General features: G+C 37.4%; 2 protein-coding genes and 1 pseudogene across 2 annotated transcripts; 2 read left to right on the top strand and 1 right to left on the bottom strand.

Moving 5' to 3' along the window:
* The first annotated feature begins 8,550 nt into the window (after positions 1 to 8,550).
* Positions 8,551 to 13,988, top strand: LOC110710286 (annotated as a pseudogene).
* A 16,575-nt stretch (positions 13,989 to 30,563) lies between these two features.
* On the top strand, positions 30,564 to 39,334 carry LOC110710162. Its single transcript, XM_021888424.1, has 11 exons — positions 30,564 to 30,832; positions 32,034 to 32,515; positions 34,090 to 34,188; positions 35,019 to 35,119; positions 35,239 to 35,310; positions 35,945 to 36,035; positions 37,081 to 37,161; positions 38,068 to 38,130; positions 38,220 to 38,342; positions 38,424 to 38,462; positions 38,587 to 39,334. Exons 2-11 carry the CDS (start codon positions 32,135 to 32,137, stop codon positions 38,713 to 38,715), a joined length of 1,179 nt encoding a protein of 392 aa, XP_021744116.1. The 5' UTR covers positions 30,564 to 30,832; positions 32,034 to 32,134; the 3' UTR covers positions 38,716 to 39,334.
* Positions 39,335 to 40,003: 669 nt separating this feature from the next.
* Positions 40,004 to 42,997, bottom strand: LOC110710163 (organelle RRM domain-containing protein 6, chloroplastic-like). The gene is made up of 5 exons (XM_021888425.1): positions 42,742 to 42,997; positions 42,357 to 42,576; positions 42,198 to 42,266; positions 41,952 to 42,058; positions 40,004 to 40,297 (listed from the first exon to the last, which is right to left on the bottom strand). The coding sequence occupies exons 2-5, from the start codon at positions 42,445 to 42,447 to the stop codon at positions 40,217 to 40,219; spliced, it is 348 nt and encodes a 115-aa protein (XP_021744117.1). The 5' UTR covers positions 42,448 to 42,576; positions 42,742 to 42,997; the 3' UTR covers positions 40,004 to 40,216.
* Positions 42,998 to 60,591: the final 17,594 nt, after the last annotated feature.

Genomic DNA, 60,591 nt, shown 5'->3' with positions numbered 1-60,591 from the left:
TATGTTGGTATGTTGATTGTGAACCACACTTTTATTATTGGCATGATAGAGAGCATGTTTAATTAAACTAAATGTTTAATTTGGTTTGGAATATGAAAAGGGAATTTTATTTTAAACTAAATGTTTATTGATGCTATAAGCATAAGGAAGGAGCTATTTAAGTGTCTTAGTGCACAGGAATATATTATATTGCGGTGCTTAAGTGCACTTAAGGTGTTTCAACACCGAGGGATAGGATTTGCGGCGCATTATGCGTTTAAGATGTCTTTGACACTGAGGTAGATTAAAAAGGGTTTAACTATTAAATTTATGTGGTCACTAATTGTTCAAGAATTAAATTAGTATGTTTGATTGCTTGAATGAATTATAGTGTTTGATTGTGTTATAATTTGAGAGTTATCACCAAGTATAATAATATGTAAACAACGTAAAGTGAAAGAGATTACACACCAAAAATCTTGGAACGTATATACCTTGAGTATGAACATATGGGGGGAGTTATGGAGTTTTATATTTAACCATGACTTCTACTGGGAGTACAGAACACTGTATTTTCCTTTTTACTTATCTTATGCGCAGGACGTCCAGTCACTTCATGTGACATTTGCCTACCCGGTTAGCTCCCGGTGTAGTTTAACTGGCAGGGATTTGGTTGGAAACCCGTTCGATGTGTAATCAAAATTAAATGAACATTGGTATTTGTCTAGTTAGGTGTTGAATGTTTTGTATGCTTGTAAACAGGTGCTACACGGTAAGTTGTGTGATGATAGGATGGAAGCATGTTAGATTTTTTTTATTACACTTATGTACTCAGCATTGCTGATTGTGTGTTTGTATGGCCTTGTCTTTACCTTGGCCCTACGACGACCCATTTCTAATGGCGAGTAGTGGGGACAAGTAGAGAGAAGCTTTACAGGTGGTGAAGCATATTCATGATGGGCATGAGTGAAGAGCAAATCATGCTTAGTTCTCATTGGAATATGATGTGTTTTATTATTTGTTTTGAATATTATTTATTTTATTCTGCTCATGAGACTAACGCTAAGTTTTTTTAGTATTGTTTGGTTTTAAGGGCCTACAATGGTTCCAAGTTGTAGGTTGACTTTATTTGACTTAGTTTGACTTTTACTTTCGTTTGGTTTGACTTTTACTTTCGTTTGGTTTGACTTTTTTAAGTTGACCTGTTTTTAAATGGTTTTAAAGATAGTCTTCCGCTGTGTGAGTCTTTGATATTTGCATTAGTCATTTTCACGGTGGCGGTAATGTCTTAGATTTTCCTACTTCGTATTTTAAAAGGGCAAAATAGGTATTTTAAAGGAAAGGAATTTCTATGGTGTTACGAAGGCCTTGTTTAGTTCAACTTCTTTTTAATAATTTCAGAAAAATGAACAACCAAGCTCGACACATTAAGGTAAAGATGGCACAAGGCCAAGTCAGGCGTGCATTGAGGTAAAAATAGCATTACGTCGGGTCAATTCGACTATTCAAGACACGACATGACTTCACACGGATTGGGATTTTACAATCCTGGCAAGATGTAGGTACAACACGACACATTATTTGGGACAAGCATAACAATGTACATCCCGACACCACAAAGCATTCTAAAATTGTGAGATTTGGCATGAACAACCAAGCTCGACACATGAACTTTAGCCATGCATGGATCATGTTATTGAAAATTTTGGCACGATATTTAGCTAATTAGGAGTCAGGCCTAGGCCGCCTAACTAACCCAAAAGCACACAGGTTTAACACGAGACACAGCTAACAACCATCTTTACATTAAGGATGTAGTATCAAACGAACCCTACTAAAGAAAAAATCAAAGTAGATAAGGTACGAATTCTCTTAGTCCCCACCCCCCTTAAAAGAGTATTGCAAGCTAAATTGCTAAGTTGTTGACTCATATTGGGTTGACTTATGTGGAGTTTCAATCCTTTATGACCTTAAATGAATTTTTTTGTAAAAATAAAAATAAATTTTGTACATTCATAGTACAAGGAGGCCACCCCAGTCAATCAGGCTGATTGATGAATATTGTAAATTAGCCTCTTTTGTGGGCCAGCTTTGCAATATAATACACTTTTTTATTTTTATTTTTTGTTTAAAAAAAAAAACCTTAGATCTAGCATCACGATTGACAGTGACGAACCACCACCATCTCTGTCTACCCCCTGTCATCTCGCCGGTCATCGGTCATCGCGTCCCTTTTCTTTTTCCCTTCTTCCTCCTTCCTCAACAACCACTCTAAGGCCGCTTCGCGACGGTAACAAAAATACAGCCTACTAGCAAAAGGGTGTAAATTAGGGCCATATCAACCCCTTAGGGGTAGCATCGCCTTCGTGGAAGCAAATTTAACCACCTTAAGTGGTGATGGTGTTGTTGTGATGGACTGATGGAGGAGGAAGAAAGTGTAGTGAGCTGTAATAGAGGACTTCTTCCAATCATCCTCATATATAGCATTGTTTGGAAATTTTTGGTTGTAAAAAATTGTCAACGGATTCTTGTACTCAATTCCCTTGGTTAACATGTCATAGGTGGAATTCCACCTAGTTGGGCAATCGGTTTTGATTTTTATTGCTCTTATCTTTTGTTGCTTTAGAAAACTCTTACATTCTTGGTATCTCATGTTTTAGCTATTAATAGACATAATATCTTCTCTAATTTTGTTGTAGTATGGACCAATTGCTCTAATTCCATCCCATACACATAAGTTAAGAACATGGCAAACACATCTAGTATGAAGTGTATCACCATCTATAATTAGCAGTATATGTTATTGAGGTTGTATTGTCAAATGTCATAGACATGATTTTTTCTCGAAGGTTGTATTCATTTATTGCTTCCATTAAATGGTGAGCAATGTTAATACCGGTGTGGGGGTATTCCAGCATTTTGAAATGGATTATTCGTTTTTGTAACAACCATTGATCATCTACCCAATGGCAAGTCACACATAAATAGTGATATTTATAACCACTATCCCAAGAATCGGCAGTCATAGACACTCTACAATTAAGTTTACTCAATTCGTCTTGTAACCGCATTTTGTACTGTAGGAAGTTTTTCATGGCGGCGGAACGAACGGTTTTCCTAGAGATTCTTGTATGTTGGAATTGTAATGCTATGTTAATGTAAGTACGTGTTAAATGGGTCACTTTCGGAGAAAAGAAAAGGTTGCTCGGCGTGTACTATCATTTTCCCTAGTTCATCCCTATCCCTCTCATAGTTGTAGGTAAAGACATGTGGATGGAATTGGGAAATTTTTGGCTGGGTTGGATCGCTAGCTGGTTTTGCACAACTTCTCATGTGTCTACTTAAGTGTCCCGTCCCGGACTTGGATTGTGCCGAGTATGTATGACCTCATGTTTTACATTTTGCTCTTGTTTGGGCTTTATTTAGGAGGAAATAATGCCATACATCACTTTTGCGGCTTTTGATATTTACCATGTCACTTTCGGTTAACCATTCCTCTTGTGTGCTTGGGAATTGGGTGTTTATAGATTCGGGGATTTCTTGGTTAGTAGTAGAACCGGAGGCATGGGTATCTTGTTGGCTACCTTGGCTAGAATAAAAATTTTGTGGGTCAAAGAAATTAGGTGGGAATTGACCGAATTGTGGAAATTGGTTTGGTGATGAAAATTGGTTTGGTGGTGAAAATTCGGGCATATTATTCATGTTATAGGGTTGAAAACCAGAAGTACCATCGTGCCTAAATTTGTCAAAGCCTAGGGGAACGTTACCGGGGTCATTGGTCGGACTTGAAATTGGGGGTAAAATTGGACTAGGTGATTCCCTAAACCTATTACCACGGGCTTTCCTAGAGGATGATGAGTTGTTCGTGTTTGGTGATGCCATAATTAACAATAATAATAATTAACAACAACAATTTTAACAATAATAATAACAATAATAATAACAATAATAATAATAATTACTAACAACAATTATAACAATAATAATAACAATAATAATAATTAATAACAATAATTATAACAATAACAATAAAAACAATAATAATTAATAACAATAATTATAACAATAACAATAACAACAATAATAAATTAAAGATTAGTTTAGATCTTACAACCGTGCTTCAACGCTTTTCACTAATTACGATTACGAACTTTTAATTTGATTCGATATTAAGAAATAATAATTTGAGAATTTAAGAGATTAAGAGAATTAATAGAGAAAATAAGAGATTAAGAGAAGAGATTGTGAATTTGTGATTTGGAATGAAGAAGATGGAGGTATTTATAGAAAAATGGGAAAAGTAGCCGTTGGAAAGAAGGGGAAAAGAAGAACATTGCTCAACGTTCTCCATTGACATTTCCGTTGAGCAATGTCTATTAACAGGCGGCACGCGGGCCGTGCTTGGCGGGCTGGCACGCGAGCAATAGGATGGGCTCGTGCCGGAAAAAACCAACTTCTGTCCGTGGCATGGCCCACGGCACGCCTGGCGACCACCGTGCCAGGCCGGGCCAGCTGCCGGGCCGTGCCGTGCCACGTCGGAATTCGTGCCGGGCCAGGCCGCCCGCAGGCCAACCCAACCCGTGCCCAGCTTTAGGAAGAAGGGAGGAAAAAAGTACAAACTTATCCCCAAATAAATAAGTAAAACGTTTGAACATGTATTTCCACTAGTACGAGTATTCACTATTTTTAATCATTGGTTTAGAAAATCAATGCTTATAATTAACAATAAGTGTCATGAATCGATTTGAGCTTAATTTTATCTTGGCTCACTCAATGTCTGAGTGAACATGGTTTAAGTAATAAATAGCTTGTTTTTCTAATAAGTGTTACTCCCTCTGTTTTTTAAATTCTGTTTATTTACATTTTAAAAGTTTTCAACACACTACTTTGATTTTTAATATCTTTAGATATTAATGAATGTCATAAATTGTAGGATTGAACTCCTAATGTGTATATAATGAATGATTTCAATGATTACTTTTAGAATTGGGGGATTTATATGGCGACTGTTTACTTCTGTTAATTTAATTATGTAAATGCTATGAGGTTTTTTATTACCATTGGTAAATAATTATAATTAGTTTTGGGTCTAGCTAATTGTTGTTCATATCTTGAATTTGAATTTGAGTTACCTAAATTGTTTATGGCTTGATTTGTTAAACAATGTGCATGCTCTAATGAAGTCTAAATTGATGTGCATTTATATTTATTTAATTTTTTTTTTCTCTCTAAAAATGACAATTTTGTAAACATGTATGTGTACTCATCAATCTAGTCCCTTTTAAAAGTTCTACTTCGTACACAATATTATACATCTATTACTCTATACTAAATTAAAGTGTTTTTTTTCCTCCCAAACTCCCTACAAATCCCGCCAAAAATAACAGTCACTCGATATCTATTCATAATAATTGTTATCATACATCTATTACTCTATACCATAAATTGAAAAGACTGGAAAGTGATAAATCAAATAAGTACGGAGTAATCCGTAGTATTTTTTTTTTGGAATGTGATAATATTTTCTTTCTCATGCTTAATATCTGTGCATAATAACTGTTATCACCCTTGAAAAATGATTTTAAAAAAAAAAGGTACTTTGTAAATATTATACTCCGTCCGTCCCTTTTTTGATTGACTCATTTGAATTATTGGTCCAAAATGATGATCCCATTTGCATTAAAATACCTCTAATTTGCAACAATATTTATGCAAAGTTAGCTTTCTTATGTAAATTTTGCTTTTTCATATATATTTTTTTATTACTTTCTCTTTTTACGGAGTACTTTTTTGCAAATTCCATGTGATTTTAACTTTTCAATTTACTTTTACTACTTCCACTTTCCCCTTTTTAATTCCCGAGAAAATTGCTCAAATGAGTCAATAAAAAAGGGACACGAAGGGAGTATACGGTAATAAAAGTAATTCAATAGCTTAAATTCAATTAATGTCCATTAAGAAAGGCTTAGCAACTTCTCTTTTATGCAATGTATCTTATCTTATTCTTTCATGCAACTAATGTATCTGATTAATTACTCCACATCAGCTTCATCTTTTATGCATTGTACTTTCTTATTTTTATGCATTGTACAGTTGTACTTGTATCATTGTATGATTAATGATTGTATCTGTTAAGTTACTGTCTCTTACATTCCCTTTGAATGAGTATATAAATATTTTACTTCAAGTACAACAATAAATTAAGAAAATTCAAGTATACACTTGATCCCATGAAAGCAATTCCCTGTTTCTCCTGATACCCAAAAGCAGCAAAACCCCGAACGACGGAGCTTCGATCATTACCCTTATTGATTTTCTCTCTCCTCATTTCTGGGTTTAAGCTTTGATGGTATTTCTATCTCACTCTCATAACTTCATAGATTTTAGACTTGGGTTTTCTTCAATTTCACAAGTTATGGATTTTAACTTGTGGGTATTTGCTTAAATGTAGAAATTTGTGAAATTGGGTGTTTTTTTTGTTTTTTTAAATGGATGTAATTGGTTTGTTGCGGTTTTTCATTTTGAGTAACTGTTGTTTGGAATTTTTGTAGGTTGGTAGGCTACGCTTTATTCGCCTTATTTTTTCTTATTTCAAGAAAAAAAAAAAATTATATCAAATTATTTGTAAAAAAAAAAAAAAAGTTTATATCAAATTACTTGTCAAAGAAAAAATGTTTTAGATCAAATGAGAATAAATAAATTCAAATCATATCGAGTTTTATTATAGCGAAATATCTTTAACTTTGTAATGAAAAAAATTTATGAAAATTACATCTTAATAAAATACACATTATTACATATCTAATAAGATCCATTTGATACTATAAATTATCGTACCCTTGAAGTTAAAGTGTAATTAAATCAAACGATCAAATCATGTCAAATTAGATTAAACAAGTAAAAATAAGATAAACTAAACAAACCCTTAATGTGAAGAGAAATATAAAAGTTTTTTTTAGGGTTCGTTCAAGTACTAAATTTAGTATAAAATAACTTAGATGTAGGATTTTTTTTAAAAAAACACTTAAATATGCTATAGACTGTGTTACACTTTTTGTAAACCACAATCTCCATGTACGTACGGAGTACCTAACAAGCTTAAAAGCTTCATCTTTTGATGATCTGATAAACAGTTACAATTAACTTTTTTGTGGCAGAGGAATAGAAGACAAATAATTAATCCCTGTTCTTTGTGTTTTGGATTTTAAGGTTGGAAATTTAAAACAATTAATTCATCTCTATCATCTTGCAATATAATGAAGATGAAAAAAAAAGTTAAAAATTTGAAAATTCATCAGGCATGAGATGTTCATGCTGCTTAAACGCTGAAAAGTTATGGGCAGTAAAGGCCTTGGAATATAACAGTGATAGGCAATAAAGGGTGCCGGAAAATAATTCCTGTAGGTAGTAAAGGGCCCTGGAAATTAACTCCGGTAAGTAGTAAAGGGCCCCGGTTTTTTTTTTCTTTTCATTTTTGTCTTCATGTGGTAGGAAAAATGATGTTTTTTTTTTTGTTTTGTTTTTGTTTTAGATGATAAATTTTCTGAATTGTAAGTTTTTCAAATGGGAAGATTTTGGTTTAATAATGTGTTGAAATTTGTTAAATGGGTATAATTTATTTGGTGTTGCACGTCATTTGTTCATTGAATAAAGTCTAGCACATCAAAGTACTGCCCTTGTCATTGGTATGATAGAGTTTTGTTCATATAGAATTTTAGTTGTATGATTGGCTGAACAAAAATTAGGTTTAGTGTAGTTTGATTTTCTAATTTGCCGTCTTATGTAGCAAAAAATTTGTTATCTGCAATTTATGGACTCTCCAAATGCCCTGGAAAAGCTGGTGCTTGATTATGAGGCCTCTATAAGTTCGATAGAGTTTAGATGTGAAAATTGTCACGTGTAGTTTTTCTTAATTTATCCATTAAAGTTTTAAAGTTAAATATATTAGTAATTTTTGAAAAATAATGGCCTGAACATAGGTATTGTTGCTCTGTTGATGATGTTTATTTCTTATTTTCTGGCAATAATTCCTTCTACTCTATTTAAATATTTGATATTAGCTTTTGAGTGCTTTAGGATTGTGTATGTAAAGTAAAAAAAAATAACATGAATGTTGAAGATTTTTCTTTTGGATGAAGTAATTTATTTATTGGTATCAAAGGTGCAGATACTTATTCAGACTTCATATGTAAGTGTAAAAGATGCAGTGTATGATGATTATAAATCACAATCTAAGAGAAGATCGAAATACCATTCTTGTATTTGATGCTTAATTACCTTTTATCCAATGCTTACCTTAGCCATCTGTTAGTTCACTTCAAACAACATGCAAAGTGTAGCAATTAAAATGTTAAAATCTTTTTGTTCCATATTCTAGTTATTTGAATTCCGATGTACGAGTATTAATATTAAAGATGACTGCCTACAGTCTTGCAGTTGTGGTTTTTAGCCTTTATCGTTTAAAAGCTGCATCATCATGTTATTCATGTACATGTTTTAATATGATTCCATGATATATGTTGATTCCTAATAGATGGGACTTGAGGAAATGATGGCTTGGGCACCAGTAGTAACGGTAAAGATGGATTTGATGATATTGATCTGGATAACTGGGATGATGAGGATATGTACTCAGATGACGATGCTGATACTATTGACATGTGCTTGCATGACCTTGGCGAGGTTTCATTGATGAACTTCTGCAAGAAAGCATCGTCATCCTTCTTCAAGCAGCACGGTCTCATCAGTCATCAGATTAACTCCTGCAACAGTTTTGTCCGTGAAGGTATAAAGAGAGTTTTTGATAATATTGGTGAGATAACTGTGAATCCAGGTTATGATTCCTCGAAGAAGGGTGAGGGTGGATGGAGATATGCTTCGGTGAGATTTGGGAAATTCGAGCTTGAGCGTCCAATGTTTTGGACCGGAGAGAAGTTTCAAGCAGATGGTGGGAAAGACTTTATTATGTTGCTTCCCCGACATGCCCGGCTTCAGAAGATGACTTACTCTGCAAGATTGAAAGTTGAGACTCACCTTCAGGTTTGTTAAATGTCACTAAAATCATTTAAAATTTGCCACAGGATGCTGTAATTATGGTTTCATTTGTTTGTTCGTGGCCGGTTTTTGATTCTTAGATATATACCCAAGAGAAGGTCATAAGTGACAAGTTTAAAACTGGTAAGTCAGAGTATATAGACAGAACTATATTGCACGATGAAACAACGGATGTCATCATTGGAAGGATCCCTGTGATGGTGAAGTCTGATATATGCTGGATGAGTCAAGCTGAGAAAGGTGATTGTGAATTTGATCATGGAGGCTATTTTATAGTCAAGGGTGCTGAGAAGGTAGGTCAACATTTCCTCGTATCTTATCCATGGGTTTTATTCATTGTTTTATGGAGATCAGTGACCTTTTTTTCTTATCCCATTTCTCCTATAATCTGAAACGTTATCTGTGCCTTTATTGCAGCTTGTTCTAGTACATAGGTTGTATCTCTATAATTGTTGCTTATTGTTGTAAGTTTTTTTTCCTATACGGAATAATCACTTTTGGTTTATGTAGCCGACCCCACTTATGGGATTAAGGCTTTGATTGATTGTTATAAGTTTTTACCGCATCTTGTTCTGTCCACCGCAGTGAAGCTAAATAATAATGATATTTGACTAAGTTGATGTTTTTAACTTGCTAAAGATATTAAACTGCAATTTATATTGGTGGCTATCTGCGCAACTGCACTTGTATTGCCATAGGTTGTATTTCAGATTTATACTTTTCGAAATGCTCTGCAATCAGTTGGACTCATGTCTTAGTTCTTACAAGAATGATCAGGTGTAACTCTTTATTTTGCTTTGACCTGGGTTATGTTGGATATGGTAACTGCAGACATTTATTGCTCAAGAACAGATCTGCTTGAATAGGCTTTGGATTTCTAGTGAACCTTGGAAGGTTGCTTATCGATCTGAGTTCAGGAGAAGAAGCTTACATGTCAAATTAGTAGAGAATCCAAAAGTCGAAAACATCCAAGGAGGAGAAAAAGTTATAAGTGTGTACTTTGCGTTTGCAGAAGTCCCTATTTGGATACTCTTTTTTGCCCTTGGTGTGTCATTTGACAAGGAGGTGGTGGAATTAATTGATTGCAGCACGGATGATGGTCGCATCAGTAATATCCTCTTTGCATCCATTCATGATGCTGATGAGAAATGTGATGGATTCCGTCGTGGTGGCAAAGCTTTGGAGCATATTGACCATATAATAAGACAATCCAAATTCCCTCCCTCCGAGTCCGCTGCAGACATTATCGAAACAAACCTTTTCCCTGGTCTTTCTGGGAACAAGCAGAAGGCCCGCTTTCTTGGATATATGGTAAAGTGTCTTTTGCAAGCATTTTTAGGCAGGAGAAAGTGTGATAATAGAGACGATTTCAGAAATAAAAGACTAGAGTGTGCTTCTGAGCTTCTAGAGAGGGAACTTAAGCGCCTTATGAGGCAGGCTGAGTGTTGAATGGTGAAGGCAATGCAGCGGGACCTTTATGGAAATCGTGATCTGCAGGCTATCGAGCACTACTTGGATGCATCAATCGTCACCAATGGTCTCACCAGAGCATTTTCCACCGGTGCATGGGCGCATCCTTTCAAGAAAACAGACAAGGTTTCTGGTGTGACTGCAAATCTCAGGCGAACTAATCCGTTGCAGAGTACTTGTGATATGAGGAGAACTCGTCAGCAGGTTGCTTACACAGGGAAGGTTGGAGATGCCAGCTGCCCGTAAGTATTTCAAAGTCTTGTCTTATAATCATATATCTCTTTATAGCCTAAGTTACATTGGGTACTCTAATTAAATTTGCAACCATGATTTCAGACACCCTTCTCACTGGGGAAAAGTATGCTTCTTGTCTACACCGGATGGGGAGAACTGTGGTCTTGTGAAGAACATAGCTGCTACTGGACTTGTCAGTTGCAGTATTAGTAAGAAGGACCTGCCTGATATATTGGTGAAGTGTGGGATGGAAAAATTAATGAGCGACACTTGTACATCACTGAGTGGAAAGGACAATGTTTTTGTGGATGGCGATTGGGTAGGAGTATGTGCTGATTCCCTCTCCTTTGTTCAGGAGTTGAGAAGAAAGCGTCGGAAAAAGCGTATTTCAAGCCAGGTACTATTTCATTTTCCTACATTTGTTCTAGATTTGTAAAGCTGAATATGTCACGTTTTAGAATTATTATTATTTCTTGGTGCCTGATAGCTGCTAGTTATTACCTTGTGCGTGTGTTCTTATCTTTTCATTACATTAATTCATGATCCCATATATATGGCGCTTGGTTTGTAACATCTTTTTTGTATGCTGCTAAATGCTATGGATCTCTGTTTAGACCCTCAGTCTATCCCTCAAATTTGTTTTTGGATTCATCTGCTATTCTCATTATGTACGTAGTCTGAGCCTCGTTAGACAATGGCCTTTCACTATCTTATCCACACTTCTGTATTAGTGTAGTATAAGTTCCTGTGTAAAAATCTAACACATTGTTGGCACTTCTAGGTTGAAATCATACGTGATGTTCAAAATTCTGAAGTGCGAATATTCTGTGATGCTGGAAGAATACTTCGACCTCTTTTAGTAGTTAAAAATTTAAAGAAGACAAGTTTATTGAAAGGGGATGAATTTTCTTTTGAGACCCTTCTAGACAAAGGAATAATTGAATTGATTGGGCCTGAAGAAGAAGAAGATTGCCGCGTTGCATGGGGAATTAAGTTCCTCTTCGAAGATAAGGGAAAAGACGCTGTCAAATACACTCACTGTGAGCTCGATATGTCATTTTTGTTGGGAGTCAGTTGTGGTATTATCCCCTTTGCAAATCATGATCATGCTAAGAGGGTTCTTCACCAATCTCAGAAGCATTCTGGACAAGCCTTTGGATATTCCAGCACAAACCCGAATATAAGAGTAGATACCTTGTCCCACCAAATGTACTACCCTCAAAGACCTCTCTTCCGTTCAGTAATTTCTGATTGTCTTGGAAAGCCAGGATATCCATTAGGCCGCAACCAGATACTTCCAAAGGCAGAGTTTTTCAATGGTCAAAATGGCATTGTGGCCGTAAATGTCCATCTTGGTTATAATCAAGAAGATTCTTTGGTCATGAGTCGAGCTTCCCTAGAACGAGGCATGTTTAGTACCGAGCATATTAGGAGTTACAAGGCTGAAGTTGACAACCAGGAATCAACAGAAAGGAGGAGGAAGTTTGATGATATCGTTAAGTTTGGGAAGATACAGAGCAAAATAGGACGGGCTGACAACCTTGATGATGATGGATTTCCTTACATTGGAGCAAACTTGCAGAGTGGAGATATTATCATTGGCAGGTGCGCGGAATCTGGGGCTGATCATAGTGTCAAGCTTAAGCATACAGAAAGAGGCATGGTGCAGAAAGTTGTCCTGTCAGCAAATGATGATGGGAAGAATTTTGCAGTTGTTTCACTTAGACAGGTAATGGTGTGCTCTTTTTCTTTTTTTTGGGAAAGAAAGTAATGATGTGCTTTGGATCAATTATGTGGGTTAAATAGAAGCATGTTGTGATATGACAAAATGTATGCTCTGGTTGACATTTCATCATAAACAGCTGTAAACCTATTATGTGATGGGGTTAAATGTATGCTCTGGGTTAAATTTCATCTTGAAATCCACTTCTATTTGTGATTTATAAGTCAGTCTCATGCTGTCAATTCATGCAGGTCCGTTCACCTCGTCTTGGTGACAAGTTTTCGTCAATGCACGGCCAAAAGGGTGTTATTGGATATCTTGAGTCACAGGAGAATTTTCCGTTCACAAAACAAGGGATAGTGCCTGATATAGTAATCAATCCTCATTCATTTCCCAATAGACAGACTCCTGGCCAACTATTAGAGGCTGCCCTTGGGAAGGGCATTGCATGTGGTGGTTCATTGAAATATGCCACCCCATTCTCTACTCCCTCTGTCGAATCCATAAAGGAGCAGCTTCACAGGTCGGTCAGTTTTTACTTTCGTATTCGATTCCCTCCATTTATTCTGTCTGCATTACTGTATTTTTGCTTGAAAATTAACTCCCCTCCCTTAACAGTTAGACTTAAATTATGTTAAGATAATAAATTAGTTAGTGTTATTGTGATGTTGTATATTATCTCCGTATCATGTTATTTGCAACGATTAGATATTTTCTACTCACACTTTATGTCAAATCATTGCAAATAATATGAAACGGAGGTAGAATATGAATTTTTGAATAAATGAAGAATAGAAATGCTTGATCAACTCTTCCATCACAATGATTGCAGGGCTGGATTCTCAAGATGGGGGAATGAAAGGGTCTATAATGGAAGAACAGGAGAGATGATCCGTACCCTTATATTCATGGGGCCCACTTTCTATCAGCGTCTGAACCGTATGTCTGAAGACGAAGTCAAGTATCGAAATACAGGTCCTGTACATCCACTGACCCGGCAGCCAGTGCAAGACAGGAAACGGTTCGGGGGTATCAGGTTTGGGGCGATGGAACAGGATTGTCTGATCGCCCATGGTGCTTCAGCCAACCTCCATGAGCGACTTTTCACTCTAAGTGACGCGTCCCAGATGCATGTTTGCAGGAAGTGCAAGAACATTGCAAATGTGATTCAAAGGACAGTCCCTGGTGGAAAAAAGATCCGAGGGCCTTACTGCAGGTTCTGCGAATCTGGTGAAGAAATCGTCAAGTTGAATGTGCCATATGGGGCCAAGCTGTTGTGTCAAGAGCTGTTCAGCATGGGTATTTCGCTTCGTTTTGATACCCAGCTCTGTTGATACTAACCAGTCTTTCGTTCAGTAAATCAGTAGCTATCTTGTATTCTTTATGTAAAATATGTAATATGCTTTTGAACCTGTTTTGATCCGTCAGGAAAAGGTGGATAGTATTGCCTAATTTTTCTGCAGAACATGCTTGCAATCATGAAGAATGTTTCAATCTGACATCTAGTTTGATGTAATTCCAATTCTCAATTTGTTAATAGCTAATTTATGCCATTCGTATCCTTATTCAATCTTCTCCAACATGTTTTATGGTTTATCCATTTTAATCTTAGTTCATTTATCTGTGATTTGTTCCTTCAGTAAATGAGCTCGTTCTCTAGTTTGTCTCTAATAATCTTAGCCTAGTATATAAACTAAGCTTGGTCTGCGGTCTGCCATGTTTTTATAATTGGTAGTAATTTAATATGAACCTCTAGAATGTATAAGTCATTTGAATTTCTCTGGAATGTGTATGATAATGATAAATTTATGCTTTTGCAAGTTGTCATTGGTATAACTTTAACTTTTTTGTATTGGGTTGGATCATAATCAAGTTAGGTTAAAATACATTCGTTTAATCAAGTAACAGGTTGAAATGACTATGGCCGAAACATGTTCATTGTTTGGGTCTGTGATGAAAACTAACGAATCTGTTCAGTTTGGTTATCTTTGGTTGAATGTTGTATATGATATCAATTGGCATGATTTAGGTTGTAAACGGATTTAGCTGGTGTTTGGTGTAAACGAATCTGTCCCTTATTAGGTGATGGTAGAATATCCTTGTTGTGTAATGTTTCCTTCACAAGGCCTCTCTTTATAGTTATGTAATAATAGGTATGGTTTCTGTTTTTGTGAATATGTGATCACTTGACGACTACATGAGAGTAACATTTTTACTTGTTATTTTTTTTATTTTTTTTTTTTTTTTTTTTTTTTGAGAATAAGCTAGAAGTACCATTAATCAAGGTTTGGACAAATTGTCCATGAGTACATAAGGAGGATCATCGGAAGGATTATGATTTTCCCATACTTGCTCTATTCCGAAAGGTACTAACCTAGCTAAGTGATGGGCAACAACATTCCCATCTCTACGAACATGCGACCAAGAAACATAATCAAAGTGTTTACAAGAAAACATATCATCAAGAATGGAGTCAAGATTCGAGAAATAAGTAACAGATTTCGAGAGCCGATTAATAACTATTTGGCTGTCCGATTCCACCACCAAGTTCTTCACTCTATACTTGCGGGTTAGCTTCAGACCAAAGAGAATTGCGTTACACTCCGCGACCTCGGGGGGCTAGCCACCCCTACTTCTACGAACACCAGCAAACAACACCTCACCATTAACATTTCGTGCCACAGCCCCTAGACCAATCCAACCTTTCTCTCGTAAGCTGGCGTCGCAATTAACCTTGATGAAGTCATCGGGGGGGAGGGTCTCCAAATTTTTCGGCTTGCTTCTCTTCCTAACCCCAACTCCACCATAAATTTTCGTGATGTACTTGAGACAGTCCTCTACAATTTTCTACACTCTTTCCTTGATAATTAACCAAGTGAGGCACCTCCTTTGCATTAAATATTTTATCGTTGCGCCTACTCCAAATAAACCACAGCAATGCAACACCTCTCAAGCGTTTCAATGAGTCAATTTTCTACCACCGCACAAGCATCTCTTTAAAAGCATCACTCGGATCAACAGGTACAAGAACTTCGCAGTTAAGTTCTCTCCAAAGGTCCCTCACAACATTACAGGAGAAGAAAACATGCCCCATAGATTCACATGTCGAAGGACACCATGGACACGAATTGGAATCAGCCATGTGTCCATAATGTAGGAGCTCTCTCGTGGGAAGGGACTTAATGCACGCTCTCCACAGAAACTGCTTAATTTTAGGGATGGTTTCAAGGCTCCAAATCAACACCCTAGCATCATGAAAGTCTTCGAGATTGCAGGACTTACCCAAGAGGTAAGCCGTTTTGACAGAGTATACATCGTCCTTTGAAAATGCCCATATCAGCTGGTCTTTTTGGGCTCAAAGGCTTATAGGAATACGCATGATGCACTCTATATCTCAGGCTTCAAAATTTGCAGCTAAGATATCATAATTCCAGTCCCTATTCTCCTCATCAATAAGGTCACATACCAAAGAAAGGCCTTCAACTCTTGGAGAAGTGATAAACTTCCCACGTTCATCTGCAACCCAAGGAGCCGCGTATATGTCTATTGATCTCCCATCACCCACCCTCCATATGAGACCCTCTTTCACAAGCGCTTAGGCACTCTAAATGCTACGCCAAGAGTAGCTACCATTCAATCCAAGAGAGTCATCTAAAAAATCACAATGAGGGTAGTATTTACCTTTCATAACTCGGCTAAAGAGAGAGTCCGGAGCTAATATGAGTCGCCACGCTTGTTTACCAAGCAATGCATCATTAAAGACTGTCATATCTCGAAAACCAAGCCCTCCAAGACACTTTGGTTGGCACAATCGATCCCAGCTAAGCTAGTGTACTTTGCGACGATGGACCGTATGACCCCACTAGAATTTCGCAACCATGGACTTAATGTTGTAAACTCCCATAAGATAAGTGGGAATGGCCTGGATGACTGACTTAACAAGGACCTCTTTGGCCGCTCTTGACATCAATTTCTCCTTCCACCCGTTCAGCTTCTTCTAGATCCTGTCTTTCAAAGTAGCAAAAACCATTCTGTTCGATCTCCCCAAGATGGTTGGAATCCCCAAATATTTCTCATGTTCCGTCACTAACCTCATCCCCAAAAATTGTATCAACTCCTCCTGTTTCGACTCACAAACACCTTTGCTATAAGAGACCTCCGATTTTTCATAATTAATTTTCTGCCCGGAAGCTGCTTCATATACGTTGATTATATCAACTATCTGTGAGCATTCCACTTGGTTAGCTCTAGCAAAGAGCAGATTATCATCTGCAAAGAAGAGGTGAGAAATTTTTGGCCATAGTCTGCTATCACCCGCACCATGAACGAGCCTATGATCCGAAGCCATCTTTATAAGGGCCGAAAAAGCATCCGCAATAATGATAAAAAGATAAGGAGAGAGCGGATCACCCTGTCAAAGACCACAGGAAGGGATGACTTTACCGCAAACGTTCCTGTTAATGATGAAAGAGTACGACCCAGAATTAACACAACTCATAACGACCCGAACCCAAGACTCTGCGAAACCCATCTTCAGTAGTAGTTTTTCAAGGAAAAACCACTCAACTCTGTCGTACGCCTTGCTCATATCAAGTTTCATAGCTATGGTTCCCTTTCGACTCGTGCTTCTCTTCTTCATAGTGTGAAAAAGCTCCATAGCAATCAAGGCATTGTCTGTGATCAGCCTTCCCGGAACAAAAGCACTTTGATTTTTCGAGATCACATTTGGCAAAATTTCTTTCAATCTCATCACAATCACCTTAGAAGCAATTTTATATAGTACGTTACAGAGAGCAGTCGGCCGAAATTCAGTCATAGAAGTGGGGGAATTCACCTTGGGGATGAGAGCTATATTCGTACTGTTAACTGAACTTGGAGACAAATTCCCGTCAAGGATTTGAGAAACTCGATCAAAAACTGCATTACCAACCACATGCCAAAATATTTGATAAAAAATGGCATGTAAACCGGGGACCCGGGGCCTTGCAAGGATGCATGGCACACAAAGCAGCATAAACTTCATCCTTACTGTACGACCTCAAGAGCAACTCATTGTCAACCATGCTTATCGAGGGGGAAATGGCTGCAAGAACTTGTTCACACTCATTCATAGAGGACCTGTAGAGGCGCAGAGATTAGTGTAAAAAGTTTCTACAAGTTTTTCAATTTTTTCCTCCTCCGTACACCAATCACCATTCTCATCAAAAAGACAATGAATTTTATTTTGTTTTCTTCTTTGCGAGGCCTTATGATGAAAATAATTCGTATTACGATCTCCATCTTTGATTTCGGAAGCCCTTGAACAAAGATACCAATAAGCTTCTTGTTTCTCGAAGTGATCATCAAGTTTCTTCTCCAGAGCCGAACACAATTTAATATTAGCAGCTGACACTTCTCATCCTTGCACTTCTTTGAGTTGTTTCTCGGTTGCCTCGATTTTACAGTCTAAATCAGAAAACTTTGAGCCACTCCAACGTTTGAGGGCAGCTAGAGTGAGCTCAAGTCTGGACTCCGTCTGCATTGCTGCATTTCCATTCCAAGCCTCCTTTATAGTCTGCTCACAAGAACGATCAAGCAGTCTCAAAATGCAGTGTTCGTTTCCCCTTCTTTCTCTGCTTTTTCCTCCTTTTCAATCTCAATAAAACTGGACTATGATCCGACTTATATCGCACCAAATTCTCAACCTCAGCTTTAGGGAACATAGTGCACCAAGTATTATTAAGGATTTTTTACGAAACTAAGCTTAATTGGTAAACAATTTACGAATATAGACACGTGGCCAAACTATTTACGAAACTGAGTTTCTGAGGTAAAGTCAGCGTTTTACCATTGTTATTATTTTTTAAAAAAAAAAAAATTCGTATTTTGTGAAATACAAATTTAAAATAAAAAACTGGAAATACACAAAAACGCTGACTGAGTTAGCGTTTTTTGTATAGGCATAATAGGCCTTAAAACGCCGCCTCAGGCAGCGTTTCATTAACAAAGGAAAGACGCTGCCTCAGGCAGCGGTTTTAGCTGGTATATTGCTCCAGAAAAACGTGACAACATTCACTCTTCTTCAATACTCAAACTCTCTCAAACGGTTTTTCCCTCATTGCAGTTGTCGTCCCCGCCGCCGGAAAGCCCGCTGCCGCCTACAGCCGCCGCCGCCTTGTTGGTACTCTCTCTTAAACTCTCCTCTTCATTTTAATGACATTGTTGGTACTTCTCACTCATTGGTTTTTAATATCTAAAAACCTAGGTTAGTTTGATAATTATATACTACATTGTTGTAGTTTGATAATGTTGTTGATTATTCTAAGTTAGTTTGATGTAAATTGATAATTATGTTGATAATTCTAAGTTTGTTTGTTGTAATTTGATAATAGTTTAGTTTAAAAGCCCTAATTTGATGTTAGTTTAGTATGAAAGTTTTTGATGAAATTGTGGAAATTATTGATAAAATTGTTGAAAATGTTGACGAAATTGTTGATAATGTTGATGAAATTGTTGTTTTAATTTGATATAGTAGCCTACATTGTTGTTTAATTACGAAAAATATGTTATGTAGAATATGTTGGTTGTTATAGTGTGAATATGTTCGTTGTGTACTTTGTTTTGGTTGTTATGTGAATTGGAACAATGTTGGTTAATTATGTTTATAGTGTGAATATCTTGGTTGTTATAGTGCGAATTGGTGGAGATTGCATGCAATTAAGATGTGTTTTTGGTTGTTGTATAGAATATGGCTGCACAAAACGCAGCTTTGTTATGCCGATAGGGGGGTGAATTTGTGTCTGATGGACCGAATGTCCAGTATAGTGGTGGAAATATGGAACCATTGCCACTTGGACCGGACATGATTTTCAACAATCTGATGAACGAGGTTCATAGCATTATTGGCTTAAACCCAATGAATGTACAACTTAACATTCAAATGAGGTTTGAGACTAATAATGCGGTTCAAGTGTTACCTTGTTCTAACGATAGACATTTGAAAGCTTTGAGGAGCGTTGTTTTAATGAGGGGTTATCCACATGAGATATATGTAGAAATAGTGTCTACATGTACGCAACAAAGTACTCGACTAGATCAACAAGCTACCTATTTTTTCGGATACACAAAGTCCTTCCGAATGCCCTCACAAGACATTCCATCAACTGAATATGGGATGGGGTCCTTCAGTAGACTGCTTCATGACGATCGGTTCCAGATGCCGTTGAGTTTACATATCGCTTCACCTGTATATGGTGGACCATCTACGACAATGTTTGGCCGATTTGGGCCTTCGACATCGAACACATTTATATCTTCTCCCATGCAACTCCAAAGTTATTCACCTACGCAGCATGATGATCATACATCACCGTTTCAACCATTGGTGAATCATCTTGAAATCTACAACATATGGTGAATAACGAGTTGTCTCTATATGATGCGCTCTGGGAAACAAATGATGAGGATGAGAGCGAAGAGGAGGAACATGGACTGTATAACATGGATGTTGATTCTGTAGACATGGAAGGTGGGGAGGCCATGGTTAGAACTCCTATTCCTTGGTTAAGTCAAGTAAATGAGAATTATGAGGTTGATCAATATTAGGCCGAATCAGGTAGTCATACAACATTTGTGATGGGGGGAGAGTTTGAGAAGGGTATGTTCTTTGAATCTAAGAATCTGCTTCAGGAAATGGTGAAGAAGTATTCTATACAAAGGAACCAATTCTACACCACAGAGACCTCGAATGAGAAGGTTCTTCATCTGTGGTGCAAGAAGAATTGTGGTTGGTCGCTACGAGGTACTAAAAAAGTGAGCACTCAGACGGCTTTACCATAGTCACATACAAAGGCCCGCACCGGGAGACCTGTGTCACTGAAGTGTTATCTACAGATCATGCACACTTGGATTCATCCATAATTTCTGATTTTGTGAAGTCTTTTGTGCAGAAAGATCCATGCTTGAAAGTTGAATTTATACAGGAACTCATATCCAAGCATTTTCAGTTCGACGTTAGTTATCAAAGAGCATGGTATGCTAGGGAGAAAGCCATAGCTGAAGTATTTGGAGATTGGGAGAGTTCTTATGGCAGACTTCCGCACTTCATGGAAGCATTCAAACAGTCAAACCCGGGAACTGTTGTTGTATGGAAACACAAAGCTCTGGTAGACGGTGTTTATTACAGCAACATGGAAGTGTTTGAACGAATATTTTGGGCCTTCGGCCCTTGTGTTGAAGGTTTTAAACATTGTATGTCTGTCATCTGTATCGATGGGACGCATTTGTACGAGAAATTTAAAGGAACATTGTTGGTTGCTACAAGTGTGGATGCAAACTTCCAAGTATTTCCGCTTGCATTTGCGTTAGTCGAAGGGGAAAACACTTCCAGCTGGTCTTGGTTTCTAGGCTGCATTCGGGTTCATGTCACTCAATGAGATGGCCTCTGCGTTATATCTGATCGACATCCTGGGATCATTGCAGCAATGAATGACCCTAACGTTAGTTGGATTCACCCAGTCGCGAGCCTATCACAGGTTTTGTGTTCGCCACTTGGCTTCTAACTTGAAGACTCACGTGCGGAGAAACGACATGAGAGATATGTTCAAGGCTGCTGCGTACCAAAGGCAGGAAAGAAAACTGCAAGCTGATTTGAGTTTGATCGGTCAGGCATGTACTAAGGCCATACAGTATATTGTCCAAGTGTCGTTGCCTATGTGGTCTTTGTTTCACGCTGGTCGCATATATGGGATATGTACTACGAACGTCTCATAAACATTTAACAATGTGTTGAAGGGTGCTCGATTTCTACTTATCATGTCCCTTGTCGAGTTAACATTCCACAGAGTTAATAAGTATTTCACTGATAGAAGGGAATTATCTCAGGCTAGATCTGAACAGGGACTTGCATACCCCACCAAGGTCACTTCCACTATGGAGAAAAACATCGCAAAGGATAGATAACACAAAGTGGAAGCGTATAACCGTCGACTGCATATATATCAAGTTGAAACAAAGAGGGGAGATAGAATTGGTAGAAAAGGAGGCCATAGACATACTGTTAACTTTCAGTTAAGAATGTTGAACATAAAACGTTGTCTAGGACAGCGTTTTCTCTGCTGGTCTGCAATACACCAGCAGATTCAGCCTTTTGCCACTTTCTTCTGCCCCCACCCACCACCCCCTGCCATGATTTAGCCACCGCAGTCCACCACCACCCACACCACCAACCCCCACCGTCGACCACCATCTTCCACCACTTTTGACCTCCCTTTTTAGACTTCAAAACAGTTCAACTACCTCCAACAACACTTCAACCACCTCCACCACCAGCCCCAACCATTCAACAACCGCCGATAACCACCCACCACAACCAACAACACTAAAACCACCATGAACAACCACATTAACCACCACGGACCATCCTTTCTACCCCATTTTCGACTATGGATTCCAAATGTCTGTTGTTTAATATACATTAGCCCAAAAGGATCTATTTTGACTGACATAAGTCCGATTTGGATAAATAAGCAAACAAAACTTCAAACCACAAACAGATTCATTCAATCAACATGTCTTATATTAATAATGCAATCGTTATATACAGCATTCCAGGAAATGCTTGTGTAGAACAAAAAAATGATACAATACTATCACTACTCATCAATTTGGTCTAACCCTTCCCTAGCCTGACTGTCGTCCCTTCGTCTTGGACGACGCCGACTGTAATGGTGAATGGTGGTGAATGGGTTCCGGGGCGGTGGAGGAGTGAGCTGGCTGGACGATGCGTCCTCCTGGGTTCTGATGGGTGCAGAACTGTGGAAGATGTACTCCTCTGCCTTTGTGTGCAACGTAGGATCACCTCCATCGCTACTCTGGCCGGAGTCGAACCGTGAATGGACGGAGTGACCATCATCACCGTCCCGCTGGTGGATGAGATAACCGTGACCATGTCTGTGTAAGGAAGTCACGGACATATCTCGCATCCGCTCTACCTGGGCTCTGGTGGGTCCGTCTGTAAGGGCGAGGGACAGTGCATCATACATCGCCACCATATCCACCGCCTGCAGTAATCATCGATCATTCAGTTATATGATATTAAAAAAAATTAAAAAATGAGGATGATAAGTAGAGTAAAAGAAACTCACATATCTGCTAATGACGTCATGTGCTGGGTGGTAATGTGTGGACGGTGGTGTGTAGCTGGGGTTGATGAAACGGCGTGTGATAAGCATGTACCACACCATGTACGGATCGTCATGATCCATAACGCCTTGCATCGGATAACCGTGAACGACATGACCCAACCGCTGCTCCCATAGCTGAAGATATTGCCAATGCTCCAGTGCCCAGTTTGTCTGCGTCTTTCCCCGACGGTCAATGTCGTGAAGGCACACGATGGTGTCACAATGCTGGGGAATAGGCTGGTGTAGTCCGAACTGTCGCACGACGCAGTCAGGTAGGTGACTCTTCACAATCTCGAAACAGATCAGGGGGAACCTGGCACGCCACTCTCCCTGATGCTCCAGTAGATGTGGAGGCATGACATCTACCAACTCCGGTACATACGGAACCCATGTGATCTGCAATAACACATCCTAAATAAGTTATTCCACAATCAGTATACACAGTACATAAATGATTACAAATATCCTCATAGTGTCTACCTGATCCTCAGTGAGACGATCAAGGGCGTCTCGGTAGTATAGGAGACCCGTCGCCGCATGTGCCTGTGTGAGTCTGGGGACCATCCGCCTGTGGCAATAAATTTGTTATGTATGTTTGCAAAATGAAACCGTATATGGGGAAAAAATGATAACTGTTACCAACCTTGCAACCGTAAGCCTCATCAGCTGCAGGGCGAGGCGGAGCGATGTACGACTCATACTGGTCATCCTGGTCCTGCTGCCCCGGACGATGTACAGCAGGCCTACCTGGTCTTCCTACGTGGATGTGCTCCCAAGCCTATAGCAAAACACAAAACTATGTTAAATATGACATTAGTCATTGCACAATTCGCTTGTGATAATATACGTTGTTTACCTGAAGCACAAACAGAGGTCCACCAATCTCGAGCGCACCACTCTGTGAGGCTCTGCAAAGTTGGCGATACAACACCGCCAAAGAGGCATTACCCCAGCTGTATCCACGGATATGATCCCAGTCGTAGTCTAATAGTTGTAGGTAAATAAGCTGCAAGTGGCTCCCGCTCTTGTTCGCGAACAACACGTCGGATATGAGGAAGAACAAGTACGCTCGAGCGTGTCTTTGTACTGTGACGTCATCAGCGTCTGCAGACAAGGCCTGGAAAGTATCTCGTAACCAGACAGTCCTCAAGCCGGAGCTCCTAACATCGTTAGGACCCGGCTGTACCCCGAGAACCCGCTCAATCAAACCAACGGGATCGACTATCGCAGATCCCGTCACTGCAGTCCCATGTACTGGAAGGCGCGTTAGTATCGCCACGTCCCGCAATGTCACAGTCGCCTCCCCAACCGGTAGATGGAAGGAGTGTGTCTCCTGCCTCCATCCCTCCACTAGCGTCGTGACAAGCTGTCGGTCGATCTTCCTGAATCTCAAGCGATGTTCACCGCCAAAACCAGCGTACGTCACGTACTCAAGGCAGCGATCATGGACAACCCAGGCGGTCCTGTAGTGCCTGCACTGTAGTGGCTTCGCTACGTCACCTTGAAAAAACATAGGGGCATTTTTAAGTAACAAAAGATAGTACATCAAAGAATCCAAAAAAGTAACAGATGACATATTATCATCTGGTTCCATACGTCGACGCTCCGATGGGTGTCCTGTATTGTCAGGACAGAATGGTCAACAGATCCGGGTGTCCTATTCCGTACGTCCATGATATCTATTCATTGAAAACGTTACACACCAAACACCAACACAATAAACGGAATAGCAATTTCGATTGAAAGACATAAATAAAAAATTTCGAACATCCAATGTAGAAAATAAAAATCATTCAAATGAACACAATAATACATATACTGTAGAAAATTATAACTGTTTAATCAAAATAACACCACTACATACTACTATATCAAATAACACATATACATTTAGGTCCTATGTTGGTCTAGATGGACAAGTAGTCCGGTTGTGACCTTGCTGGTGACAACGGTTGCATTTGGTTGGGGGCCGGTTTCTGTCATCCATCTCATTGCATATGCGCTTCGACCTTGGACGACCTTTTCCACGTATCACTGTGCCGTCCGGAATGAGTTTAGGGCCTACGTACTGTGCCCACTGTGCCCAGGTTGTCTCGCAGGGGATAGGCCAGAACTGTGGTGCATAGGTGTTCATGTAGGCGGCCGACTGCAACAGAGGGTCCACCCACGGCCGCTCTTATAGTGAGTATGTAGCATAGACTGCTAGCACATGAGAACATGGGAGGTGGAATATCTTCGGTTTGTTGCATGTACACGTTCTCAACTGCCAGTTCACCGTATGCTTGTGGCCTCCTTTACTACCAACTCTTTCTCCCCTCTCTGTTGTCACTTGGTAAATATGAAATCGGCGGTTATAGGCATCCACTCTATGAAATCTGGCTTTAGCGGTGTTCTTCTCTAGGATGGCAGTGACCTTTGGGGGGTATGGAAGTCCCTGATCAGACCTAGCCTCGGAAGACTCCCTTCTCAAAGCGAAATACTTGTTAACTCTGTGGAAGGTTAACTCGACAAGGGACATAATCGGTAGAAACCAAGCTCCCTTCAGCACATTGTTGAATGTCTCCGAGAAGTTAGTAGTACATATACCATACCTGCGACCATTGTCGTGAAACAGAGACCACATAGGGAACGGGACTTGAGCAATGTACTCGATGGCCTTTGTACATGCCTCACCAATGAAACACATATCAGCTTGAAGTTTTCTTTCTTGCCTTTGGTACGGAGCGGCCTTGAACATGTCTCTCATGTCGTTACTTCGCACGTGAGTCTTCAAGTTAGAAGCTATGTGGCGGACACAAAACCTGTGATAGGCTCGGGGCTGGGTGAATCCAACATTAGGATCATTCATTGCTGCAATGATCCCAGGATGCCGATCATAAATAACATAGTGGCCATCCCGTTGAGTGACATGATCTCGAATACAACCCAGCAACCAAGACCAGCTGGAAGTGTTTTCCCCTTCAACCACCGCAAATGCAATAGGAAATACTTGGAAGCTTGCATCAACACTCGTAGCAACCAACAGTGTTCCTTTATACTTCCCGTACAAGTGCGTCCCATCGATACAGATAATAGGCATACAATGTTTAAAGCCATCGATACAAGGACCAAAGGCCCAAAACACTCGTTCAAACACTTCCATGTTGCTGTAGTATACACCGTCCACTAAAGCTTTGTGTTTCCATACGACACATGTTCCCGGGTTTGACCGTAGGAGTGCTTGCATGAAGTGCGAAAGTCTGCCGTATGAACTCTCCCAATCCCCAAATATCTCAGCTATAGCTTTCTCCTTAGCATACCACGCTCTTCGATACGGGACATCGAAATGAAATTGCTTCGAGATCAGTTCCTGTATGAATTCCACTTTCAACGAAGGATCTTTCCGCACAAAGGACTTCACATACTCGGCTATTACGGACGAATCCAAGTGTGGGTGATCAGTACATAGTACTTCAGTGACACATGTCTCTCGGTGCGGGCCTTTGTACGTGACTATGGTAAAACCACGCGAGTGCTCACTCGATTTAGTACCCCGTAGCATCCAACCACATTTCTTCTTACATCGCAGATGTAGGACACCATCATTCGAGGTCACTGTGGTGTAGAATTGATTCCTCTGAATAGAATACATCTTCACCATTTCTTGAAGCAGTTTCTTGCTCTCAAAATACATTCCCTTCTCAAATTCTCCCCCGGGAACAAAAGAGGTGTGGCTACCCGATTCGGCCCAATACTGATCAACTTCATAGTTCTCGGGTACCTCACTGAACCAAGGTATGGGAGTTCTAACCAACGACTCACCATCTTCCATTTGTGCAGGTTCATCATCCTCCTCTCTGTTCTCATCCTCATCATTTGTTTCGGCGTACACATCATATACCGACAATTCATTATTCACAACATCATCAAAATGATTTGGCTCTTCTCGATACGGTGATGCTTGATCATCACCTTGCATACGAGAATAGCTATGCAATTGCATCGGTGAAGATGCCACGGTGTTCGACGACGACGGACCAGGCTGGCCGAACACTGTCACACATCCCCCCGCATGTACTGGTGAAGCTATATGAGAACTAAAAGGCAAGTGAAATTGGTCGTCCTGCATCATTCGAGTGAAAGATCCCATCCCATATGCATTCGATGGAATGTGATTTGAGGGCTCTTGGAAGGACGCGGTGTTGTAATCAGAGACATATGTAGCTTGTTGTTCTGCCCGAGTACTTTGTTGGGTACATATAGGCACCGTTTCTACATATGTCTCATTGGGAAAACCCTTCATTCCAACTATGCTCCTCAAACCTTTCAAATGTCTGTTCGTAGAGACAGGTAACACTTGAACCCCATGACCAGTATCACACCTCATTTTAAGGTTCAGTTCAACAATCACTGGGTTTGAGACAATACAACTGTGAACCTCATTCATCAGATCAATCACAGTCATGTTCAGTTGAAGTGTTATAAGTTCCATGTTCCCTCCATTGTACTCAACATTTGATCTATTACACAAAATTTCACCTCCCCACCGACATAACAACGCTACATTTTGTCCATCCATATTCTACATAACCAAAACACATATTAACATAATTGAAATCTATAGCGAGGTCAAAAAAGTTGCCCACAAACTAGGCATTAACTCCATTTATAAAATCTTAGTTTAGGATGCAATGCAAAACGATTACTAACAAATTACTATTTTAAACAATAAACTAATATGAAATGGTAGATAAATTATCAATAATGAAATAACCGTCTTCTCACCAATAATCTATAATTATCAACAATTATATTTCACATAATACCATCACTAATTTTAACTATTTCACAAATAATTACCACATTACCATCAACAATTTGATGAACAATTTCATCAACAATGTACCACATTACTATCAACAATTTCAACAATTTCATAAACAATTTCATCAACAATTTCAACAGTTTCATGAACAATTTCATCAACAAAGTACTACATTGCCATACAAAATTATCAACAATTTTCCACATTTTCATAAATAATTAGCAAGAATCTTATACAATCTCAATAACTAATAGCAATTGTCAACATTACAATAGTTTGAACTTAGGGCTTACCACGATTTTGAGTGGGTGAGTGAGAGAAATAGGGACAGCAGCAACACCGTCTCGCGGCAGCAGCATCGGCGTCCGGCAGCGGCGTTTCGAGGCCGGTGGTTCACCGTGGTGGGGCAGCGACGCTTCTACGAAGGAGTGGGAGTGAGAGTGAGAGTGAGAGTGAGAATGAGAACAGCCTGCGAACACAAACATAAAAACGCAAGAGACGCTGACTGAGACAACGCTTCATTTAAAGGAAAAAAAAACAACCGAAAACGCTGTCTCAGTCAGCGTTTATGTGTGTGTGTGTGTGTGTGTTTTTTTTTTAAACTTTTATAAAAACTCACAATTACAGAAAATTAAAAAAAAAAAAAGACAACACTTAAAAACGCTGTCTGGGACAGCGTTTAAAAAAACCAGGCATAAAACGTTGTCCAAGACAGCGTTTTAGCCTGGAAGCTTAGTTTGGTAAATACTTTTGCCACGCAACCATTTTGGTGAATATTTCCCAAAATTGGCTTACTTTGGGAAAACGTCCCTATAAAAATGTAAGTGAAAAACTAAAAAAGTTAGATGGATGTATCTATGTCAAAGTACATTCGAGCAGAGGTAGCAATATATGTGATGACAAAGTTTATAGGATAGATAAGTCGGTTTAGGGAGTTTGGACACAAACATGAGTACATGACACATATAATCTTCAACGCAGGTTGGCTATGTGCTAACTCATGGGAAGGTCTAGTTTTGGAACCAAATCCATTTGGATGTGTAGATATTTATTTGTTTATTTTAAGATAAAATACAAGTTTATCACCTTGATAATACATAAATTGTTTATTACGATGGCAAATTTGTAAATAAATAACAAAAAAAAACACTTTTCAAGGAAGAACCACTAATAATGTTAGTGGTTTTACCAAGAACCGTTTTTTTTTTTTTTTTTTTTGCACTATTCATAGTAGAACCGCTAACACTTTTAGAGGTTCTATGATGAACATTGCAAAAAAAAAAAAAAAAAAAAACACTATTCATGGTAAAATTGCTAATGGTGTTAGCAATTTTACCATAAACAGTGTTTAGTTTTTTTTTTTCATTTATTTACAAATTTGTCATATGATAAACAACTCATGTTTTATCAAGGTAATAAAACGGACAAGTCTCTTACCTTAATATTTGAAAAACTCGTTGAGTCAAACTGAGTTGGTGAGGAATCCACTGACCATATCGACTAATCTAGGCAATATTGAGTTAAAGTAAAACACATTGGCTTAGGACTATAGGGTGGCCATATCAAACCGGTGACTTTATGTTTTCTTCCTAATTGTAAAAGGAGTTGCAAACAACAATAGTGTATAAAAGAAATCTTATTTTATACCCCGATCAAGTACCAAATCCAAAATTTTAATCAAGTAAGCTAATTAATATCCACAAATCGGTAGTTCTATGCCATTGTAAAAAAAGAATAAAAATAAATCTGTGCCACCACAATCATCTTCTAGCTTCCTCCCTTCATATCCCTCTATTCACTAATTAACAAGTTATGTTACTTTGATTTTAAAATTGACAAGTTTTATCTCTTTTCATCGATCTCTTCCCTAGGCTTTGAGCATCTGCATCTTCACCAAACCATACTGCCTTTTCTTATCCTTCAATTTACGTTATTTCCATCACTCATTAATCATTATTATCATCCTTTTTCCCTTTGTTGCTTTTCTTATGTCTTACCATTACAATAACAATTTTAATTGAATTTCTTCTATCAATCCTATCATGCCACAATTATTTTTCTTGAATAATGATACTTCTTCCTCTCTCATATAAAAGTCTCATTTAGTTTAATTACAATCATTTTTAAATCCCTACCTTATAAAATTAGTAAGAAAAGATATTGAAGCTTTTTTTTTTTTTTTAGGCAAAAGATATTGAAGTTTGATAGATTAAAAGTGAATACTTAAAAAAAAAAAACAAAAAAAAAGGTGGACTTTGAATAATTAAAAATAAATATAAAAAATTAAGATAAGTATTTGTATGTCTTTCAAAAAAAAAAAAAAAAAGTATCTGTACGAGTAATTTATGTGAAATTATCCATGACATAAATAAAAAAAAAATGCCTACTCTTTTAGTTAAAAGAAATATCTCTTCTACCGAAATACACATAAATATAATTAATATGTCTTTGAACTTTAAACTTGAGAATCATTTATTTTAATCACCATCCTCTAAAATGGTCTTTTTGCAAGGTACGGAAGTATTAAGAATACGATGAATGGCGAATCCTTGTTACCTCACAAAATACTCTAAAGAAGCTATTTTTAGGGCTAATGCATGGGATCTAATTAAGATCGATCGAGTTCAATCAGGCATAAAAATAATGCCCAATAACAAAATAACGACTAAATAAGTTAAATTAGATTAGACATGATAAGTTCAACTCACATAAGTTTGTTTAGGTAAACGAACACACCTGAACACCATCCCAATTCCCAAATTTGCCTTTGACAAAAGAATCACCATCCCCCTAACAACAGTCGAAAAGTCTAATAGTGCAATAAAGAGACATTTTAAAAGTCTAATACTACAATAAATAGAGTTTAGACCATTAAACCCTTTTTTAATATAAAATAAAAAAATGTGCATTATCTTCCCAACAGTCCACTTGTTCAAACTTTAGAATACTTTATAAACTTTCCAATCACATCATAAAAAACATTATTATATAAATTCCTTCATTATTTTACTCAAGTTTTTTCTTGGACTACCCAATCAAAAAAGCCAAACAAATTTTATAAAATAATCACAAAATCAAACCTTAAAATATACAACTTCCAAAAACAGAATATTACGGAGTAATACTGTATTAATTAGGGTATCAGTATAATATAATGATTAAAAATAAAAATACAAATACAAATAATTAAGACTTAATATATGAATTAAAACTTACTATCATACGAACATATAAATTCGTCATTTTTATCATTAGATCAGTGTTATCGCTCTTCCTTCTTTCTCATCATCATCGATTCATCGTCTTCGTCTTCGATGTCGTAGATCGTACGAGAAGCAATTTTCTCTCTCCTCTTTTTGGATTGATTCTTGCATTTTATTCTTCAGCTAATCCGCACTTAATCAGGTAGTACATTTATTCTTGATTTTTTTTGTCGATTTTATTTTTATCGAATTTTGATTTTGTTGATTTGTTTGATTGTACTTGAATTAGGTTTTTATTTGTTGTTGTTTTTTCGGAAATGATTGATGAAAAATTACGTTGATTTTGGAAAAATTAGGGAATGTGTAGTAATGCTGTAATTTGTATGTGAAATTTGTGTGAATTTGATTGTTTTTTAATTGAATTTTGAGTTTTTGTTTGGTGGTTGATTGTTTCAGTTTAAAAATTAACACTTTTTGACGTTTGGTTTTCTCTTGTTTTTGGGATTAATTTGAATTTTTCTTGACTTGATTATATTATATTTTATGGATAGTATTGTATAAATTGATGTGACATAAAACCTAAATTATTGGTTATTATTTCCTTGCGTCATTTTTGTTCAGATTAGTGTGTATCTTGAATCAAACTCATTTTTGGTTGTAATTATTGGATTTTTGAGTTGTAATTTACTTGGTGTATTATGAGCTTTTGGATTTTGGCAGTCTGAAGCCCTTGGATTGTCGTCTCATTCTGTGTGTATATTCAAATTGAGTATTTAAGCAATTTTGATGTAGATGTAGTTGGACTGGTTATCTGGAAAAATGCAATTAGCAAATTGGGTATGCTTATCTCTGCAATGGTTTTTGTTTCGAGCCTTGGGTGATTCACTATTTCATTCCATGAAAGGCGTCAAAGAGCATAATTGTTTAACTGTAGCCACTCGGGTTATCTTAGGATGGTGCTTCACCTTTTCAGATGAATGATGTACATGAAAGATTATCAATCCAGGTTAAACTGTGTGGGGGGGGGGGGTGGGGGGAGAGTTGGCTTGGGCGGCTTTCTTTCAGTTAAATAACTAAGTTTTCCTACTTATAACCCTGCATTGTAGTCCTGAGTTTTGTGGTCTATGAACAGATGTTAAATACTGTGTAATATGTTACTTAATTGTCAACAAATGTCATATGAGTGCCTAAAGGATTTTGAGCCGATATGCAATTTTTGGTATGACCACCTGGTAACAAAAGCTCTATTCCCACCAAATAGAAGGTTTTTTTTATTCATCACTTTGAATGTTTAGTATTGCATTGCACCTGAATACATTTATAGAAAAGACTGCTTTTGATTTTATTCTTGGAAACCAAGTGATTACTTTTCATAATTTGTGAATTATGTCTTTCAAATACAGGGAAATCTTGTTAGGATACCATTTGAGCCAATCAAGACTATTGTTAATTGGGATTTGAATTGTGAATGATGTGCAACTCCGAGATGATGCCAGGTTTCTAAATGAAGACATCTCGTGCATGGCAGTTACGTGTAAGAGACCTGGTGACTATGCCTGGGTCGCGTCAGCGGCCACATATGAAGAGGCCAGTATGGATTATAATACTGGTCTCTATGGTGTGTCTTTTTCTCATTGCTGCCTATGTCTATCCGCTCCGAAATTCTGCCCCCTGCAGTTTCTTTTCCTCTAGTGGCTGTCTAATTTATGCTGAAGAACAATCCACTCCTACTAGGGAGCTGACCGATGATGAAATTTATAGCCGTGTTGTAGTTAGAGAAGTCTTAAAAATACCTCATGTTGAATCTAAAAACCCAAAAATTGCCTTTATGTTTCTGACGCCAGGTACCCTACCTTTCGAAAGACTCTGGGATAAGTTCTTCCGGGTAACTGCTCATATCCCTTCTTTCCTTTGTTAGTTTTCTGTCATTATTTGGTTTATGTCTTGTTTCTCTTGGCCTTCATCTGAATGAGATGGTTTTGCTGGGTTGTGTGTCTTGACACTGCATTTCGTTTACATTGTCTTTATTTTCTTACTCACGTGAGGAGTTGATGTTTCTAATCTAACCTTATACTTCATCCATTTACCAATGGATGCATCATCATGGTCTCCAATGCAATTGTTTGACCATAAATATCTTAATTGTACATTAGTAAGAATAATAAAAATCTAATATTCGTTATATTGATTCCGTGGGTGGACTTACCTGTGAAAATATACATTGAGATGAAGCTAAAAAGATATCACGTGACTATTCAAAATTTCAAATGAAAATTTACAGTAATTTTTTTTTTTTTTTTGAAGTTTGACCCTCAATAGATAAACGGTGCAACTATAAGTGAACAGAGTAAGTATTGTATATCTTTCTGTTCACTTGTATGGAGATGTTATCTTCCTAAGGGCAAAGGTAGACGGAGATTTTGCTTCCCTCATTCTTTGACTTGTATTTTGGAGTCTGAGAGGGGTTAATTGACTTTTGGAAATCAATTATTTAGGACATTTCTGTTGTAGAAGATATGGGGTGAAGATGTAAGAGCCTGAGACATAGTACACTGGATTCTGTAATTGTGCTTGTACGGTGCATATAAGAATTTTCAGGTATTCTGGCTATGTGTATTAAGGAGTGATTGAAAGAATAAAGTAAACGGAAGAGCACTGGGAGCATAGATGCCACATATGTAATGTCCTCTAAATTCACAATCAACTTGGGTTTAGGTGATTGCTAAAACTGTTACTTTTTCTTCTTGGTCAAAGGCTTGATGCTTTATGTTTGCTTTCCTTCTTGGGGACTTATTGAATATCAAACACCCTTTAGACTCATGTTCATTGGACCAGCGATGTACAAGTGTCTTAGTTAGGAAGGCTTGTATGTGAGATGATTAGGAGTTTGGGACTGAAACTCTGCTGTCACTTGTCTGATATGAGTAAACCATGATTGAGCTCGTCTACTTGCTCCAAAAGGCTTGAACAGCTCGAATTTGGATTTGAGGAATTCAATTCTTTTGGATTGAGTTATCATATTGCTTTCAAATCAAAGTATTATTCGCAAGTATGTTTTACGTTGTAGTAATTTATATTTTCTCTGATTGCTTATTCGGAATATGGTTCTCTTATGTGGTCATATAATAAAACATGTCTACAGATTGGCATGAAATTTCAGAATAAAGCCTATTTCTTTGATTGGGAATGTCCGAATACCATAGCCTTGCCAGCTTTCGTAATTTTATACTAGCACATTAGGGTTACTATGGTTTTTGGAGTTGAATTTTGAAGTCTACCAATACATGGGCTTACAAAGTAAATTGCATTGCTCTAGATTTAACACCTTATTGTCCTTCACTTTTGTCATATTGATTTTAGATACAAAAAAAGACTGGAATTTGTATAATTTCAGACTCCCTGACCCGTCTTTACTCTAATCATCACATAAGTGATATAACATGATTTTTTGGTCCTCAGGGTCATGAAGGCAGATTTTCTGTATTTGTACATGCATCAAGAGAAAAACCAGTGCACGTTAGCCGTTACTTTCTTGGTCGTGACATACGCAGTGACTCGGTAAATTTGTTACTTTGCTGTTAATTTTGCTGAGTCTTGCCTCGTATATTTTCTTGTATTATCAGTGAACTTTGTAACATGATTACTTTTAAAGACAAAGAAGCATGTTGATGGAAAAAAAAAATATCATGGTTGTATTATTTATTTGGCTGTTAATAGCAGCCAACGAACTATTATCAAATTAATATTCTTCTGTTGCAGCATAAGAACAAATCTTTAAGTGGTATATTTTTTGAAATTTCGGCTAGAGTTACTCTAAAACATTAATAGTTGTTTGGACAAGGAAATGAAAGAAAAAGCTTTCGGTCTATTCTTTGTCATTCTCTGTATTAAGGAAGCTTATTTATAATGTTCTACCAGTATTATGCAGCTCAATATTCTTTTATTGTGTTCCAGCATAAGTTGCATACCCAATATTTCAGTTATTATTTGTTATCTGTATTTTTTGTGACTATTCAATGTATTATGTTAGTAAAATTTAATTGGTTGCTTTACAATGCTAATTCTCTTGAAGACCTGTACCTATGATTAATTCACAAATCCTCCATGTGAACTGCGATCCGAGAAATGTGAATTGGTACTAATGAGTGGTTCATTTGTGGACTAATATAACTTTACTAGCCTACTAGGTAGCAGATCGCGTTCCCATACCCACACTTATAGCACGAATTAGGTAACACTACCCTGAAATATGACTTATTGCAGGTTTTCAACATTTTTATTATTTTTTTGGATGAGAAATTACTGTTTTATTTGATTTTGCATATAATGTGGCATCGTTTGGTAATTAAAAAATATTTTGATATATACCTCTGTCAAAATTTTCACAGGTAGTGTGGGGTAAAATCTCAATGGTTGATGCAGAAAGGAGACTACTTGCTCATGCTCTTAAAGATCCTGATAATCAGCACTTTGTATTACTGTCAGACAGGTAGGTACTTTTGATTAATTGCTTTTGCTGTACCCTGGCACTTATTGTTTGGACTTTGGAAGATAAGCTTAATATCAAATGGCAATCATGATAACATTGTATTTTTTTGCTCTTTGCAGCTGTATACCGCTTCATAATTTTGATTATATCTACAACTATCTCATGTTCACAAATGTCAGCTTTCTTGACTGGTAAGAAGCTAATTCTGCAACAATAATATTGCGACTTATTACCTTAATTGTTCTCAAACACCACATGGTTTCTAAATTCTAGTATAACTATGGGAATTGGATGTTGTATAACTTCCATATATCAAACTATGAAACTCAGACCTGGCTGCTAGTGTATGACAACTATATCTTTAGGTGTCAACTTATCCATCCTCTGAAGATTTTGCATGGTTAAAATTGAAATGAAGTGTCAAGCATCCAACTCATGGGTACTTGAGGTTAAAGGAGTTCAAGTAACATAGGTGTTGAATAATGAGTGTTATTTCTAAAATTCAGCATTAAAATCAATTGAATCTAACATATCTGCTTTTCATTAATCATTGTTTGTCACTAGAACACTTCATATTTCTGTAGTACAATTATATTGTTTAGAGCTGATACTGCTTGTTTGTCTATTCAATCAAACATATTTTACTGCTCTTTTTTTTTTTTTTTTTGTTTCAAGTTGGCTTGATGAATCCATTGTCTGTATATGGCCTTGAAAATGAACCTCAATATATGTTTATTGATCTTGATTTTACACTTCTTTTTCTGATATTTTTGTACCCTTATTTTTTTGAGACAAAGCTAATCAGCCCTGATTTTCTCTTTTCAGTTTTCTTGATCTTGGACCACATGGTACTGGAAGATATTCTGAGCACATGTTGCCCGAGATTGAAAAGGATGACTTCCGGAAGGGTTCACAGGTATGAATTAACACAGATCTAGCTTATGTGACTATTGGACTGCCATATGTTTCATAGTTGATCTCCCTTTGTTAAGAATTATGCCACCATGCTTGTCAGAATTTAGTCAGATTGGGTTTGAATGTGTGATAACTTATATACGTCTTTTCCAACCAAAAATAGTAAAAAGATTGAAGGATTTCTGTGTGTAATTTCTAGTTCTCTCTCATTTGTATCCTTTATCCCCTTGTTTAAATAAGGATTCTTATTTTTTAGGTTCTTTAACCAAAGTTCTCGTTTGTAACTCAATGTGTAAACTTGTTGAAGAGAATTTAGTTTCCTTTTCTATTTATCCCACTTGCAATTCTTTTGGAAGGCTTTTATTTCTTTGTTTGCTGCACTGTGCACTTGCATTAAATTAGTGTGTAAAATACTGAAATTTGAAATTATCCTGATAGGAAAACTAATTTGAACCTTTTTGTGTATTTCTGAGCTTTCCTTCTGATGTGCTGTGTAGGTCCTCTAAAGAAGCATGTATTCTGTTCTATAATAGTATAATCATAGTCAACCATTGCCTATCTTGAGAGTACTGGTAAAGTCATGCATGTTAGAATATAGAAATTAGAGAAGAAAGGTTGTGGTCTTCAAGGTGATAAATTTTGTTGTAGAAAACTTGTTTTCAGGCCTCCTTGTCTTGTCAATTTGTCATGTTGCGGCTTCTGCCAACTTCACTTTTCCTGATTAGGGACAGTTTAATCATCCTTGATTTCAGTGTTTTTTTTTTTTTTTAATGAGATTTGAGAAGGTTTGCCATGAGTTGATGTATTTAGGGAATGCTTATAGAAGTTACTCAATCCTCGAAGACAAACTAGTTTTTTTTCCCTTACGGCTCTCCCTTTCTCTCTGTTTGCACCTTTATATCTGAATCTGCTGGTCATTGTGTGTGTGTGTGAGAGAGAGAGAGAAAGAGAGAGAGAGCCGTTTTGCAACTTTTAATTCTGTCTGACATGTTACCGTTCCCTGTGATTGAGAGATTTAACTTATAATTTTTAAATTTCTTTTTCAGTGGTTCACCATGAAACGCCAACATGCCCTAATTGTCATGGCTGACAGCCTATACTACAGAAAATTCAAGCTATATTGCAGGGTAAACTTTACAATTTTTTGTTTTTGTTTTGATTCTATGTAAGATTCCTGCTTTCTTCTTACGGGGACAATGTCTTGCAATGATGATTTCTATTATTTAGAGTATTGTTCTTTGAATTGCTATTGCATCCCTTCATATGCATTTGGCTTGATACGCTTGAAGGTTACATAGTTTTCTTCTGATGTACATAACTTTATCCTGCCTGCACTTCATTTGAAGTTGCAGCCAACTGTTGCATCTTGGAATAAGGGTCAACAGGAACCAACACTTTGAAAAGGTTGGGCCTTTGTTTCTAGGACTTTTCATTTTACCTCAAGTACCCTCCTTAACAATTAGACTTGGGTATGATCTTTTGACACCTCATTTTAGTTAGAGTATGACACGTAAGACTTGTACCAGTGTCTGCTCACAATACCTGAGTCCGAGTAACAGGGTTGTTTATATTTTACTCGCTCTCTCCATTCAGAATTGTGAGTAACAAGGTTGTGTGTTGCCCTTTGAAATTAAGTTTACTCATGAGTGACATGCTAGCTAACTCTAAGTTGTTTGAGTACAAAATCCTTTACTATGTGAGGTTCCAGTATTCCAAAGCTTGCGCATACTGGTGGGATTAAGCAAAGTTTGGAAAGTGATCCTGAAGTGGATTGAACTTTGAGTCTTCCGATTGACCGATCCTCTCCTGTAATCTGTCCATTTTCTGTGCAATACATATGATTGTTACTGAAGAATGAATTATTGTCATTTTTAAATTCACCTATGTGCCAATAACTTGATGATGAGACTTTGGAGATGACATTGTCACAACTAGTAAAGTTTTTTAGACTTTCTCTGCTGCTAGATTGTTAAAATTTTGGAACCTATTTCAGATTTTTATGTTGAAGTTGGTTTTTTTTTTTTCTTCCACAGCCAGGAATGGAGCACGGGAAGAACTGCTATGCTGATGAGCACTATTTGCCAACTTTCTTCCATGTCAGTAGTCTACTTAATACAAATTTTCCATTGTCTTGTAGATTATCTAGTTTGTATGTTCCTCATTTTTTGTCTTTAAATATGTTCAGATGACTGATCCTGGAAGCATAGCTAATTGGTCAGTGACGTATGTTGATTGGTCTGAGAGAAAGTGGCATCCCAGGTCCTTTAGAGCCGAAGACATCACTTATGAACTTCTAAGAAATATGACAGTATGATTTCCGTACAGTTTGACTTGTTTTTGCAGTCATTGATAATGAGTAGCTTGCTAACTTTCTTTTGGCATGACGCAGTTTCTTGATCAGAGTGTGCATCTGACGAGTGATGAGAAGGTATAAATTATTTTTAATCTACCATTAAATTCTTGAGAAGACTTGAACATGCATGGTAGTTTTTTGGCTGACAATGTATCGTAGTCTTGAACCACTTGATATATAAAGTTTTTTTGTGTTACAGAATCCAGTGACAATAACACCATGCTTGTGGAATGGACAGAAGAGGCCTTGCTATCTATTTGCTCGGAAATTTTATCCTGAGACATTAGAAAAGTTGATTACTCTATTCTCCAATTATACGGTGGTATAGTGGGGGAACTTCTTTATTCTTTGTGGTCGATGATATGGTTGACCTCGTATTTTTTGGTATATATAATCAATAGGATGCATGGATATCCTTGGATGAATTGCTGAACACAACCGTTGCAATGTTCAGAAATGTTTGGTGATCGGCTAAACTATCAGCAATACAGCATTGCTTGACATGAGGACAAGGAGATGAGGGCTTGATTTCTTCCGATTGGTTCCTGCTTCGTAGGCCAACTATGTGCAGTCCCTTCTGCCTCCCCTTAGAGCTCTTCTTGTTTGGTCATTTTTAACCGTAAAATTTTGGGTTGCAGATACTCGATTAGGTTTGTTTTAAAACTAGTAGGTACTCTAGTATAATTAGTCCCTCATTTTTGGGGTGTAGTATTATTGAACCTTGTATTTTAGTGCTATGAGCTTTTGCTTTTGGTAATGAAATATAAGTTAGAGAGATTTTTTTTATGTAGAATTAGTTACACCAATACGATTACTGTATCTCGAGAAAAAGAAGAAAAAAAAATCACCAAATAATGGATCAACTAAAAATGACTCATGGAACAGATCAACAGATATATATATATAGCCATAGGTGGAGAGTTGTACTCCATCAAGTTAAACAGCAACTTGTACCTAATGTAACCAGATTATTATGAAAATTTTGTTAATTAACATGCAATGATTTTGGAACAATTCTAGCTGAAGTATTACCTTTTTTTTTTTTTTGAAAGCAGCTAAAGCAAAAGCTCATGCTTGGGTGGTAAGATCTTCCCACTCGATTCCAAGGGATCCTGGGATCAATTCTCATTACCCGTCTTTCAGGCTCTCTAAACACACACACGACACGAGAAAGAAAAAAAAAACAAACAAACAAACAAAAAAAACTAGCTGCAATGTGTCACGATGTCATCAACTAACATGGTGTTATTGAGTACACATGTTTAAGGTCATGCTTTCCTACATATGACCTATAATTGGTGTCATATAGGCCAATTTTGTCTATTGTAAATGCCACTCGACTGCCCAAAATGTTGTTAATCGTTAAGTCATGAGACTTGATGGATTGACTCGGGAAATGCCGCCCCATGTAACTTTTGAATGGAAAATTGCTAACATAACCCAGCAACATACTTCTACAGCTTTGGAACTCGATTTATGGTTGCAAGCATGATAATCAAGAAACAATTTTGTCAAGGCCCCTTGTATTGTGTCTACTTTCAACTAGCTCGTACCCTGTAGAAAAGGCAAAAAATGTTGTTTGACAAAGTAGTGCATTAGAGGAGCTTTTAAAGATATAGTATTTTGACAAAAATTGTACTCGTAGCATTTATAATTTTAAGTTTATTGCAACATATTGACCTAAAAGCAGCAGAAGCTCAAAACTGAATTTTGTATATGTAGTTGCAATTCTTTACAGGAAATCAGGAATGCCTATCATATTTCACCATAGATTGGATGGTTCATAAGACAACATGCATGTCCACATTAGACTTTTAAACATGGAGTTTTCAGCGATTGGATCCAGCATCAATTCCATCAGTCTTCGTGCCTGTGGCAGATTCCACAAAAATCAGTCGTCCTTGAACTATCTGCATTGAAAGAAAAGTAACAGCTCATGAGGCAACCAAGTTAACTTTGCCTCTTGGTCAATTCAGGAAAGAAGAAACAAGAGAATCAACAAGACGAGGATCACAGGAGCGAGTACTTAAAACTTTTGAACATATTCTTTGCCAATAAAAATTGCATTGTTTGGTGTGGTTTCCCTTACGTCCTTACAAATATGTATGATAATAGCTGCTAAAGTAACTAGTCATCATAACTAAGTTACTGAAAGTAAAATTTGCAAGTATGTATCCATCAAACCTTCCATGAGAAATTGGTAATGAAACCATAGATGACTACGATCTTCCTGCAAGGTAAGCTTCACATATAGCACATCATTATATTTTCTTACACCAATTTAGGCAATTTGATCTTTGTATTTGAATTCACATTTTTTACATAATTGTTAAACAAGCAAACACCTCAGTCCTGTGAAAACCATGTCTTTCCATATACCTTTGACTAATTCAATGTATAATGAGAACTCCAAATAAACACTATCTATCTCAAATGAAATTAAAGAACGCTTTATCAAATCTCCATCAGGCAGTCTTCCAAATAGAAAACACTCTCCTCCCTCAAAGTTCAATTCCAGATTTCTCCATCTCAAAGTCCCGTAGAAGCCAGTTATACAAAGTGTCCAATAGCAAGAAAAAGTCTAGGGTATAATTTGCAATGAGAAATTGCGTAACTTGCGTTCAACCTAAATCTCTCTAAAGCTAACTTATTTTCTCCGTTTCCAACCTTTTTTTCTCAACCCTAGACCTTTGGTACATGCATCAATACAATACAGGAAAACTCCTCCACTGCCCACCCATGGCACGTATAGCTTATGTACTGATGTACACTCTACATAAATTGTGAAAACCAGAACCTACTTAAGGGCCCTTCTGTAGGAATCCCTCCACTTCCATTTAAACAGTAAGGTACTTCTTTTGTTTGTTTGTTTTTTTTTTTTTTACTTGCAACACTTCTAATTTCACGACTGTCAATACATTTTAAACACAACTATATATAATCAATAAGTAGAAGTTGAAATAACTTGACATTATGAAAGTTAAATCAAAACGAATCCAACGAGATCCCATATGACTACATTTTCCTTAATTATAAATCAATAAAGCCGGTCAAAGTGGAGTATGTAAATAGATTAGTCAAAGTGTTGCAAGTTAAAAGAAAAGGAGGAGACCCCTCATTAGAGTAAGGGAAGAAAACATCGAAATCTGATATATAGGCACTAAATGTATTAGAATTTCAATTACTTCAATCTTCATCTATGAAGCACAAAAATGTACTCTTTTATGTTTCAATATTAAACATACCATGTTGCCAATACGTCCAAATTACCAATTTTAGACCAGAATTAAAAGTGGCTTGTAACATGCGAATTTTAAAAGCACAAAATTTCAAAAAAGTGAACTTATTTTGAATTGCTCATCACTTATCCCTATCCAAAACCCAATGTAGACACAATGGAGCTGTTACAATTTGCAATTTCTGGCAAAGCCCGTATTACAAATTTACAATCCCAAATAACGCAAACCCACAACTTCAGGACAAGTTTTTCCAAATTCAAAATGTAAACAAACAAATTAAGAGCAAGTAAAATGGTGAAATAATGAGAATGAAGTAGAAAATTACCCTGCCATTCAAACCCTTAATAGCTTTATGCGCCTCATCTTCTGTCTCAAATGTAACGAAACCAAACCCCTTAGTCCTTCCAGTTCTGTTATCCATAATCAACTTAGCTGTAAACAACACAATTGAATCACATTTATCATCACAGCTGAGAAAACCACAATTCAATGGCTAAAACTTTCACATATAGTAGAGCAATGACTCAAACAACAATCCAAAAGAAGAAAATATGTGACCACTACAATCTACCTTCTTTAACCTTGCCGAATTGCAAAAACATGTTCCGAAATTCATCATGTTTTGTGTAAAATGAGAGCCCTGCATCGTTTCGCCAATATACAACCAATTAAACAAAACACAATATAACATTAACAATCTGAATTTAACTAGTAATTACAAGTATCTTACTGCTGACAAAGACCTCGGAGCTATATCTAACAGTTGAAAACCGAGACTTCAACACCGTAAAGCATCGAAATTTCGCCACAAATTTCATCATTTGATGCTTAAAAATTTCTTAATTAAACCAGGGCAATCCTCATTAACACATTGGGCATTAATTTCCCAAGTTCAACCACCAAATGGGTTTAATTTATCCAGATTAATGAATCATTATACACCAATTTCCCTGCACAAAATTGCATTTTCTCAATCAGGTGGTTTCTTCCTAACATTAAAGAGTAATATAAACCAAAGCTTGCAACACATTAGCATTCAAAGTTGATTCAATTATCAAATTAGGGTAAAAAATTTAGGTTTAAGTTCTTCAAGTATCAATAAACCAAAGAAATACCTCAGAAGCTGGAAAGCTGCTTCAGTGGAGGAGAAAGCTCGCAAGCGCTTCAATGGAGAATTCAGAGTGCGCTTCAATGGAGGTGAGAGAGTGTGGGAGGGGAGCAGCGAGGCAGGAGACAGGAGTACACTGGATCTTAATTTCCTCTAATTTTCAATGACAAAACTTTGGTCCCAAAATAATTTGGTGTCGGCTATAATGAACCGTACAAGAAAAATCATGGAAGTTTTAAAAGTGAATCACTAACAAAATTTAAGAAACTTTTAAAGGAGTGGTTAAAACGTTGAAGTAAGAAAAAATGAAGATTTGAGTAAACTTTAGCAAAGAAAATCAATACAATTCATAAAACATTAGTGGATAAAATAATAAAATTAAATACAAAAATAAATTTAGAAAGTATATACTACCTCCATTTTTTTTTATGTGCAACTTTTGTCATTTTAGTCCGCTTACAATTATGTGTAACTTTCTATTTTCTTTCTATTTTTAGTAAACAAAAACCCTGAAAATTACAAATTTACCCTTACTTAAAAATTCAGGTTTTCTTAATGTTACCCGTATCTTATTTTAATCACAATAACTTTTTTGTCTAATCTAAAATCATTAACCTAATTTTACCCACCCATTTACTCATCTCCTAGTCTACCCACCACCCATTTACCCTCTTCATCTCTGCTCTTCATCTCTTTCACCTTCACCCTCTTCATCTCTTTCACCCTCCCTCAAGAGTCACGACCACCGCCCCTCCCACTTCCATTCTCTCTCCTCCTTCACAACCACCTTCCATCTCACTGGCTTTCTGCTCCCTCTGACCACAGCCCTTAGCTCCCACCACCGACGAACAATGTTGTCTCTCTCTTCGAATTTTCAACCGGATCTGCTTTGGGCTTGGAACTTGATTATCGAATTTCGTTTTTTTTTTCCTTTTTTTTTGGGTGATTTATGTTCGAATTTTCTGGGTTTTTTTCGATTTTCTAAGTTTCGAATTTCTAGGTTTTGATTTCGATTTTCTGGATTTTGATTTTAATTTCCTGAGTTTTGATTTTCTAGGTTTTGATTTTGTATTTCTAGGTTTTGATTTTGATTTTCTGGGTTTTGTTAAGGGGGTGGGTTAAGATTAAGGGGTGGTGGGTGGGTTAGGATTAAGGGGTTTTCTACGGTGGTGGGTGGGTCTGGGTACATGGGTGGTGGGGTGGTCTGAGTTAGGGTTGGGTCTTGGTGGCGTGGGTGGTGGGGTGGTCTGGGTTAGAGGTGGGTCTTGGTGGCGTGGGTGGTGGGGTAGTTTGGGTTAGAGGTGGGTCTAGGTGGTGGAGTAGTATGGGTTAGAGGTGGTGGGGTGGTCTGGGGGTGGGTTTGGGTGGTGGGGTGGTCTGGGGGTGGGTCTGGGTGGTGGGGTGGTCTGGGTTGGAGGTGGTTAGGGCTGGTGGTGGAGGGGAATGTTAGATTTCTGGGTTTTTTGGTTAGAGAGGGGTTGTCGGAAAAAAGAGGGAAAGACGTGAGGGTGGTGGTGGTTTCGTGGGGTTGGTTGTGGTGGTGATTTCGTGGGGTTGGTTGTGGTGGTGGTTTCGTGGGGTTGGTTGTGGTGGTGGTTTCGTGGGGGTGGTTGTGGTGGTGGTGAAGCCGGTGGTGGTGTTGGTGAAGGCGGTAGTGGTGGTGGCTGGTCTTGGTGGTGGCAATGGGTGGTTTAATTAATTATCCAAACATTCTCTCTCCACCTTAATTACATACTCCTATAATATATTAATCACCATTATACTTTCTTAATCTTTGCCCTTCAATCTTTTGCCTCGTGAACCGCAACTTGTGCCAAAACTGCACATAAAAAAAAACGGAGGTAGTATATAATCACGACACATCGGAGAAATTACAAGTTAATAAGTTTAAGAAACAAACTTTGTCAATCAGGGGGTTATATATGTCTTTTTTACTAATTTATTTGGGGATAATTTAGTAATTATATTTCATCTCCTTCTTCCTCCATTCTCCCTTATTTCATCACTGCGAACCACCTTCTTCCTCACCCGACCTCAACTGTACAATACCCCACCACCACCTATGGTGGTTAAAATTGCTACTGCGAAGGAGACCCTTCCCCTAAGGTGCTGATATGGCCTTACTTGACTCTCTTTGTTGCTAAGGTATCGTTTTGTTTCGTTGTGAAGTGGCGTTGAGGGCTTGAGGCCATTGTTGTCAAGGACTGAAGAAGAAAAGGGAGACAACGAGGAAGAAGAAGAGGACGACGAAAAGATCGTCGGTGGGAAGGGTTTCGGGTGGTTGAGGTGACTGTGATGACGATGGTTGCTATGATGGTGGTGGCTATGATGATGGGAAGGTATCTTTTTGACTCGTCGCGCTCTTACAAAATTAAAATAAGTTATAGAAGAAATAAAACCGGTAGAATTGCACTTATTATAGCAAAAATAAGTAAGATTAATCTAGGAAATATAAGTTCTAGTGAGAGTTAATAAAGCTTTCCAATTTCAACATAATTAAAATAATACTTCTTACTCCCTCTTTTTCAGATAAATAATTAATTAACAAGCTTTAATAAGATAAATAATTTCAGATAAGATAAACTATGCTGTTAAAAAAAAAAAAAAAAAAAAAAAAAAAAAAAAAAAAAAAAAAAAAAAACTATGCATCAAGTGAACAGAACACTTTTTTTTTTTTTAAATTTTTTAAGTGCATAACTTTGACTTTTACATTATTTACATACTAACTTTGACTACATTTTTTTTTTGAATGGAATAGGAAGGGGTGGTTTCATTAAATATATATGTATAAATGTAATTTTTATTATGTAAAATGTTATTAAAATGATCACAATACATATTTTCATGATAAAACTTTTTAAATTTTTTTATTAATGATATGGAATATAAAATATATTAATAGTTAAAGTTGTACATTGACATGTGTGACGGTCAAAGTGATGAATTAAAACAAAAACAATGGGAGCTACTGAGCGCGGGGAAATTATGTCGTTGACTAACCTCCTCACGGCCAAACAAAATTTATTATAATCCTAAACTAACCCCTAAACAAGTCTAGTGGTAAGTTCGGAGTCGAACCACAAGGAACGGTAATGTTGGATTGTTCTCGATCTAATGCTTAAGCTACGCCGAAGTCGGTTTATGGATAGTGGACACTACAACTACACTAACACACATATAAAGATCAAGATATTACAAAGTCTACTAGGGGCAAAGATCCACTTTGAACAATTAACAAGTTAATGGGAATCGATTTGATAATCAATCATGCAAAGAAAGAATTAAAATGGGAATTAATTACCATCAAGAGCAATCTCTCAAATTCCTAGCCTAGATCCCTCATTGACTAGGTGCATAGAAGAAATTTACCCAAAATGCAATCAAATATATAAATTCTAATTCACAATCCCTTGTCAAACTAGAACTAACATGCAATTAAGTTTGCTATCTTGGGAGATCAATCCAATCTAAAACAAACAACATGCCATCATCAATTCAATCAATTTAATCACACAATTATCATCAAATTTATCTCAAATAACTCAATTAACCATAACAAAGCTTCACTCAACACCTAGTAGAAGGAAATCTACTCAAACATGATTAACAAAGCAATTAATAAAGCATAAAGAGAGAAGAGAGTAAGAAATGCTCATTGATATAAAATGGAGATCTTCAAATCATCAAATTCCTCCTTTGATTATCCAAAATCCATGAAAACCATTGTTTCTCTCACTTTCTCTCTCCAAAATTTGAGAGTTTCTCTCTCTAAAAACCTAAAACTAACCTAAAACTACTGAAAATATGAATTTTCCCCCTAAAATGAGCAAAAAATCTATTTATACCCCTTACTAAATTGCCTAGGAAGCTCCGCAAAAAGTCGAGCAGCGTGCAGAGGAGCGGGCGCTCCAATTTCGTGCACGGGCGCTCCTAGCTGCAGCAAAATATGGCAGAATCGTTCCAGAAAGTTTAGAGCGGGCGCTCCTCATAGGATGCGCGCCCGCTCCTATCGGACTGGGCAAACCGCTCAGCTTCAAATGAGCATATCTCCCACGTTTTACAACGGAATTGGGCATATGACCTGTCTTTGGAAAGCTCTCAAGATAAGCTTTCATCTCCAATTGGAATTGCCCCAAAATGTTTTGTAGATCAAAAGATATAGGCGTTTGAAGTTCGATCATTGAAAATCAAGTGCACATTTCTTCATTACTTGTTCTTTTATGTTTTATATTTCTTCAATCTTGAGCAATGAACTTATCCAAGTGTTCCTAAACATAAGAATAAACCAATAAAGTTTAATCTAATGCCATAATCAACTAAAATATGCAAGAAAAGCCAAAATTGAGCAATAACGACATTTCACACGCAATCATGACAAATGTAGTAAAATGTTATTAAAACCAAGTAAAAAGATATAAAAACTATGAAAAAATAACTAGAAAACTCTTAAAAATAGCGACATAAATGACACTTATCAAATTCCCCCAAGTTTAACTTTTGCTCTCCCTCGAGCAAAACAAAAGTAACACAAGGGAATGTGATGCATTTTATACAAACAAAGAAAACTAGAAGGGGAAGAATATACACTAACTCACTTTCGTAGGAATCACGAATACATTTAGCGTATGCATCAAGCACTTTAAACCCTTAGATTGCTCTAGAGGACGAGTAAGCTCTCGTAAGGGTGTCCTAAGAGTTTAACCCATAACTCTTGAAAAAAAATCAAGGCAAAGCAATAAATAAATAAAATAAAATAAATCGAAGTAAGAGAAAAGTTACAAGCGTTCTAGAGTGGACTTTTATGATGGAACAAACACTAATGAATGTCAATATTTCTAAAATAATAAAGGTATGCACGTTCTAAGATGTCCAAGGTTGGTTGAAACATAACATATGCTAAGCATAGAGAACTAAAGGAAACACATTCCACCTTTTGTTCCAACCAATCAAACCACGTTCTCTCTACTAGTTTCAAATCCACTTTCAAGTTAGCTTCTCATGATTCCACGAAGGAACCGGAAAATAAATAAGAAATTAAAAACATTGAGAAGGTTACCCAACATCTTGGCTATGCAAACTCGCTCTATAGGCTTGATTCCTATTTCCCGCCATCATTGAATGACTTAACCCTTTAGGATCAAAAGGACTTTCAAGGTTGTAACATATAAGCTAGGAGAGTAAGGATGTGGAGAACTCTTGAAATTGGCGGTAAACCTATGTGAAGCACGGGTGGAACTTCTTCCACAAGATCCAAATGATTCCAAAACAAAAGTGCCAAGTATGCTTATTAAATAACTTTCCCCCAAACTTATTTAACACAAAATAACAAAAACAGGGAAAACAACAATAACAAAACCTCTTTTTTTTTTTGTGCTTTACATTCTTCTTTACTTTTTTTCGATATTTTCTTTTTCCAAGCTTTTGCTTTTGCTATTTTTTTTTTTTTTTAATGTCCTTGCCTCTTTTAACTTTGGGCGGCTTTTTCTCAAAATGCATTTGGTTTTATGCAAAAAATTATATACAACACATACTTGCTTTGCAAATGAACTCACAATTCTAAACTTGCACCATAAACAATAAAACAAGCTCCAAAACAAAATTGCTTCACAAACTAAAGGTAGGAGTTAAAGTGAAACCAAGGCTGGAAGGCTTGTATTGTGGTTAGAGAAAATAATGTATATGGCTCAAATGGGCTAGTAATAGGGGCAAATGCAAACCAAATCTAAAATTTAAAATTAATCCTATAAAAAGAGAAATGTCTTTGTCATCCCCTAAAGTGGCTCAGTCGCGATCTTGGGAGCTAAAAGTCAAGTTCTAGATATGAGAATGCAATAGCCAAGGATCCAAATATGCCGCTCAACAAAGTATGATGAAGGCTAGAACAATTATACCTCACTAGGGATAGCAATAACTAACTCTTGATTTCATATCCACTATAGAGAGCAACTCCATCTTACCACAAGCAAGTGAACTAGAGCTTCATGGTCCCAAAGTTCTTAGCCAACTACCTTAGCATACCATATCCTAGAGTCAACCTAACACATTCTCAAACCGTGCACACCTCTAAAATTTAGGAAGAAAGACATTCAAGAATACAAGTCCAAAAGTATTATGTCCAAAGCAAGAACAAAAGAAAATACATTACAAATTTGCCTTGATAGAAACAAAAATCTTTTTGTGATTTTCAAGACATAGAAAATGGAAAAGCATATACAAATGTGCATGGAATATATATGAATCAAAATCTACCAAATATGATAGAATCCCCTCCCCCAAGCTTGAATGAGACAACATGCTCAAACATAAATCAAATAATCCATGGGAGGGGAAAACAAGGAGATCAATCCAACAACCCAACATATCTCCTATTTCAAAGCCACTTTAGGTATCAACCAATGGAGAAAGAGCAAGGAATGATATTACCGGATTTTAGGTGGGTGTATATACCCGCAAATGACCCAATTAAACTTTTCAAAGCCACTCTTCTCAAGAATTGAATCTTGTTTTCCATATGCTAGCAATTGTGGTGCCAAACTTCCTTGATTCTTGATCCAAACCAATGCACCAAAGTATATCAAGTTATGTACCTAGAAAAAGGCACACAAAAATTTCCATGAGAGAAAATCTATTCTAAAAAGAAAAGAAAATGAAAGCAATAAAACACGGGTTACTTCCCGAGAAAGGCTTGCTTAAGGTCCAAGCTTGACCGCTCTAGTAAATAATATTGCAACGATCGCAAGAGCTTGTCAAATGCACTACTACACATCTCATAAGATAACAAGTAAGCAAATGATATAAGAAGGGCATGCACCAAGATTAGTGCACGCAAAAGAAGGTGAAGAGGGAGTTGCCAAGAAGAAGAAGAATCAAAAGAAAATTCAAGAAAATAAGAAGAAGAATAGAAAGGCAAACTCTCTTCACAAAAATCTTTTTGGGTGGCAAAATCACCCTTTTCCTCAATAGAAGACGAATGAGGGACATGAAAATCTTCATAGGCAAGGGGTTCCCCAATAGGCTCATTAACAAAGGAAGGAAGGGATATAGGAGTGTAGGGGATATGGTTGAAATTCCTAGAAAAAGGGACATGAGAGAAGGGGATAGGAGCAATGGTCTCACAAATGGTCTCTTCTTCACCACCATCCCTCAAATCACCAATTTGAGCATGAAAATCAATCATAGAATCCTCAAAAGAAGAACACTCATGATCATGATCTCCCTCAAACATCCAACTTCCAAGAGGAACTAAATAATCCCCTTCACTACAATCATGAACAACAACTCCCTCAACTTCCTTAAAGCCTAAAATCTCAAAGCCATGCATGAATGGATGCAAATTCATTTCAAAATCATCTCTCTCCCATGAAGCATTCTTAATGAACTCACTCAAAAGGCTATGGGTTTTCATTTGACACTCAATAAACACATTAGACATAACCTCAAATGAATCCAAATACTCATGTATAAAAGGATCACAATCATGCACTTGAGACTCATCAAGATGGGAAAGAGGGTTAGGATTTTCAAAATCAACACTCTCTTCACTCTCAACTCCTTCACCATCACTCATATGCTCACCAATGGGATCCTCACACTCTCTTGGTTGCTCAAAATCATCATCATCATCCTCAACACACACATTAAATTGGGATTTTTCACAAACAAGCATCAAGGGTGACAATTGGCTTTCTAACTCTTCTTTTCTTCTCCTTCCCTCCTCAAGACGCTCCTCATTCTTTTTCATTATCTCTAATTGACCTCTCATAGAATTAAGAATCATTTCCTTACTAGGCTCAAGCTCATTATCAAGCTCAATGCACCTAATTTGAGATTCAAAAGTAGCAATAAGGGATTCAAAAGGTGTTGAAGGTTGAGGCTCAACAAGAGAAGAAGAAGTACAACCAAGATTGGAAAAATCAACATTAAGATCATGAGCATATACATCACATTGGGGAGTGGGGGCACAATCAAACACATGAGATTCATCATTAAGGGAACGAAGCACATCACAAGAAGGCATGGTAAATAATGAAGAATATTGAAACACACCATTAGCATCAACTTGAGCATGTACCTCATCATCATGAACAAAAGAGGAAATAGAGTTGAAATCATGTGTTTTAGGTTCACTTAAGGGATCATGTAACAAATCATGGGAATTCATGCTAAAATTAGAAGTATCAACACATTGCATATCAATAATAGAATCATGATTACCCTTATTATAGACATCCCAAGCAAACCAAACATAAAAATCCCAAGCATCATCAATTGATAATGCTCTAAATTCACCATTATGCATGCATTCAACTTCATCCCTAGTTTGCTCATTCAAACCAAAATAACAAATCTCACAAGCCTCCCAAAGACTACAACAATCAAAATCCAAATATCCCTCAAGTCTATTGAAATATTCACAAAAAGGCTCATTGTCATATTGAGGAAACGAGTTACTTGCCATTTTTTTACAAAAACAAGAAAAAATAAAAAAAAAATAAAAAGAAAAGTATACACAAAGACCTAGACTCAAGAAATCAAAAACAATCAAGCATTGACACCATTCCCCGGCAACGGCGCCATTTTGAGCGCGGGGAAATTATGTCGTTGACTAACCTCCTCACGGCCAAACAAAATTTATTATAATCCTAAACTAACCCCTAAACAAGTCTAGTGGTAAGTTCGGAGTCGAACCACAAGGAACGGTAATGTTGGATTGTTCTCGATCTAATGCTTAAGCTACGCCGAAGTCGGTTTATGGATAGTGGACACTACAACTACACTAACACACATATAAAGATCAAGATATTACAAAGTCTACTAGGGGCAAAGATCCACTTTGAACAATTAACAAGTTAATGGGAATCGATTTGATAATCAATCATGCAAAGAAAGAATTAAAATGGGAATTAATTACCATCAAGAGCAATCTCTCAAATTCCTAGCCTAGATCCCTCATTGACTAGGTGCATAGAAGAAATTTACCCAAAATGCAATCAAATATATAAATTCTAATTCACAATCCCTTGTCAAACTAGAACTAACATGCAATTAAGTTTGCTATCTTGGGAGATCAATCCAATCTAAAACAAACAACATGCCATCATCAATTCAATCAATTTAATCACACAATTATCATCAAATTTATCTCAAATAACTCAATTAACCATAACAAAGCTTCACTCAACACCTAGTAGAAGGAAATCTACTCAAACATGATTAACAAAGCAATTAATAAAGCATAAAGAGAGAAGAGAGTAAGAAATGCTCATTGATATAAAATGGAGATCTTCAAATCATCAAATTCCTCCTTTGATTATCCAAAATCCATGAAAACCATTGTTTCTCTCACTTTCTCTCTCCAAAATTTGAGAGTTTCTCTCTCTAAAAACCTAAAACTAACCTAAAACTACTGAAAATATGAATTTTCCCCCTAAAATGAGCAAAAAATCTATTTATACCCCTTACTAAATTGCCTAGGAAGCTCCGCAAAAAGTCGAGCAGCGTGCAGAGGAGCGGGCGCTCCAATTTCGTGCACGGGCGCTCCTAGCTGCAGCAAAATATGGCAGAATCGTTCCAGAAAGTTTAGAGCGGGCGCTCCTCATAGGATGCGCGCCCGCTCCTATCGGACTGGGCAAACCGCTCAGCTTCAAATGAGCATATCTCCCACGTTTTACAACGGAATTGGGCATATGACCTGTCTTTGGAAAGCTCTCAAGATAAGCTTTCATCTCCAATTGGAATTGCCCCAAAATGTTTTGTAGATCAAAAGATATAGGCGTTTGAAGTTCGATCATTGAAAATCAAGTGCACATTTCTTCATTACTTGTTCTTTTATGTTTTATATTTCTTCAATCTTGAGCAATGAACTTATCCAAGTGTTCCTAAACATAAGAATAAACCAATAAAGTTTAATCTAATGCCATAAGCAACTAAAATATGCAAGAAAAGCCAAAATTGAGCAATAACGACATTTCACACGCAATCATGACAAATGTAGTAAAATGTTATTAAAACCAAGTAAAAAGATATAAAAACTATGAAAAAATAACTAGAAAACTCTTAAAAATAGCGACATAAATGACACTTATCAGCTACGAGTAAGACTTTTCGCATTCCTTCGTTTTAAAATAATTGTCACAATTTTTTCGATACATATTTTAAGAAAAAAGTAGATGGGGAGTGGGGACCATATATTTGAGTCGACAACTCGAATATATGGTCCCCACTCCCCACCATAAATTCAAGTTGTTTAATGTAAAACAATTTTTTTATATGTAGAAACTTTCTACCTAAATGGACTAATATGAAACAAATTTTGGTTTATATTATCAAAACAGAGACATGAGAGAGTGAAAAATGTTAGTGGACCATAATGAGTACAGTAAATAATGTATAATTTTATTAAAGTGGTCATATACCATTGATGGTATTTATGGTAATGTGTCAATTATTTTATTTTTTTAAAAAAAAATGAGATATGTGTTAATTTTAAGACAACAGGAGTACAGTAAATTAATAACTAACTAGGTTAGCCCCGTGTGATGCACGCCTTTAACATAAGAAATGAATTATAAACTCTTTAGCATATATTAAGAGAAGACAACTACTTCCTCCGTTTTCCTAATTAAATATGAAAGTACAATTCCAAAAAACCATCATTTTTATATTTAATTCAAAAAAATTAATTAAAGTATATTATTAACTATTTTTAACAACTAATTGTATATATCATAATATGCATAGAAACCCAAAATTTTAAATTCAATTTGAAAACATGTTAATAAAAAAAAAAGTGGGGAAATCAAATAAATTCCCACAAAATTAAGCAATCAACAAACAATCAAATACTTCCTCCGGTTTTGGTTATTTGCAACAATGGTACCGTTTACGGATACCAATGCAAAACTTTTAGGAAGTGTTTAGTAGTGGAAAAGTGGGTAGTGGGGTAAGTGATTAATGAATTAAAAAGGGAGGAAAAGATAGTCTTTTATTTTAGGAGAGAGAAAAAGTTAAATATGTGGACCCAAAATTTAAATTTTTTGGGCAAATTTTGGCCCCAATTTTTTTGCCACCCATTTTTCCCCCTCAATTCCCCCCTGTTTTATCAAACCATACACATACAAACCATGAAAACCACCGAAACTTTTTTCCCACCAAATCCAAAATTACAAAACACATTCAAATTCCCCCCCCCTTTGAATTTTTCATTCAAGGAGGGGTATTTAAACCACCTGCCTAAGTCAGTTCCTACCAAACATTCTTTACAAAATCAGTGTCCTACATTCCAGAAACAAACAAATAGTCCCACAAGTCAGTTCTACCTACATTCCAGAAATTAACTACTACTACGTCAGTTGCAGCTTCATCTTCTTCTTCTTCTTCTCTGGTTCAGCAACAGCAACCCGGTCAAAAAAAAGCTCCCACACCTCATCACCAGACCTGACAACTGGGGAACTCAACATCATAAGTACACTGAACATGTCAGTATTTGCAAATGATCCATTTTTTGGCATTGATCAGATGCTAAACGATGAACACAATATGGGACACAGTGAAGCAAACAACCAGGAAGGGACTGAACTGAATGACAGCAACAACAATCAGCATGAGGGTGGATTTCAAGAACCAACAGCAAGGAAACAATTGACTGCTCAGCAAAAAAGGGAGCTGGTAGATGGTTTTCTACTGAAGTTGGAGGGGGGGGGGGGAGTTGCCCAAAGGGTACTTATCAGAACAAGCAAGAAATTTCAATGTACACAGGTCAACCATCCAGAGATTATTTACAGACATCAAAACACAAATGGCAAAGGGGAATGTCATAGATGTCAGAAGCAAGAAACTGGGCAAAACTGGACCCAAACCCAGAGAGTACACTGATGAGTTCCTACAGTTAGCACCATTACATAAGAGGACAACAGAGAGAAGCTATGGATCTGCTCTCAACATCTCACATTCAGCCATCCATAAATTAAAGAAACAAGGTAGACTGAGAACACATACAGCAACAAATCACCCAACATTGACATCCAACCACAAAATAGCAAGAATGAAATGGGTGTTAAATCATATACTGCCAGCCACACAGAATGGGGACCCCAAGTTTGTGGACATGCAACAAGTTATTCATGTAGATGAAAAATGGTTCTACTTGAACCCAGAAACAAGGAGGTTCTACCTTCTACCAAATGAGACAAATCCATACATGTGCCAACAATCCAAGAGGTTCAAAGTGAAAGGGATGTTCATGGCAGCCATAGGAAAACCAATTTTTGACCCTAATGGAGCATTACTACATGATGGTAAATATGGAATTTTTCCATTTGTCTATGAAAGCATAGCCAAGAAAAAAAGCAAAAACAGAGAGGCTGGTGCTGTGGAAATCAAGGCAACACAGAATGTCAACAAAGAAGCCATAAGAGCAATGCTAATCAACAATGTCATTCCAGCAATCAAAGCTAAATGGCCTTCCCATCTACCCAAGGACATATGATTCAGTGGGATAATGCCAGACCTCATCAAATTCCAAGGGATGAGGAATTTGAATCAGCCTGTCACTCTGAAGGATTCAACATTCAATTCATTTACCAGCCAGCTCAGTCCCCAGACTTAAATATGCTAGATCTAGGGCTGTTCAATGTAATACAATCAATACAATACCAATCTTTTCCCAAGAACCTAATGGAACTCATTGCAAAAGTGAAAGAGGCTTATGAGTTGTTCAACCCAGTGTTGAACAAGCACTGTTGGATTAGTCTATAGTGTTTTACGGAAGAGATTCTGAAACACCAAGGAGGGAATAACTTTATCCCACCCCACAAAGGCAAAAAAAGGCTTGAGAGGATTGGGATGCTGCCAGAGCAACTAGAGGTGGAAAAGAATGTGGTTCAACAGGCTGTTGATTACCTCAACACTATTTTCATATCAACTGACCAAGGGATTGAAGAAGATGAAGGGATGCAAGTAGATGCTGACTGAACTCAAGTCAAAGAAATGAAGAAGGTTTTATTGGGACTACCACACATAACCATTGAAAAGCTAAGAACAAGCATGTAACACAGTATGTGCTTTATTTTTATTTTATTTTTAATTACAATATGTCAATCATTGGTTAGGTGTCTTTTGTAACAAGTTATGCACACTATTATCGTAAGGCAGTCTTAACAACCTATTTTTGGGAAATGTACAAGGTTTTGATAAATGTTATCAGTTCAATGATGGTTCTCTTATTTACAAGTCTTAAAATTAGGATGAGGTAACTTTGCAAAACAGACTCATAGCATCATTCCATCAGATGGGGTTTTTTTTTTTTCACATACACTGCAAAACTGGTTCCCTCAACAACAACTCCTATTGGAGCAATTCCAAGTTATGCATGTTAAGTGTCAAATGAGCCCCTTCATCACTTGGATTTTGCAGGCACACACAACACAATGAGAGACTCTTACTTCACCTAGGGACAGATATCACATGGGGGGACTCATACAGGGACACTCATGTAGGCAACAAGTTGATCATCATTCACCATAGCATTAACCCCATTGCCAAATGGACATCAAAACATAACGGAAACCAGGGACAACCAGCATGTTCACTGAATGCAATAAAATCACCCACACAACCACAGATGAACACATATAAAGCCAGAAACAGGATAACCCAATAAATAACAACATCATCAAACAACCATAGGAACAATTTCCCACTCACAGTCAACCACCAACCAGCATGAACAGCAAACACAACAAGCAACCTATACAAGCAACAACAACATACTCAAGTCTGTGCACCAGCCTCAGGACAACAAACACAACCTACAAAGGCCAACCACCATCCCACTAATAGGTTTTTTCTTTTGGATTAAATATAAACAGTTTTTTTAAGGGCATTATCGTAATTTTACAATAAAAAAAATTACCAAAAAGGGAAACAAATCTATTTGTTGCAAATAATAGCAAGCACCCCGATTAGGTAAATGTTGCAAATAACTGAAACCAGAGGAAGTATATAAAAACACAATCAAATTACTAGACCATTGTAATACCTCTTATTTTTATACGGTTTATAAATTAGAGTATCATTTTATAACGTATGTAAATAATTTAAAATGAATTTTTTCTGGTATTTTAATATTTTAAAAGGTTTATTTAAATAAAAACCCATCATTTTAGGGCTTGTTTGGCATCGTTTTTTGTTTTCAGTTTTCTTCTTTTTTTTTTATAAAAACCAAAAAAGGAAACAAGAAAAAGGAAACAAGAAAAAGGTGTTTTCACTTTCTTGTTGTAATAAATTTGAATAATTTTTTATTCATTATAAGATATATATCATATATGATTTTGAAAAACAAAAACCAAAAAACAAAAAACCACAACAATGCCAAACAAGCCCTTAATTATTAAAATAGTTTTGAAAACATTTTATTTCCATATTAATAACTTTGGGGCATATTTAATTTAAGTGAATCGCTAAACATCGCCCGCAAATTACCATATAAAGCCCACAAATATGACTTGGTGTGACCATTATGCCCATTTTCTAAAATTGAAATAATCTCGGTTTAAAAAATGTGGAGCCGTACTGGCTCGCCGGGGGAGACCGGAGGGCAGGCCGGAGATGCGGGGGACGCCGGAGGTACGTCGTCGTCGACGGAAAACGAGGTAAGTCACCGTTAAAATTCACGGTTTACCGTCGGAGTGGCTCCGGCGCCTAGGATGGACGCCCAAACCGTAGCCTGGACGTCCAAGCCAGACGCCAGAACCACCAGAGTGGCGTCCAGCCCAGACGCCCAGACCACCAGACTGGCGTCCTGGCCAGGCGCCACTCTACTGGCTGAGGCGGCCCTGCTAGGCGCCAGTCCAGTGGCTGTGGCAGCCCTGGAAGACGCCACCCTTATATATTATTATTTTTTTTTCTTTTTTGATTTTGTTGTTGTTTTTTATTTATTTATTTTTTTTTAAAAAAAAAAATCGAAAATGATTTTTTAAAAAAATTCGAAACGGGTTTTTTTTAAATTAATTTTGAAAATTCGAAATAGGTTTTTTTAAAATGAAGTTTGAAAATTCGAAATGGTATATTTTTAAATTTAGTTTGAAAATTCGAATTGGGTTTTTATAAAAATTAAGTTTGATTATACATAATTATGCTTTTTTTTGTGTTAATTCTGTGTAAATATAGAAATTAAATGTATTATCCGTTAAATGTATTTATTGTAATATATAATTGATGCAGGATTATGGTGGAGACGGAAATGATTACAGTGGGATATTTGGACATGATGGTCCATTCGAAGAAGCTCAACAGGCGATTGATTGGGCAAAACAGGTTGCAATTGCAGCTGGATTTTGCTTGGTAGTAGTAACTCATAAATCTCAACGGGATGGTAGAATGGATCGCATTTTGAGATGTGACCGTTATCGCAAAAGAGAAGAAAGAGATTTTCGTACAGCCACTCGGTTTGATACAAAGCGGAAAGGTTGTGGGTGTGAGTTCAGAGTAAAGGTTCGACAACTACGGAGTCGTGACGGTTGGGAAGTGATTGGTTACTCTAAATGGGGGTATCACAACCATGAGATGATAGTATATGAAGAGGGTCATCGACAGCTGAGCGGCTTAAGTCCTGCTGCGAAACTAGTTGTGAAAGAAATGAGTGATGCTCAAGTCAAGCCTACTAAAATATTAGCATCTGTCTTAGAGAAATTTCCAGAAGACCATCCAAACCGAAGACACATCTACAACGTCAGACAGCAACTCAGGTTTGAACGGTCAGAGGGAAGGAACCCTATACAGTAGCTGCTACACCAGGCACAATCACGTCCTGATTGTGCTGATATGATCAAGTCTTGGCCATTTGTGATTTTGATCGACTCAACGTACAAGACAAACAAGTACAAGTTCCCACTGGTTGAGATCATGGGGATGACTCCAACGAACCAGAACTTTCTGATTGGTCATGCAATCATCAAGGATGAGACGGCTCCAAGTTATTATTGGGTGTTGGAGAAGCTGAGAAACTACATCGGGCCTAATGTTCATCCAGCAGCCATCGTCAGCGGCTGTGAGGGAGGTCTCTTTGCCCCCATAGCAGAGCTGTTTCCAGAATCGAACCACTTATTGTGCACATGGCACATCAACAACTGCGTGAAAGTGAAAGCCTACAACCTTTTCAACAAGAATTTGGAAATGGCAGAGAGATTGGTGAATGGTAAGTGGCGGAAGATCCTACAGGCTACCACAGAGGAAGCGTATGAGCGAGCATTGGCTAACTTCAAGGATTCGTACCAGTGGTGTCCGGCACTGGTGGACTATGTGATGCAGCAATGGGTCCCTCACAGGGAAAAGTTTGTCAAATATTGGACAAACCAGGTACTTCATTTCGGGAACACTACAACATGTAGAGTTGAGAGCGCTCATAGAGCTACCAAGGACTGGATTGATTCATCGACCGCTGCTTTGGATACACTGTTCGATAGACTTAACAAGTCAATTGAAACTCAGAAGAACGGCATCAGGAACTCTCTAGAGGACTCCAGACGACGACATGGTACGATGTATAGCCATTTTATATTTAAGATTCTCCATGGTCGTGTGTCGCACTACTGCTTGGGGTTGATTCTCACTGAGCTGAACAGGATGAGGGACTTGGCTGACGAAGTGTATGCTCGGTGTGGGTGTGCTATTTCAGTAACTCATGGATTACCTTGCGCATGCACCATTCACCGCGTTATTACAGAAGAAAGGGCGTCGTTACATGTTGATCAGGTCCATTCATTCTGGAGGACGCTTGTTATTGGTGAGCATGCAGACACTCAAACGGCCGACCGTGAACAGGAGGAGTTGGAGCAGTTTCGTTCGATGTACGACCGAGTGTCCTCCAGCCATCCTTCTATTATTCGTGACGCTACTCATGTACTTCATGACATGTTCCACACGTCTACCTTAGATTATGAGGAACCCGAAGGAGTTGACCGTCCTCGAGGTCGACAAAGGCGGAACAGGAGTGCGTTTGAGTATATCCGTGGTCTTGGTCGTGGTCGTGCTCGTGGTCGGACATCGTCATCTAGTCGTAGTCAATCTTCATCGTCTGTGAATATGCCCCTGAGAACTGGTACGTTTTGGTTGTTTACATTGCACATAGTTTTAAAGTGTTACTCCTGCCTTCTTAACTGTCTATAATTATATGGTGAATAGGAAGAAACGATGTTGATCAGTTTCCGTACAAGGAAAGGATACCTGCGATCATCATGCCGTACTTGGAAGGGTGGAATGATGTAGTCGGAGATGGTAACTGCGGATTCCGGGTCGTGGCTGATGTTTTTCAAATGGGCGAAGAGAACTACGGTTTGGTGCGTCAGTTGATGTACAGCGAAATTGCCTCTAACCGAAATGTTTATCGTCATGTGTACCAGGATGACTTGGATGGCGCTCTGCGGCGTATCCGGTGGGGAGGTGGACCTTGCGGCCAAAATCATTATTTTGACGCGCCTCTAGATCTGTTTGCCGTTGCAAACATTTACAAATGCGCAGTCATGCATTTCGGCCTGGGAGTGCATAGTCAAGCTTATTATCCTTGTACCACGGTTCTCCCTTGGCGGTTGCGTGAGACTGTCACCACACCGGTCAGAGAGCTAGCTATTGCGTTTCTTGGGTCGTCATACAGACATTTCATCCGACTAGACATGTCATCCGATTTTCCAGTGCCACCGATTATACCTCGGTGGTACAACATTCGCACAGCGAGCGTAGAGGGTTGGGATGCGCTATATCATGACCGGATCCACGAATGGAACACCCTAGCTGCATTTTAGTTTTTCATGTTTACATTCTTCCTATGTAATCTTATTTGTACGTTGCTCTTTTAATGAGA

Source organism: Chenopodium quinoa, unplaced genomic scaffold, assembly GCF_001683475.1.
Source record: "Chenopodium quinoa cultivar QQ74 unplaced genomic scaffold, ASM168347v1, whole genome shotgun sequence".
Lineage (NCBI taxonomy): Eukaryota > Viridiplantae > Streptophyta > Magnoliopsida > Caryophyllales > Amaranthaceae > Chenopodium > Chenopodium quinoa.
This window is presented reverse-complemented; position numbering and strand designations above follow the sequence as displayed.

Bases quoted from the DNA above. Each gene is read 5' to 3' on its own strand.
- LOC110710162 (XM_021888424.1), top strand. From the start codon at position 32,135: ATGAAGACATCTCGTGCATGGCAGTTACGTGTAAGAGACCTGGTGACT. The intron at 35,120-35,238 runs GTAGGTACTTTT...TGCTCTTTGCAG, and splicing joins TTTGTATTACTGTCAGACAG to CTGTATACCGCTTCATAATT. The intron at 38,343-38,423 runs GTATGATTTCCG...GGCATGACGCAG, and splicing joins AACTTCTAAGAAATATGACA to TTTCTTGATCAGAGTGTGCA.
- LOC110710163 (XM_021888425.1), bottom strand. From the start codon at position 42,447: ATGATGAAATTTGTGGCGAAATTTCGATGCTTTACGGTGTTGAAGTCT. The intron at 42,267-42,356 runs GTAAGATACTTG...GAAACGATGCAG, and splicing joins CTCCGAGGTCTTTGTCAGCA to GGCTCTCATTTTACACAAAA. The intron at 42,059-42,197 runs GTAGATTGTAGT...TGTTGTTTACAG, and splicing joins ATTCGGCAAGGTTAAAGAAG to CTAAGTTGATTATGGATAAC.